The sequence below is a fragment of the Ascidiella aspersa genome, chromosome 9 (assembly GCF_963924565.1).
Source record: "Ascidiella aspersa chromosome 9, kaAscAspe10.2, whole genome shotgun sequence".
NCBI classification, from domain to species: Eukaryota; Metazoa; Chordata; class Ascidiacea; order Phlebobranchia; family Ascidiidae; genus Ascidiella; species Ascidiella aspersa.
In genome coordinates, this window is record NC_139455.1 from 13,938,083 (window position 1) to 14,010,171 (window position 72,089).

A 72,089-nucleotide genomic window follows, 5' to 3' on the forward strand; every position below is an offset into this window, starting at 1 on the left:
CACTAGTCTAGTGCTGTAATTATATGATGTTGCTTGTTGACCTTGTTGTTGTGTTAAGCTTGTGTACCCTATCCTGTAACGTTATGTAATTGGCAATTGGTATGCGTACGATAGGTTAGGCGTAAAATTTTCGGCCCAGATGTTTATCTTGGCGTTTTATTTTGATTTTTTTCGGGCCCAACTTGCTTTCGGTGTGCTTCCCACCCAAATGACACCAAAACTTTGAAATTTTAACCTTAAGTTTTTTATAAACCAATCATAGATTTTAATTATGAATATTTTAGTTTTCTAATGTAACCTATTCTGCAATTCTGTTATATTTGTTGGAACTGCAAAATAAAAATAAACACAATTTATATTTTAACACATGATTTAATGCGAAATAGAAAACAACTACTAACATATCATTTATGCATAAACAACAATATGCGATTCACATTGCAAATCGTATGCAAATAACAATATATAATTTAAGGTTGGTCAGTAAGTTCGCTTCATAATTGGTTCTTAAAATCCGATTTGCACGGCTGGATGTAAACAGCACCATGTATGTGCGTCTGTTAAGTCAGATTTTAAATTTATACCAGTTGTATATTCTTCCCCGCGACTTATGAGAGTGAAGCCTCTTCCCATTTTATGAAGAACAGCACACCGCGATGGTATCCAGTGCCCCGAAATTCACTGATCTAACTTCGCTTGGAGCCTGGGCATGTTTTTCATCTTAGTGTCGACTTTAGATTGCCAATATTGCCAATTTTTTCATCATCTCAAAATCGGAGATGAGGTTTGTGCTTTACCATGAACCTGCGACAATTATATATTTGACAATAATTTATTTGTCCAGCTTAAATACTGTAACTAATTAGTCTACCCCAGGCCTAATATTTGAAAGGCAGCAGTCCATACGTCACTTTAGTTTATCCTCAATTTATTTATTTTTTATTAGGTTGCACGAAAACAGGAGCTTTTTAAACTACTTGTTTGCGTTAATTGTATTAGTGAATGCTGGTACTTTACCTATTCCCGCCATTAATATGTCTCTTATGTTCTTACAGTGACCTTTTACTCATACAACTATATTCTATAGAAAAAGTATACAATATATTCAGCTGAGCGCTTTTTATGTCCAATTAATTTACTTTACTTTTTTGTTTTTGACTACAAAAAGAAAGCTTAATCACAGGAATTGCGTTGGGACCCTGGTCCTTTACATGGCTGCTTGATGATTTTTGTAGGGCCCATAACTACTAATAAGTGGCGGATCGTTGTAAAATTTCCACTCTTTGATTAAAGTAGCAATTAACGTAAACAGATTTATTTTTTTGCGAGCCCACTTAAAACCAAAAGCGTAATGAGCCGCTATTTTGCTCGTGGGGCCAAAATATTAGACGAACCAGGGCCTGTTGCCGCTAAAGGTGGCAAACTACAAAACAACACAATACGATAACATAAGTTATAGCAACTGCCCAATGTTTAGTAAATACTCATTTTTATGCAATTGGAAAAGATATCAGAGAAAGTTTAATTGTACTAAAACTGCTGATTTACATTACTAGATTGTCAAAACTAACTTATTCTAATATGAAAACACGGGCTGATAAAAACAGATCCATTCCTATTAAACCAACGGGGAAAGCACATGGGTGCCTAACAAGACTTAAATTTCAGAAATCCCTGGTCTTATTAGGTTTTACCACACTCGCTTATGTCCGCTAATTATGTTTACACCTACATTTTAAGTATTGGCTTGTTAAAAAGCGATCATAAGCCTCCCGGCGTGTTATTTAAGGCAACAATTTCTGAGGCGCGCCGCTCATTTAACGAATAGAGACAGCAGTGATAAAAACCTATAGTATACCGCATGAGCAGAAGTGTTAAGATATCTGTGTTACATTTACATTATTTGTCTTAAAAATATAAACAACAGATCTATAAAAATGTGTACCTGTCCAACACTTCCCAGAATTTAAGTAATGCTGCCCTGTCCATATGGCGCTTGTTCTCGCTCAAATTCATCACATGAACGTTCCACTTAGAAACGTTTGACTCCATCTTTTGCTCAACGAACTTCAAGTGAAACGCTTGAACTAAACAAAAACAACAACGTTAGATATGTAGGACAGCTGGTGGAAGCAATTTGTATTTTACTATTAAAATATAATTATTCTTCAGCTCTTTATCTATATAAGTTAGCTTTACAAGATGATGGATTCGAGTCTCTTAGACAAGTAGACGAAAAAATTCAGCAAATTTGTTAACAAACTTCAGACAAGAATGATTAAAGTTTAGTTTTGGCCAACAGTCTAATACCCATAACAAAATATAATGACTTATACTAGCAGTAAAAATTAGGTAACTAAGAGGAGAAAGGCTATCTCAGGCCTTAATGATAAAGGAACATAACAATAGAACAAAGATTGATAATTTATTAAATTCACAACAAACACAATAAATAAAGTAATCATACTTTTAGAAAATATGTCAACAGGAGAACCATCTTGTAGCAGCCAAGGCCAACCTTTGAACTGCCATGCTGGACCTTGAACAAACACGGCAACGACGCGATCCCTGAAAGGCAAATGTATTTTCTTCAAAGGGTAGTATTAAATTAGAAAAGTATAATTTAAGACAAACGTCTCCAAGGGTTAACGTTGCGACAATTCAGAACAAAAAATTTGCATTCAAACAGAACACGAAAAAGTTTTACTCATGGGAGCATTGGTGTACTTCACCTAGTATAATACTAAAAAGTTTCATATTTTTATCCTATACATTAGTAATAGTTTGCGGTTAACGTGCCTAACGGCTATGTTTCGCTGTTACAGTGTGTACATTGTTTTTTTTTTTGTATAAGACGTTAATAGTTCCAGGTACTTTGAATCATAGGTAGAACTGAGTATGGAGTAACAAATAACAACAGGTTAAATACATTTTAAAAGCAGACTATATAAATGTTATATGTTTTATTGAATTTTGTGAGCGATTTTTCAACTTAGGGAAGGATTTTCCTATTTTCTATTTGACGTTTATGAATAATGACGTCATAAAACAGTGATTGTAATGACATCATAAAAAAACTAATCAGAAACAGCCAATTAACGTCCTGTAAAAGCGAACCTTTAAACGCAAAACTAGCACGTGCGTCGTTGATACTACTGCCAGTGGCGAAACCGCTTAGTGTGCAACCTTAACTTCAGGCGAAAAACTAAAACAAGACCGTAAAATATGTGAATGATTTTGGTAGAATCATAATTCGACTATCCAGCAGCGCAGTTTTCTAAATTTCCATGTATGTTCCATGTGCCACCTGCAATACTAAACGAAGATATTTTTTCCGGGTGTTAATATGCCACGAATAGCGGAACATCTGCGAAATTAGGGTTTGACAAATGCATACTAAACACTTCTTAGGATATGCTTATAGAGAATTATTTTGAGATAACTATAATATTCTTCTGAACTGTGTTTTAATCTGGTGTTGATTATGTTCTTATTTCAGTCTTATGGCTGGAGTCCATATAAATATATATATATAAACTGTTAAATACCCTATTCAGCTTAAGCAATCCGTGTATTTCGCATAGTCAATAATAAAAATATGACAAACCAGTCGTCATGTGTTTGAAGTTTTGAAATGTTGTCAATAACGCGATAGGGTACACTTGTAGCTCCATTGTCTTTTCTTCTCTGAATTAAAACTTCATTATCTCTCTTCATTCCCTCACTCTTTTTCTGCTTCGTTGAAATGAACTGCATTTCAACCACAAACGAACATTAATTTAATAAATCTTTACAAAACAAATCGGTTGTATCGTTGTCTTCTTTTGCTATTCAAAATTATTAAATAGTAAAAATGAGCAACACCAGAGGGGAACATGTGGAGAAACAACCATGGACTATGCCTGTGTAGCTCAGTTGGTAGAGAGACGGTCTAGGTATGACCGGAGGTCATGAGTACAATATACACCTCACCGCAGTCTAGTTGGTTTCTAGCTTGGTTTGCATAAACGTCCCTAACTGATCGACTTAGTTGGTTAGTCTATTGAAGACTTAAGATGTATTATTATATGTAAGCCGTTATCGTTGAGCAAATAACACTTTAGAAGGGCTAGCTAGATCACAGTTGTTGTACACATAAGAGTTGTAAGTGCATGCATCTTTCATTTTATATATAATATATTTGCATATATACATATATATGGCATATTTTGCTTTTCTCGCTAACATTAAAAGACTTAAAAAAACTAATAAAAACCTTTAAATCCTGCAAAACATCCTTTGCATTGTACAAAGTTATGAGTGAAGTGGTGGCTGCTGGGATTATGATAATGGGTGTTCGTGACACACGTTTCGCTGGTTTCTGCTGTTCCACAGGTTGGGGTTTGGCAATGGGCCTTGATTTAGGGAGGTGAGTTGCTGATTTCTTTGCAGTTACACCTTCCTAACAAAATACCGTTATATTTATTAAAACAAACTTCTAAAATACTTAAGATTCTGAACTTGTTTCAATAGTGACTTAAAGTAACAGGTAATTTAACAATAAAAAACTAATATGGGTGATTAATTATACCAGTAAATAACTCTGAATAAATCAGTTTACCATCACAGATTTTAAGCTCATGTCATGGTATGTTCCCATAGTGTCAATCCTGAATCCAAGAGTCTCTTCTTTTCCTCTAAAGCGTTCTTGGTCATAACGACTGTAGCCAGATGCTTGCGTAACAGGCTTTCTTGGGTTCTGAAAAGAAAACTAAAGTTACACAGAGTAATACGATACCTTAAGTACAATTTACTGAACATAATTACTGGGAACTAAGATAAATGCAATAAATCTAAAACAAGATCTTATGTGGAAAAACATTAGGAGCAAACTGCCTGTTTCATGCACAAGCCGTACTTACATTGGTATTGGACTTAGAAGTGCTTGCATTTGTTGCAATAGTCTGTGCATTTGCAAGTGAAGGTAAATCTTTGTCAATTGTATTTGATTTTCCTTCTTCTTTGGCCTTGATAGATGAAAGAAGGGCAAAAACATTTTTGCCGAAAAACTTGCCTGCACTTTGAAGGACTGTTGATCGAGTTCTCCAATTCCTTTCACGAGAGAGAATTTCGTTTGTGAAGTCAAAACCACCTTCGTCATCATCAGCAACATCACCAACTGCTCCTACACCATCTTTTCTCTCTGAAAATATGTAATCTTATTTGTAGTTTTAGTGTTATGCACGATAATACTTTATATAGATATACACAATTTCACCAATGTTGTTGGGCGGCAGTATATTTTTACATTGATTAGTAACCAAGGTTTTCATATCGAAATTAGGTGACACAGACTTTTTTTCACTGTATACATTTTTTTTTTAAATATTAAAATAAAAAATATGAAAAAGTACAAAATAGTACTACAAATAATGTGCAAAATTGTTTATAAAAAGAAAACAGATTTCTAATTAGTCACAGGGCTGACTTTTTATTCAAGTTTTTAAACTTATAAACCAATTCATCTCCAGATGAACAATTTACTTAGTGTTATGAATGAAACAGGCACACACATATGTGTGTTTACAACTGAGATCTAGCACTTCTGTTTACTATGAAACTATAAATGAAGATCTGAAAAATAAAAATGGCCTAATTTAATTGTAGCTGCACTAGTATAAAATATGTTTCAGTGTCTAGCAGTATACATAGGGATAGGGACAATAATTATGTGCTAACTGCTAACCCAAGTTTATATTTTAAATAACCATATGTGTTTACCAGGTTCATCCATTTCTGGAATCATCTTTCTCTTTCTTGCCATAAACTTGGCCTTCATTGCAGCAATTTTCTCTACTGAGATGGCTTCTGAAATGTTGGTAGATTTAATCTCCTCTGTAGTGACAGCCTTTTCGTTTCGGCTGGACCCCAATCTTTCAACAAGGCGCTGTAATTAAGTGACATTGAGTAACTACTTGTTGCATAAAGTGTACAGTGTACACCTAATGGAATGACAATAATATGCGGTAAATCAAAGATGCAAAGTTACCCTTGTTCGCAATGCATTTTGACTTTCATCAGTTCTTGAACGTTTCAACGCTGGTTCAGAAGAAGTCATTGTGTCATCTATACCAGTGGAGGAAGGCAAAACCACACCAGATGGTCTTTTAACTTTACTTGGCCTTTGCAATGTGATGTCCAATGGAGCACTTTTGTCAACATTATTTGATGTTGCTAATTTGAAAGAAAAGAAAACCAAAAGCACAGCAAATTAAAAACAATCAGTTTTCAACAAAACAAGTTTTTCTATAAAAATATGACTGTTTCCATCAAAACTATTTGTAAATTATTAACTTATTCTTGGTACAGTAAAATTTACAAATATAAAATTAAAGTAATCTCATATCATTTTTACACAAAATGCATATTTTTGTATTGACAACAAATGCCTTTGGAAAGGCTTACCAGTAGAGATCAACCGATATCACTTTTTTTGACTGATACCGATAACCGATTTTAAAATTAAAAAAAAAAGTTAAAATTTTGGTATGCCAGGTACAGCCATGCTGGATAAAAAAAATTATAAATAAATTATATTTATTTAAACCCATTTACATATGAAAAAACATATTATTTACCAATATCTCCATTAAGATAAGCAAGAAGATCTTTTCTATCAGGACGACGAACAACAGGAATTTCTTCAGCCGCTGCATGACGGACATAAAGAGGATGAGAAAGCTTTATATTTTTAAGTAGAAACAGGATAGAATCAAGAGTGTAATATTCCTTTGGATTTCCTTCCTTGCCAGTTCTGCCAAAGAATTTTATAACAAATATACATGTTATCTTCAAAACGTCAAGCTTTTTGCTGAAAGTCTAGGTCAGCTTGATTTAATGCCAATATTTATTTCCAAAACACATAGAAATAGAAGGCACAGATTTTAAATAATACAAAAATGTCTTAATGAGTGGTCTAAAAACATTTTGATTGTTTATGCTGTTATGTTATTATTACTTTTGTCATGTGTTTGTTTTCAAATATTTTTCCATATGGATGTATAGTATATCTAACTTTTGGTGGCCTAACCTCATAATCACATTTTATAAACCCATGTTTACCATGTATGTTAGATCTTTTACTAACTAGGGATGTTCAATACTAGACATTCCATTTTGATACTGAGACTTCATTTTGGACTAAAGCGCTAGGTCGCTGTGTGTCATGTGTATGATTTGTTTAACAACAACTTTCATCCAGGGAGGTCCTGGTGTGATCATGTTAAAGGCTCCAGAATTTTCAACTTAGGGCATTTCCCTATTTTACGTCTAATGTTAACAAATAACACATCATAAAATAGTGCCAGGTATGATGTCATAAAATAATGATTGTAATGATATCATAAAAGAGTTGTACACTTTATCCAAGTTAAATCCCTTGGTCATCTCTTATTAAAAAATATTTTTTACACATTCTTTGACTTTGTGAACAATATCTGCCCCAAAACAAACATTTCATTAGTTTTGTCAAATGAACTGATAAATGGTTAAGGTCATGAAAACTAATGCCATGTTGAGCAATACATGTAAAAATGAAACAAATTAGATAATTATGAAGCATTTCCCAACATGCAAAATAATTGCACACTTTTTTTATTTGTTTTAAGGAAGGTTTTTAAAGTGTTACATACCAAAAGTTAAACATGTCTTAAGTTGCATATAAAACAATAGGCATTTTATTATTTCATGTTTATGAAAGTAGACCTGTAAAAAGCAATATATATTTAATAATAATGTTTTTATTTGTATATTTTGTATGAATAATTTTTAACCCCGAAATTTGTGATTCTACATTTTTTCATCAAATTTGTCAAATAAAAGGGTGAAAAAAAAAGAAAAGACAACAGAACGGAGCAAAATGAGATAAATTATTAAAAAAACAATTTAGGCATTATTGTTTGTTAATTTGTCTTAATATCAATTAGCAAAGAAACTTAGCACTCCGTTATAAACTTTGCACCAGAACCAGGGGCCTATCCAGAAATCCCAAACGGGGAGAGTTTATATGTGTGATCGATTTTGGTAGATCCATGTACAGGACTGTAGATATGCTAAAATACAAGCACGTCTCTTGCCACTTGCAATACTAAACGAAGATTGTTTTTCTCGGGTGTTATGCAATTAAAGCAACATCTGCGCCGGGCTGTGCTGTGTGCCAAGTCAGCTATAATACAAGCACGTCTTACACCAGGGGTTCCCAACCTGTGGTACGTAAACCACTAGTGGTACGCTTTTTCAGGTGGTATGCGAGTAGCTTCCGTTTTTTTTAACAAAACCCTGGATTCACAATTTCATATTTAGTTAATTTGTTTATCTGATTTTGTTTACATCAAAAAATTCCCCTAAGGCATAACTGTTCCTGTTGTTTCGAAACAATGCGATCTTTAAAATACAAGCCATCCCAAACGTCAACAAGGAGCAAAGTTGCTTTGTAAAGCTGTACAACGCTGTGGGACAGTGGGAGTTAATTATGTCAAATTATTGCTCTTGATAGATATAATCTACTGTTTTATTAAGCTACAAATCACTTGAATAATGCGAGTTGTAAGTTAGAATAAGATAAAAGTATGATTCGATCAAGTTAGTTGTTCTGCAAGAAGTGGTACGGCTGACCGTACAGAGCATCCAAGTGGTACGAGTTGGTAAAAACGTTGGGAACCCCTATCTTACACTAACATTGGATAATAGCACGGACAGCGAGCAACATCAGCATCTTCTAACTCAAGGTTTGAGCAAGAAAAAAAACAGACCGCTTTTTTATTGTTGTTAATTGTCGAACACACACCAGCTGATCAGTCAACCCGAAGGAATAACGAAAGGCGAAGGAGAAAAAACACCCTCAGTGGTGTATCCAGGGAGGGGGATTGGGGGTCTGGAAACCCCCCCCCCCCTCTTTTTCGATATTGATATTATCGTTTTTTGTTTGTTTTTGTCAGGGTTTTACTCACCGTCCTAAGAGAATGATATTTTTAATGTAATTAGGTCACGCGTTTTAAGCTAATGCGAAACCAAAATGAAATTTACCAAAATTGTTTAGTTTCTCGCCTAAAGTTAACTATTGCACACTAAGCGGTTTCGCAGCTGACACCCTGCAGGATTGTCGAACAAGCACAGGTTCGCTTTGCATCTAAAGGTTCGCTTTTTCTGGATGTTAATGAACGGTTTCTGACTAGTTTTTTTATTTATTCATGACCTCATTACAATCACTATTTTGTGATGTCATGCCCATGACTATTCTATGACGTCATTAACGTCACATGGAAAACGGCGTTTTGCGTTTGATTTTATTTTCACATTAGCTTAAGACACATGACCTAATTTCATTAAAAACATTGCCCCTTTAGACAGTGATTTAAATCCTGTCGAAAATGAACAAAACATGATAATGTCACTTACAAAAAGGGGAGGGGGGTCCGAACTCCGAACCCCCCATGCAACTGACACAAAGAATCACTTGCCATTTTGCAACAAAAATACATGTAAATCCATTGTGGTAAAATAAAAACTTACCCCCAAATGACATAGTTTGTTTTGACATCTTTAGGCCAAGAAAAATCTCCAAAAATAATATGCCCATCATGTTCTTCAATAGACTTCTTGCTGATATTAAAATCACGTAAAATACTTAAAGCATCTGCCATTTTTTTTCAATATGCACAGTTCCTTAAATTTTGAAAAAAATGTAAAAATTATGGTAGGCATTTGAACCTAAATGTGTATAAAAAACATAATAGCACACCCATAAGCACCGAACTTTCAAAATTCGAGGGCGTTTTTTTAATTAATACAAAATGCTTACTTGTTAGTAATCAGTATACCGGTAATCACCAACAAAACATAACTGTACTTGAGAAGGCGGATTAGCGCTTCAGTGTAAATCATTCAAAAAATTTGTTGAGTCTCTCGTAATTTCACAATTAACAAATTGTAAATGCACGCTCTAAAACGATGAAAGATAATATCAGTATGGTAGAAAGCTGGCGACTCTGCGACTATGTCGGCCGAAGAATCAGACAGACAACCGAAGAAGTTGGGAAAAAAAAAAATTTTGTTTTTTAAATTAAAAAATTTTTTTTTGAAAGATTGATTTTCCAAAAAGAACTTGTGCTTGTTCTACACATATTCAATGAAATATGTTTTCAAAATTCTTTATATGTTGGAACATTATGCAATAAAATTGGCAATAATTAATTTTTTTGTGCCATTCTGAAAAAAGGTACGAAAGTACAAAGCACGTTGTATAGCAGGGAAAAGCCAGTGTTAAGCAAAAAGCATATAGATTGTTTATTAGTTTAAAAAGTACTAAATTGTTGTATATTTGCAGTTTTACTTTGATTTGACAAGTACTTCTTTATTGAGTTAAAACAGCAAACATGATAGTTGCCATTCCTGTTAAATAGACAGGTATGACATTCCCACAGGCATATCAAGGATGTACCAGGCCATGTTTCTCCACCTAAGGCTTAAACTATATTTTTGGCTGTTTTAATTATGTAAACACAAAAAATTTTCTAACAAATCTTTGGGGCATACCATTACTTTTTAATGGTTTGCAAGTATTTATTACACAGGCCTCATTTCTTTTTATCTTCAAAGATTTTGTTTTATGTTGATTTCTTTTGGATTAACGTTTTCATCATATTAAGCAACCGAGCATCACAGCGTATATATTTCAATAGTTACGAATATTTATGTCACACGAAACAGTGTGTTGTACAGCGCATCAAAGTTAGAGAAAAAAAATGGGTTTACAGTTCTGCCCTTTTTAGGCTCAGTTGATGCAGATTTCACTATTAGAGGTTTAACCCCAAACACAAAATTCTTATCAGCCTATATGCTTAATCTACATCAAGGTTCGGCAAATTTTTTTAGACGCATGTCAAACCAAACCCTAAAATGCTCGCCGCACGTGTATTAAAGTTTAACTGATAATTCTAATTAACATAAATAAAAGACTGTAAAGTTTATTAAGATATACAAAGTTGGGAAAACTTTGATTGTTTATAGTTCCAGGGCATGCATGGCGCATTTAGGGGAAAACAATTCCCCCAAAACGCTATTAATTACTAGATGCAGATTTGCGTTTAGAGCGAAAAAAAGGAATTTCCGTAGTTAAAATACCTAAAACAATGTGGAAAATAGCCTCCCGCCCAGTTTGTAAAAGGTTGTAGTCCGGGATTATTTGCACATTGGGGGGCCGTATTTTGCAAGTTTAGCACTTGCATGTTATCTTCAGGTGCGAACGGGCACTTCCCCCACGCTGTAAGTTTGGCACATTATTTAAGTAAGAAAGTGTGTCTAACAGGGTGTTTTTATTAAAATTTTCCCATATTAGAAATTTGCATACTAATTGCGTGTGTAACTTGGTAAAATTCCAGGGCGTTTTGACGCCCTGTCAGAAATTCAGCGCGTCTTGAAACGCTCTGCACACCCACGTTCGGTGCCTACGAGCACACCTAAAGTGACAGGAAATGCAGACTGCAATCACACAGTCGCCAAGGCTTCATATTCATAAAACTTTAAGCTGACCATAATGATAGTATAAGTGAGGTAATTCCCTAATTCAGTGGCTCCTAACCTTATTGGTGTGATGGACCTCTTAGTTTGGCTTGAACCTGTTAAACTGCAGGGGCAATCTAGCCTTCTGGTTGAGGGGGCAATGTAAATATTTAAATATGACCCCAGAAAGTTAAGTCATGAAATTTTAAAAGCAAGAACCCTTATAGAAGAGCTCACATTAATCATCAAAATCTGACTAACTGTTTAATTTGCCTCATAAAATTGCAGTAATTTGGTTTAATCAACAAAACTGAATATTTGGCGCTTCTTCAGTTATGTCCCTAAAAATTAACCAAAAAATGGTCTATACCGCAACGCACATTGTTTGGGTTAGCGTTTGGGTGAGGGTGGATCAAGTGTTATTATTAATAATAAATATAATAACACTTGACCAACCCGCATTGAAACCCAAATAATGTGCGGTATGTTTTGTTTTTTTTTTGCATTACTTTCTGCACAAAAGTGAAGCAGCGCCCAAGTTTAACAGGGACATTAAGTTGTAAGCATATACAACAAAGATTCGAACATTGCTTGAAACAAATATTATAGCAACACCCATATACCGTCAAAGTCATTTGCAAATAGCTTAAATCCAACTTAAGTCACTTGCAAACCACTGCTTAATTAATCTCACGCAAAACCTGCTTAATTAATCTCACGCAAAAACCACTTGCAATTCAATTCGAAACTACTGAAGCAGAACCATTTAAAGTAGATTCAACTATAAAACAAAAATTTTCAGACAAAACGACATATCGTAGAAATTTCCTTTAAAATGAAATGTTATATTTCGTCTTTCTAATTCCTTGATAAAGGGTTATGTTATCCCCCATGTCTTATGATATCTTAAATCCGTGGCAGGTTTATGCTTATTTATTTTATTATGCAACAATTTTTAAATCCGCAAAATGTCAGACAAGTTGCTTGGAATATCTATAAATATTTTTTATTCCAAATGAAAGCGAAAAGGTAAAACAATGTGTATAAAATTTAAAGCAAATTAGTTATATTCAATTTTATTATTTTTATATTTAACATTAATCTCACACCCATTGATTATTTTCCGCATGTCCAATGGAACTAAGATTATTCAAGTCTTTTTCCTTTGGTGCAGCGTGAAGTAAAGGTACTGCCTAAGTGTACGGCGTTGTTTCCAATAAATTAGCAAAATAAAACAGTTTTTAGAACTATGAGCATATATCTAAAGTAAAAATATTTTTTTTAGGCAACATGCCGCACGCCAGGAGTTTGGTTAACAGCAAAACCTATGTAACACCAAGACGCCCGTTTGAAAAGGCTCGTTTAGATCAAGAGTTGAAGTTGATCGGTGAATATGGATTACGAAACAAACGTGAGGTACGAAAGTTGTTAAATTTACTTCCCGCTTGCAAACGTTTATTACCACATGCTAGGTTGGAAAGTTTGCCCGGTGTTGTATACTATACCTGACATTTCATGAAAAGTCTATAGTACGCGTGGGCGCTGGTCTAGAATTCTAGCACTTTTATTTTTACACGAATGAAACGAGCATAATACTTTAAGACCAGTCTGCATTTCATGGCACTTGATGCCAACCAGTCGTGTAACACTAATTTACGGAATGATGAATGGTCGGAACGCTCACTAATTTACGGAATTGTCGGAATGGAATAAATAAGGCTGAAACTAATTGGATGAATGGTCGGAACGGAATGAAATGAACGAAGCTGTAGGAACAGAATGAACCTGAATTAGTTAATTGCAAATTCCAATTTTGAAATAAGTTAAGTTGTTTGTAAACCTCAGGTGTGCATAAAACCTATTCCAACAGTTCATTCTGCTCCTACAGCGTCATTCCATTCTGACAGTTCTTTCTATTCCGACAGTTCATTCTATTCCGACAGTTTATTCCGTTCCGACCATTCATCAAATTAGTTTCGGCCCTATTCATTCCATTCCGACCATTCCGTAAATTAGTGTTACCCCAACCAGTCCTGCATGTTATGACACTTCATGCCAAGATCTCTTGGGTGCAGAACCAAATTTTGAGGTGTACAATTATTATGTTTTACTCCACACCTTAGGCAGGATATCCTACCAAAATTTACAATTTTTTTAAATTCAAGTGCGCAATATTCCAAAAAAAATTCAGATGTGCACACAAATTTCCTCAAAAAAATATCAGGTGTACGCTTACCACAGAATACAGACTGGCTTGCCTACATCTCAAGTGTGTAGCATCAATTTTTTTTGCAGGTGTGCAATGCACACCTTGATTTGTAAATCTTGTAACTAGGGATGTTCAAAGTAGAATATCCAATCCTTTGATTCGAATCCAATTCTGCCGTTTATTTCGGGTAATTGGAACCGATATAATTTAACGTTTTACCGCGGATTGTTGCGCCTAATTGTACAAACGCGTGTGGTAAGTTGGCCTGTCGCTGCGGCGACCAATTTATGGTGATTGCTTTAAATGTAACCAGTTAGTGTAGCGCGTCTCGCGATAACGTTAGTCTAATAATTAGGTGTCAATCAAGCATTATTGGGCGAGCGACTAACGTGCAATTTCAGGTGGGGAGTTCCCAATTTCCCTAAATGTGTTAAGTTGCAAACGTAACATTACGTTGCAAGAGGTGCTGGATGTGACCAAATGCGCTATAGGGTTACTTAAGGTCAACTTTAGGCCAATATTCAGCGAGGTTATACAGTAATGCACAGCGTAATTGTCAAGTATTCGTTATGTCAATAGTAACTTATTCTTTGCAGTACATTATTTGACTGCATAACAGATCATTTTTGTCAAAAAAAGAAGCACAAAAACCCAACAATGCTTTAAAAACAGGGCCGAATTGCTAAAGAGTTCTGTGTTCGGTGTTGCATTGTACTCACTATTGGCAAAAATATAAGTTTTGGCAACAACCTGGACAGTGGACATATCACAGTTTACACAACTGCTTTAACTGACAGTTGTTAAGAATGTTAAACATATTGGAGATTTTTTTATTATAATGTACACATGTTAGCAAAAAATCCCTTCCCCAAACAAAATCGAGGTTAAATAATTTAATAAAATTATACTAGGATTCGATATTCTGGATTCGTTATTCTAGATTCGAAACCTATTATTCTAGAATACCTTGGTATTCTACTTTGAACATCCCTACTTGTAACAATTTACCTTCTTTCTAATTATAAGTGCACAATATACACCAAAGGGAAGCATGCAGCTCAAAGGAAGTAAATAAATTTTTCACATTACTCAAAGCAACCTAACTTATCCAGCAATCAGAGTTTTTCCCCCACAAAAAAATATTAATATTCATATTTTTGAATATGCGAGTCACTTTGGGCACATTTGAATTAAAGCCAAATATGACTGAATATTATTATTCACAAATATAAATAATAATGTTTTAATCTTTTTTTGATAAAAGTCTGATTTCTGGGTAATGTGTAAAATTTTGATCAATATCTTGTCTACTTCCAAATATATTACAATGGATTTAGAGCTAGGTGCTTTTCTTTGGTGCAATATTCCAAATCAGGTGTGCACACAAATTGCTTTAGAAAACAGAATGCAGGCTGGCTTGAAGCAAACCCAAACTAAGGTCATTTCTCCTCGGTGTTATTATGCCACGATTACCACAACCTCTGCGCTGAGCTATAAGGCAGCAAAGAGCATGAGACATTAGCTGCGCCTATCTTGACATTATTAGCGGGAAAAAAGGAAGATGGCTTGGCTTAACTTTGTCAATTGTCGAATACACACTTGCTGCAAACCTAAAGGAATACCAGAAGGCGAAAAAGAACAAAAATAACCTGCATTAATGGTAGACCCTTGCAAAACAAGTTGTGAACAACGTTTCTGTTTCACATTAGCCAAACCTTGGTTTCGCATTAGGTAAGATGCTTGACCAATTTCATTGTAAACATTTCTGCTTCGAACAGTTATTTAAACCTTGACAAAAACGATCATAAAAAAGAGGGGATCCAAAGCCCCAACCCTGATATCAGCGGTTTTCCTATTGTTGTTTGGACACACTAGTTTAGGAGTAACACACAGCATGCATGTTTAATGTGGCATGTAACCCAATAAAAATGGCACACAAGGCTCCCAAAAATACTAAACTTGGTATTCAGCCAATTGTCCGAAAAAAAAAAACTAAATTTGTTATACAGCGAGCAAGCAAGTGCAATATCTCAATAGTCCCGGCATTACCGGAGGTTGACTAGCTCTTATGAATTGTAACAGTTCAGATATTTTTGTCCACTTTCATAAAATACTTAACCTGCATCATTTTTTTGCAATTCCACAAAGACAGTCTAATTTTTCACTATAACATACAGAAGTTTTTATAGCTGTAAAATTTGTTTATAAAATTCAAACCGTTTTAACAGCATTTGACCAAAAATTTAACAAAACATTTAATGTTTTTAACAAGAAAGATAAAATAGGCTCCAGATGTCTTGTATACTGTCTGTGATAGAGCAACAAAGTTTACACTTTTTAAATAGCCTAACTGTTTTTGTCTTAATCGAAATAGGGCAATCAAGTGGCGCTAAATAAATACAAATTGTATTCGTTTCTTGACAAGCCTTCATCAGGTCGAAGTAGAAATGAAATCAATTAAAAGCTTTATGTAAACGGTGATTAGGAATGATGAAGTCAAACATATCCAAAGGCACATGCTCGCAAAGACGTTTGTGATTACTGACACTGAAACAATATATTTACACTATTATTAATTTGTTGCTTCTTTTTTTTTAAAGTTTTATACAGAACCAATTTAAAATTATTCCATATGTTGTCCAAGGGGTATCTAATTTATGCCTAAAAATAGTTGGAATCTACTGAACCAGAGTTGTCTCATTTGTAAGGCGATTATTATTTGACTTGTCCAAAAAAGTCTAAATTTTGTCACAATTTACAAGTTGGGTCAAAATTTGTCAAAATTACTTCAATATAAAAATGCACATAAATCATGTAAATAAACGCCCTACTCATGTGCAATTATTTGCATGTTTTAGTTTTAAGGTTAGGTGCTGCAAATATTAATTTAACTTTTTGTCTACAAATTTATTAAATTGAAACAGGTATGGAGAGTGAAGTACACCCTTGCTAAAATCAGAAAGGCAGCTCGTGAGCTTCTTACGTTGGATGAAAAAGACACCAAACGATTATTTGAAGGTTTGTGAACATTGTCATATTTTATAAATGTTGTTTTGGATATATTGAGTTAAAGTCAAATCTTTTAGTGGTATATGTCGTTGATTGTTGAACTTTTTTTGCCTTATACGATAATGGCAATGAAAAATTAATAAGAGGCGCCAGGCTGTAACAATACACAGCTTAGAACATCTAGCATTTGGTATGAAAAGAAAAACGAAAAGTAATATTTTCCATGATACAAGCTAGTAAATGGTGATAATATATTGAAAATGGGGCTTAGTTAAAAGTTTTCTCACCTAACCTTTTTTATTACCAATTGTTGTTAATATTTAGGAAATGCTCTTCTCAGAAGACTTGTACGAGTAGGTGTCTTGGATGAAGGCAAGATGAAACTTGATTATGTTCTCGGTTTAAAAGTTGAGGATTTTTTGGAACGACGTCTCCAAACCCAAGTGTTTAAACTTGGACTTGCCAAGTCCATCCACCATGCAAGAATTCTGATACGCCAAAGACATATCCGGTTGGCTTTTTAATATTTATTATATGTTTACAAGTATTTCATTATAAACTAGATTAAACTCTTGCTGTCCAGATTTTGTTGGTTATTTTTAACAATATCTAAAATGCTAAAATTTTTGGGATGAAGCTATGCCTAAGCATTTTAAAACGTAATCAAAAATTGGGAGTTAATAGACGTTTTTGTATGGATAAATAAAATCGGAAAAAAATAATCGCGATAATACGTGGTACAGGGACGTAACCAGAAAATCAAAATGGGCGGGGGTCCCGAATTTTCAACTTAAGGAATTCCCCTATTTTCCTCTAACGTTAAAATGAATAATGACGTCATAAAATAGTGATGGTATGACGTCATAAGTAGGGAAAAAAATGACGCCTTTTTACAATCTTAAAATGTTTTGCAGAGTTCGCAAACAGGTGGTCAACATACCCTCCTTCATTGTACGACTGGATTCACAAAAACACATCGACTTTTCACTGAGGTCACCCTATGGTGGTGGTCGACCAGGTATGAAAAAAAAATTAGTGTTTGTTGTTGTTTTTTCTAACAATTTTGTCTTTCAGGTCGTGTTAAACGTCGAAACCAGAAGAAGGGTTCTGGTGGTGGAGATGAAGAAGAAGACGAGGATTAAATCTCACAAAAATGAGTGTTTTGCTGGAATAAATTCACTCGTACCCACACTCTTGTAGTATTTTGAGGCCATACAGGTTTAATAAAGGCACGAGTATATGGTAGCAGTTTGCACGGTAGTACTGACCTTCAAAGGTAATCTGCTTCACTGCTGCGGCATAATTTTCCCAATACATAATTTAAAAGAATGGTAATTACTCGAATAGCGGAGGAAAACTAGACGGGTGTGCGGTTGTTGTATATTTTGGGGGGTATATTTTCAGGGCTTAGTGTTTATTTTCAATTTTTATTTTTTTTATTTATTTTTTTTTTTAATATTTTGTATTGTGTACTTTATATTATATATTTTGTTTTTCATTTTCCTTAACTTGTTTCTGCAAGCAAAAACAAAGATGGGCCGAAAACTTCCCCACTTAACTTATGCCTTTGATGCGAAAGGGGTTCAAATATGGCGTAGAATTTGGGGAATGATCGAAACATATATTTGATAAATAGAATTTACGTAGATAATGCGTATAGTCATTTTATTAAATTTTGACCAGCTTACGTGTTTGAAAAGCAAATATTATTATTCTCTTAAAGACTAAAAATGGTTTAACGCCTGTGGTTTGGGCCGAGCAATCACTGTTAAAACAGGCTTTAAATCTGTAGTTTTAAACAATATGAAAAACACTATTATGGTCTCAATACGCAAACTATTAAATCGAAAGTTTTGCTAGATGTTTAGGCCTGATGTTGGTAGTATGCTGGTTGGAGCAAGATGCACGACAGGTGCTAACAGAGAGGCGTAGACTGCCTTAAGATTTCGCATTTATACTTGCGGCGGTAAATACACCCTACTGAAACTTGATTATTAGGCGAAGCTTATCGCAAAGTAATTGGTCGCCCCAAAAAATGCTGACGCCGCATTTAAAGCAAACATTATAAATGTGTCGCCGATATTCTGCTTTGAACATCTCTACTCGCAATGCTTCCCTCCGTTAATTGTACGGTGGGTGAAACTTTATTCACGGCCTTGCCTCTTTTTGTATTACCGCGACAATACGATGAAATACGATTTGGGGAATATTGGAAAAATCGTATTTGGAGAATATTTTCTATTTGCACCTGTATAGTATGTTACTCCAATCCAACATATCAACACACAATTTTAAGTTGTGTAGGCCTGGTGTTGATATGTTGGATTAGAGTTGCCACCAGATTTCGCATTTAAATTTGCGGCGGTAAAATAAGTTGTTTCTTAACAGCATTAAGTAATTTTACTAAAGAGAAGCCTCGTTTTAAAATGCAAGTCGCACGAGCCCAGTTTAGGACGTGCCACTTCGCACAATGAAAGTCTCACGCGCGGGACAATAAAGCGCAGCAGGCGGTGAGTCGCTTCGTCACTTTACAAGCTGGACAAAGCAAGCGAATATGAACGAATTCTGTATGAAAGTTTTTCTGCTGCTAGATGGCAGTCGTTAGCTACAAAGTGCTAAAACGCATTATTTCAGGTTTTTACCACCCAAGCAAAGGACCCTGGGGGTGCAGTCTCATAAACTTTTACAAAGCACCTACATACCACTCTACGCCATGTCTGAAAATTTGAAGGTTCTACGATGTCTACTTTTTCTATAAAGCTTCGGACAAAAATCGGTCTGAAACATACCATAGGAAACCATAGGAAACTAAAAAAGAACTAGACGGGGGTGCGGTTGTTGTATATTTTGTCAGGGGATATATTTTCAGGGCTTAGTGTTTATTTTCAATTTTTACTTTATATTAATTTTTTTTTTTTTTAATTTTTTTTTTAATATTTTGTATTGTGTACTTTATATTATATATTTTGTTTTTCATTTTCCTTAACTTGTTTCTGCAAGCAAAAACAGATATGGGCCGAAAACTTCCCCACTTAAAATATGCCTTTGATGCGAAAGGGGTTCAAATATGGCGTAGAATTTGGGGAATGATCGAAACATATATTTGATAAATAGAATTTACTTAGATAATGCATATGGCTATTTTATTAACTTTTGACCAGCTTACGTGTTTGAAAATCAAATATTATCATTCTCTTAAAGACTAAAAATGGTTTAACGCCTATGGTTTGCTATACTTTTGCAAACTTTCACTAGGTAATTTTTTACCATAGCTTGGTCCGAGCAATCACTGTTAAAACAGGCTTTAAATCTGTCGTTTCATACAATATGAAAAACACTATTACGTGCCTAATACGCAAACTATTAAATCGAAAGTTTTGCTAGATGTTTAGGCTTGATGTTGGTATGCTGGTTGGAGCAAGATGCACAACAGGTGCTAACAGAGAGGCGTAGACTGCCTTAAGATTTCGCATTTAAACTTGCGGCGGTAAATACACCCTATTGACACTTAATTATTAGGCGAAGCTTATCGCGAAGTAATTGGTCGCCCCACAAAATGCTGACGCCGCATTTAAAGCAAGCATTATAAATGTGTCGCCGATATTCTGCCTTGAACATCCCTACTCGAAATGCTTCCCTCCGTTAATTGTACGGTGGGTGAAACTTTATTCACGGCCTTACCTCTTTGTGTATTACCGCGACAATACGATGAAATACGATTTGGAGAATATTGGAAACATCGTATTTGGAGAATATTTGCTATTTGCACCTGTTCTGTATGTTACTCCAATCCAACATATCTACACACAATTATAAGTTGTGTATAATAATATAATAACTTATGGCTTTGAAGCGAAGGGGGTTCAAATATGGCGTAGATTTTGGCAAATGATCGAAACATACATTTGATCAATAAAAAATTACGTAGATAATGCTTACGGCCATGTTATTACATTTTGGTCAGCTAGCATGTTTAAAAAGTCAATATTTTCATTCTCTCTAAATGATTTAACGTCTATGGTTTGCTATACTTTTTCCAACTTTTACTGTGTACATTTTTACCATGCCTTGGTCTGAGCAATCACTGTTGAAACAGAGTTTAAATCTGTAGTTTTGAGCAATATGCAAACACGTTTATGTGCCTAATAAGCCACGTTTTATATTGAAAGTTTTGCCAATTTAAATCCAATAAACGCAAGATTTATTTATTTATGACGCCATGTTATGACGTAGCTTTGTAACGTCGTCGTTAAGAATGCGTTAAACTTAAGCTTTTTGTTGTTGCGGCCCTTGTATAATTATATTTGCTTAGACCTGGTGTTGATATGTTTGAATGGTGCAACAATTACAACATGTGCTAACAGAGATGTGTACACTGCCTGTAGGATTCGCATTTAAATTTGCGGTGGTAAAATATTTTGTGTTGTAAGAGCAATAGGTTTTTTTACTTAGAGAGGCCTCTTTATGAAAGGCAAGTCGCATGTGCATAGTTTTACTAGGCAAGCCACTTCCAACACAAATGTTGCACGCGCGGGACAATAGGGCGCAGCAGGGATGCCAGCAGCCGCCTCGTCGCGACGCGAGCTGACAAAGCAAGCGAATATGAACGAATTCTGTATGAAAGTTTTTCTGCTGCTAGATGGCTGTCGTTAGCTACAAAGTGCTAAAACGCAATATTTCAAGTTTTTACCCCCCAAGCAAAGGCCCCTGGGAGTGCAGCCTCATAAACTTTTACAAAGCACCTACATACCACTCTACGCCATGTCTGAAAATTTGAAGGTTCTACGATGTCTACTTTTTCTATAAAGCTTCGGACAAAACTCGGTCTGAAACATACCATAGGAAACCATAGGAAACCAAAAAAGAACTAGACGGGGGTGCGGTTGTTGTATATTTTGTCAGGGGATATATTTTCAGGGCTTAGTGTTTATTTTCAATTTTTACTTTATTTTAATTTTTTTTTTAATATTTTGTATTGTGTACTTTATATTATATATTTTGTTTTTCATTTTCCTTAACTTGTTTCTGCAAGCAAAAACAGATATGGGCCGAAAACTTCCCCACTTAAAATATGCCTTTGATGCGAAAATGGTTCAAATATGGCGTAGAATTTGGGGAATGATCGAAACATATATTTGATAAATAGAATTTACTTAGATAATGCATATGGCTATTTTATTAAATTTTGACCAGCTTACGTGTTTGAAAATCAAATATTATCATTCTCTTAAAGACTAAAAATGGTTTAACGCCTATGGTTTGCTATACTTTTGCAAACTTTTACTAGGTAATTTTTTACCATAGCTTGGTCCGAGCAATCACTGTTAAAACAGGCTTTAAATCTGTCGTTTCAAACAATATGAAAAACACTATTACGTGCCTAATACGCAAACTATTAAATCGAAAGTTTTGCTAGATAAGTTTAGGCCTGATGTTGGTATGCTGGTTGGAGCAAGATGCACAACAGGTGCTAACAGAGAGGCGTAGACTGCCTTAAGATTTCGCATTTAAACTTGCGGCGGTAAATACACCCTATTGACACTTAATTATTAGGCGAAGCTTATCGCGAAGTAATTGGTCGCCCCAAAAAATGCTGACGCCGCATTTAAAGCAAGCATTATAAATGTGTCGCCGATATTCTGCCTTGAACATCCCTACTCGAAATGCTTCCCTCCGTTAATTGTACGGTGGGTGAAACTTTATTCACGGCCTTACCTCTTTGTGTATTACCGCGACAATACGATGAAATACGATTTGGAGAATATTTGCTATTTGCACCTGTTCTGTATGTTACTCCAATCCAACATATCTACACACAATTATAAGTTGTGTATAATAATATAATAACTTATGGCTTTGAAGCGAAGGGGGTTCAAATATGTCGTAGATTTTGGCAAATGATCGAAACATACATTTGATCAATAAAAATTTACGTAGATAATGCTTACGGCCATGTTATTACATTTTGGTCAGCTAGCATGTTTAAAAAGTCAATATTTTCATTCTCTCTAAATGATTTAACGTCTATGGTTTGCTATACTTTTTCCAACTTTTACTGTGTAAATTTTTACCATGCCTTGGTCTGAGCAATCACTGTTGAAACAGAGTTTAAATCTGTAGTTTTGAGCAATATGCAAACACGTTTATGTGCCTAATAAGCCACGTTTTATATTGAAAGTTTTGCCAATTTAAATCCAATAAACGCAAGATTTATTTATTTATGACGCCATGTTATGACGTAGCTTTGTAACGTCGTCGTTAAGAATGCGTTAAACTTAAGCTTTTTGTTGTTGCGGCCCTTGTATAATTATATTTGCTTAGACCTGGTGTTGATATGTTTGAATGGTGCAACAATTACAACATGTGCTAACAGAGATGTGTACACTGCCTGTAGGATTCGCATTTAAATTTGCGGTGGTAAAATATTTTGTGTTGTAAGAGCAATAGGTTTTTTTACTTAGAGAGGCCTCTTTATGAAAGGCAAGTCGCATGTGCATAGTTTTACTAGGCAAGCCACTTCCAACACAAATGTTGCACGCGCAGGACAATAGGGCGCAGCAGGGATGCCAGCAGCCGCCTCGTCGCGACGCGAGCTGGACAAAGCAAGCGAATATGAACGAATTCTGTATGAAAGTTTTTCTGCTGCTAGATGGCTGTCGTTAGCTACAAAGTGCTAAAACGCACTATTTCAGGTTTTTACCCCCCAAGCAAAGGCCCCTGGGAGTGCAGCCTCATAAACATTTACAAAGCACCTACATACCACTCTACGCCATGTCTGAAAATTTGAAGGTTCTACGATGTCTACTTTTTCTATAAAGCTTCGGACAAAAGTCGGTCTGAAACAAACCATAGGAAACCAAAAAAGAATAGCGGCAAAAACAATATATGTCCCGAAAATAAATTTTCGGCCCATATAATAACGGCAAAAACAAGATATGTCCCGAAAATAAATTTTCGGCCCATATAACTAGACGGGGGTGCGGTTGTTGTATATTTTGTCAGGGGATATATTTTCAGGGCTTAGTGTTTATTTTCAATTTTTACTTTATTTTAATTTTTTTTTTTTTTAATTTTTTTTTTAATATTTTGTATTGTGTACTTTATATTATATATTTTGTTTTTTCCTTAACTTGTTTCTGCAAGCAAAAACAGATATGGGCCGAAAACTTCCCCACTTAAAATATGCCTTTGATGCGAAAGGGGTTCAAATATGGCGTAGAATTTGGGGAATGATCGAAACATATATTTGATAAATAGAATTTACTTAGATAATGCATATGGCTATTTTATTAAATTTTGACCAGCTTACGTGTTTGAAAATCAAATATTATCATTCTCTTAAAGACTAAAAATGGTTTAACGCCTATGGTTTGCTATACTTTTGCAAACTTTCACTAGGTAATTTTTTACCATAGCTTGGTCCGAGCAATCACTGTTAAAACAGGCTTTAAATCTGTCGTTTCAAACAATATGAAAAACACTATTACGTGCCTAATACGCAAACTATTAAATCGAAAGTTTTGCTAGATAACTTTAGGTCTGATGTTGGTATGCTGGTTGGAGCAAGATGCACAACAGGTGCTAACAGAGAGGCGTAGACTGCCTTAAGATTTCGCATTTAAACTTGCGGCGGTAAATACACCCTATTGACACTTAATTATTAGGCGAAGCTTATCGCGAAGTAATTGGTCGCCCCAAAAAATGCTGACGCCGCATTTAAAGCAAGCATTATAAATGTGTCGCCGATATTCTGCCTTGAACATCCCTACTCGAAATGCTTCCCTCCGTTAATTGTACGGTGGGTGAAACTTTATTCACGGCCTTACCTCTTTGTGTATTACCGCGACAATACGATGAAATACGATTTGGAGAATATTGGAAACATCGTATTTGGAGAATATTTGCTATTTGCACCTGTTCTGTATGTTACTCCAATCCAACATATCTACACACAATTATGAGTTGTGTATAATAATATAATAACTTATGGCTTTGAAGCGAAGGGGGTTCAAATATGGCGTAGATTTTGGCAAATGATCGAAACATACATTTGATCAATAAAAATTTACGTAGATAATGCTTATGGCCATGTTATTACATTTTGGTCAGCTAGCATGTTTAAAAAGTCAATATTTTCATTCTCTCTAAATGATTTAACGTCTATGGTTTGCTATACTTTTTCCAACTTTTACTGTGTAAATTTTTACCATGCCTTGGTCTGAGCAATCACTGTTGAAACAGAGTTTAAATCTGTAGTTTTGAGCAATATGCAAACACGTTTATGTGCCTAATAAGCCACGTTTTATATTGAAAGTTTTGCCAATTTAAATCCAATAAACGCAAGATTTATTTATTTATGACGCCATGTTATGACGTAGCTTTGTAACGTCGTCGTTAAGAATGCGTTAAACTTAAGCTTTTTGTTGTTGCGGCCCTTGTATAATTATATTTGCTTAGACCTGGTGTTGATATGTTTGAATGGTGCAACAATTACAACATGTGCTAACAGAGATGTGTACACTGCCTGTAGGATTCGCATTTAAATTTGCGGTGGTAAAATATTTTGTGTTGTAAGAGCAATAGGTTTTTTTACTTAGAGAGGCCTCTTTATGAAAGGCAAGTCGCATGTGCATAGTTTTACTAGGCAAGCCACTTCCAACACAAATGTTGCACGCGCGGGACAATAGGGCGCAGCAGGGATGCCAGCAGCCGCCTCGTCGCGACGCGAGCTGGACAAAGCAAGCGAATATGAACGAATTCTGTATGAAAGTTTTTCTGCTGCTAGATGGCTGTCGTTAGCTACAAAGTGCTAAAACGCACTATTTCAGGTTTTTACCCCCCAAGCAAAGGCCCCTGGGAGTGCAGCCTCATAAACTTTTACAAAGCACCTACATACCACTCTACGCCATGTCTGAAAATTTGAAGGTTCTACGATGTCTACTTTTTCTATAAAGCTTCGGACAAAAGTCGGTCTGAAACAAACCATAGGAAACCATAGGAAACCATAGGAAACCATAGGAAACCATAGGAAACCATAGGAAACCAAAAAAGAATAACGGCAAAAACAAGATATGTCCCTTTGGAGCATAATGGTTGGAGGTTGTAGTCAGACGTAATAAGAATATCAAAGCCAACATCAAACGATGTTGAAAATGAATAAAGAGTTATTCGAAACGTTCAAAATGATACCTACTTCTGTATGGGCTTTGATATTCTTATTAAGATATGTCCCGAAAATAAATTTTCGGCCCATATACCTAGACGGGGGTGCGGTTGTTGTATATTTTGTCAGGGGGTGTATTTCCAGGGCTTAGTGTTTATTTTTATTTTGTTTTAATTTTTTTTTTTAAATTGATTTTATTTATTTAACTTTTTGTTTTCAATTTTTTTTTTGATATTCCTTTTTTAATTTTTATTTTTTATTTTATACTTTTTATTTTTTAATATTTTGTATTTTGTATTGTGTATTTTATATTATATATTTCATATTTTGTTTTTCATTTTCCTTAACTTGTTTCTGCAAGCAAAAACAGATATGGGCCGAAAACTTCCCCACTTTGATGCGAAAGGGGTTCAAATATGGCGTAGCACTTGGGGAATGATCGAAACATATATTTGACATATAGAATTGACGTAGATAATGTGTATGGCCATTTTATTACATTTTGGCCAGCTTACGTGTTTGAAAAGCAAATATTATCATTCTCCTAAAGACTTAAAATGGTTTAACGCCTATGGTTTACAATACTTTTGCAAACTTTTACTCAGCAAATTTTTACCATGGCTTGGTCCGAGCAATTACTGTTAAAACAAACTTTAAATCTGTAGTTTCAAACAATATGAAACACACTATTATGTGCCTAATACGCAAACTATTAAATCGAAAGTTTTGCTAGTTGTTTAGGCCTGATATTGGTATGTTGGTTGGAGCAACATGCACAACAGGTGCTAACGGAGAGGCGTACACTGCCTTAAGATTTCGCATTTAAATTTGCGGCGGTAAATACACCCTATTGACACTTCATTATTAGGCGAAGCTCATCGCAAAGTAATTGGTCGCCCCAAAAAATGCTGACGTCGCATTTAAAGCAAGCATTATAAATGTGTCGCCGATATTCTGCCTTGAACATCCCTGTTCGAAATGCTTCCCTGCTTTAATTGTACGGTGGGTGAAACTTTATTCACGGCCTTACCTCTCTTTGTATTACCGCGACAATACGATGAAATACAATTTGAAAAATATTTGAAAAAATCGTATTTGGAGAATATTTGCTATTTGCACCTGTATAGTATGTTACTCCAATCCAACATATCAACACACAATTTTAAGTTGTGTAGGCCTGGTGTTGATATGTTGGATTAGAGTTGCCACCAGATTTCGCATTTAAATTTGCGGCGGTAAAATAAGTTGTTTCTTAACAGCATTAAGTAATTTTACTAAAGAGAAGCCTCGTTTTGAAATGCAAGTCGCACGAGCCCAGTTTAGGACGTGTCACTTCGAACAATGAAATTCTCACGCGCGGGACAATAAAGCGCAGCAGGCGGTAAGTCGCTTCGTCACTTCATAAGCTGGACAAAGCAAGCGAATATGAACGAATTCTGTATGAAAGTTTTTCTGCTGCTAGATGGCAGTCGTTAACTACAAAGTGCTAAAACGCAATATTTCAGGTTTTTACCACCCAAGCAAAGGCCCCTGGGGGTGCAGCCTCATAAACTTTTACAAAGCACCTACATACCACTCTACGCCATGTCTGAAAATTTGAAGGTTCTACGATGTCTACTTTTTCTATAAAGCTTCGGACAAAAATCGGTCTGAAACATACCATAGGAAACCATAGGAAACCATAGGAAACCAAAAAAGAACTAGACGGGGGTGCGGTTGTTGTATATTTTGTCAGGGGATATATTTTCAGGGCTTAGTGTTTATTTTCAATTTTTACTTTATTTTAATTTTTTTTTTTTAATTTTTTTTTTAATATTTTGTATTGTGTACTTTATATTATATATTTTGTTTTTCATTTTCCTTAACTTGTTTCTGCAAGCAAAAAGAGATATGGGCCGAAAACTTCCCCACTTAAAATATGCCTTTGATGCGAAAGGGGTTCAAATATGGCGTAGAATTTGGGGAATGATCGAAACATATATTTGATAAATAGAATTTACTTAGATAATGCATATGGCTATTTTATTAAATTTTGACCAGCTTACGTGTTTGAAAATCAAATATTATCATTCTCTTAAAGACTAAAAATGGTTTAACGCCTATGGTTTGCTATACTTTTGCAAACTTTCACTAGGTAATTTTTTACCATAGCTTGGTCCGAGCAATCACTGTTAAAACAGGCTTTAAATCTGTCGTTTCAAACAATATTAAAAACACTATTACGTGCCTAATACGCAAACTATTAAATCGAAAGTTTTGCTAGATAAGTTTAGGCCTGATGTTGGTATGCTGGTTGGAGCAAGATGCACAACAGGTGCTAACAGAGAGGCGTAGACTGCCTTAAATATTCGCATTTAAACTTGCGGCGGTAAATACACCCTATTGACACTTAATTATTAGGCGAAGCTTATCGCGAAGTAATTGGTCGCCCCAAAAAATGCTGACGCCGCATTGAAAGCAAGCATTATAAATGTGTCGCCGATATTCTGCCTTAAACATCCCTACTCGAAATGCTTCCCTCCGTTAATTGTACGGTGGGTGAAACTTTATTCACGGCCTTACCTCTTTGTGTATTACCGCGACAATACGATGAAATACGATTTGGAGAATATTTGCTATTTGCACCTGTTCTGTATGTTACTCCAATCCAACATATCTACACACAATTATAAGTTGTGTATAATAATATAATAACTTATGGCTTTGAAGCGAAGGGGGTTCAAATATGGCGTAGATTTTGGCAAATGATCGAAACATACATTTGATCAATAAAAATTTACGTAGATAATGCTTACGGCCATGTTATTACATTTTGGTCAGCTAGCATGTTTAAAAAGTTAATATTTTCATTCTCTCTAAATGATTTAACGTCTATGGTTTGCTATACTTTTTCCAACTTTTACTGTGTAAATTTTTACCATGCCTTGGTCTGAGCAATCACTGTTGAAACAGAGTTTAAATCTGTAGATTTGAGCAATATGCAAACACGTTTATGTGCCTAATAAGCCACGTTTTTATATTGAAAGTTTTGCCAATTTAAATCCAATAAACGCAAGATTTATTTATTTATGACGCCATGTTATGACGTAGCTTTGTAACGTCGTCGTTAAGAATGCGTTAAACTTAAGCTTTTTGTTGTTGCGGCCCTTGTATAATTATTTTTGCTTAGACCTGGTGTTGATATGTTTAAATGTTGCAACAATTACAACATGTGCTAACAGAGATGTGTACACTGCCTGTAGGATTCGCATTTAAATTTGCGGTGGTAAAATATTTTGTGTTGTAAGAGCAATAGGTTTTTTTACTTAGAGAGGCCTCTTTATGAAAGGCAAGTCGCATGTGCATAGTTTTACTAGGCAAGCCACTTCCAACACAAATGTTGCACGCGCGGGACAATAGGGCGCAGCAGGGATGCCAGCAGCCGCCTCGTCGCGACGCGAGCTGGACAAAGCAAGCGAATATGAACGAATTCTGTATGAAAGTTTTTCTGCTGCTAGATGGCTGTCGTTAGCTACAAAGTGCTAAAACGCAATATTTCAGGTTTTTACCCCCCAAGCAAAGGCCCCTGGGAGTGCAGCCTCATAAACTTTTACAAAGCACCTACATACCACTCTACGCCATGTCTGAAAATTTGAAGGTTCTACGATGTCTACTTTTTCTATAAAGCTTCGGACAAAACTCGGTCTGAAACATACCATAGGAAACCATAGGAAACCATAGGAAACCATAGGAAACCATAGGAAACCATAGGAAACCAAAAAAGAACTAGACGGGGGTGCGGTTGTTGTATATTTTGTCAGGGGATATATTTTCAGGGCTTAGTGTTTATTTTCAATTTTTACTTTATATTAATTTTTTTTTTTTTATTTTTTTTTTAATATTTTGTATTTTGTATTTTATATTATATATTTTGTTTTTCATTTTCCTTAACTTGTTTCTGCAAGCAAAAACAGATATGGGCCGAAAAATTCCCCACTTAACTTATGCCTTTGATGCGAAAGTGGTTCAAATATGGCGTAGAATTTGGGGAATGATCGAAACATATATTTGATAAATAAAATTTACGTAGATAATGCATATGGCTATTTTATTAAATTTTGACCAGCTTACGTGTTTGAAAATCAAATATTATCATTCTCTTAAAGACTAAAAATGGTTTAACGCCTATGGTTTGCTATACTTTTGCAAACTTTCACTAGGTAATTTTTTACCATAGCTTGGTCCGAGCAATCACTGTTAAAACAGACTTTAAATCTGTAGTTTTAAAAAAAATGAAACACACTATTATGTGCCTAATACGCAAACTATTAAATCGAAAGTTTTGCTAGTTGTTTAGGCCTGATGTTGGTAGTATGCTGGTTGAAGCAAGATGCACGACAGGTGCTAACAGAGAGGCGTAGACTGCCTTAAGATTTCGCATTTAAACTTGCGGCGGTAAATACACCCTATTGACACTTAATTATTAGGCGAAGCTTATCGCGAAGTAATTGGTCGCCCCAAAAAATGCTGACGCCGCATTTAAAGCAAGCATTATAAATGTGTCGCCGATATTCTGCCTTGAACATCCCTACTCGAAATGCTTCCCTCCGTTAATTGCACGGTGGGTGAAACTTTATTCACGGCCTTACCTCTTTGTGTATTACCGCGACAATACGATGAAATACGATTTGGAGAATATTGGAAACATCGTATTTGGAGAATATTTGCTATTTGCACCTGTTCTGTATGTTACTCCAATCCAACATATCTACACACAATTATAAGTTGTGTATAATAATATAATAACTTATTGCTTTGAAGCGAAGGGGGTTCAAATATGTCGTAGATTTTGGCAAATGATCGAAACATACATTTGATCAATAAAAATTTACGTAGATAATGCTTACGGCCATGTTATTACATTTTGGTCAGCTAGCATGTTTAAAAAGTCAATATTTTCATTCTCTCTAAATGATTTAACGTCTATGGTTTGCTATACTTTTTCCAACTTTTACTGTGTAAATTTTTACCATGCCTTGGTCTGAGCAATCACTGTTGAAACAGAGTTTAAATCTGTAGTTTTGAGCAATATGCAAACACGTTTATGTGCCTAATAAGCCACGTTTTATATTGAAAGTTTTGCCAATTTTAATCCAATAAACGCAAGATTTATTTATTTATGACGCCATGTTATGACGTAGCTTTGTAACGTCGTCGTTAAGAATGCGTTAAACTTAAGCTTTTTGTTGTTGCGGCCCTTGTATAATTATATTTGCTTAGACCTGGTGTTGATATGTTTGAATGGTGCAACAATTACAACATGTGCTAACAGAGATGTGTACACTGCCTGTAGGATTCGCATTTAAATTTGCGGTGGTAAAATATTTTGTGTTGTAAGAGCAATAGGTTTTTTTACTTAGAGAGGCCTCTTAATGAAAGGCAAGTCGCATGTGCATAGTTTTACTAGGCAAGCCACTTCCAACACAAATGTTGCACGCGCGGGACAATAGGGCGCAGCAGGGATGCCAGCAGCCGCCTCGTCGCAACGCGAGCTGGACAAAGCAAGCGAATATGAACGAATTCTGTATGAAAGTTTTTCTGCTGCTAGATGGCTGTCGTTAGCTACAAAGTGCTAAAACGCAATATTTCAGGTTTTTACCCCCCAAGCAAAGGCCCCTGGGAGTGCAGCCTCATAAACTTTTACAAAGCACCTACATACCACTCTACACCATGTCTGAAAATTTGAAGGTTCTACGATGTCTACTTTTTCTATAAAGCTTCGGACAATACTCGGTCTGAAACATACCATAGGAAACCATAGGAAACCATAGGAAACCATAGGAAACCACAGGAAACCATAGGAAACCATAGGAAACCATAGGAAACCATAGGAAACCATAGGAAACCATAGGAAACCATAGGAAACCAAAAAAGAATAACGGCAAAAACAAGATATGTCCCGAAAATAAATTTTCGGCCCATATAAATAACGGCAAAAACAAGATATGTCCCGAAAATAAATTTTCGGCCCATATAATAACGGCAAAAACAAGATATGTCCCGAAAATAAATTTTCGGCCCATATAATAACGGCAAAAACAAGATATGTCCCGAAAATAAATTTTCGGCCCATATAATAACGGCAAAAACAAGATATGTCCCGAAAATAAATTTTCGGCCCATATAATTACAAAACTTAGCTATATGTTGCGTTTTTGTTCCTCTTTTAGGTGAGTTCTTTCTCATAGTCGCAAGGGTTTGCCAATTTGAATAGTTGAACGTTTTAGTTTTATCGCAAGGACTGGATTTGATTTAAGCAACTGCTGAATTGACTCAAAATTTAATTTAATTGAACAGGTATTTTATAAACGATTGGACTGGGGCTAAAGTCGGTTCAAAATGACTTTCACAAAGTTTAAAATACAAAACAACTTTAATAAAATACAGAATACTGCAGCTAATAACGTAATAGCTTCTGCCCAGTCGGTCGCTGGCATGTGATCTTAAACGAGGCAGGCAGGACTACGACATCGTTGCCTAGCAAAAGGACCGGCGACGCCAAATTGTGCGCCCGAGTTAGGGAGTGAATTGTCGCCTAACAAAAGGAACGGCGGCGTCGAAGTGCGCCCGTTTCACCACGGGCGCGCGCGCGACATATCGTAAAACTCTTAACGTAATAGCGCAAAACTTTTGTTTTACGTATGGGATTTCGTTACGTAAAAGATGTTTGACGTGCTTAGGGTATTTAGTTATTCAAAGTGAAAAAAGGTTTAGGTTTGTTAGTGTTTCCCGATCGATATACATATAACGAAATTTCGCTACGTTGGAACCGATTGGGTTAGCGCTTATTTACTAAACAAGTGGTCTCCAACCTGTGGGTCGCGACCCCGAGTGTGTCGCCTAAAATTTTTGCTGGTCGCCATACCTCACCATATTCCTGCTGTTTAAGTTAAAAGTGCTGTTTTAAACTCTTAATAGGCCTAAGAGCTTTTAAATCAGTAACGTGACATTTCACAAAATTAGATTTCTTTGATTTAGCGCTGTGAATGTCGCCCTTTCGCAAATTGTTTTAGTTTACCATTTAAAGAATATAGGCTTTATAGTTTATATTCTTAATTATGGCAGCGGACGAAGCAAGACGTCAAAAAAAAAATAAATGATTTGTGTTTTACCGGTACCTAGTCAGTAAAACACCAAAAACGTGTGGTTGACGACGCCAAGACACTAATGCAGTACTTTTAAGTAAAAAAACAATCGCCCTATTGATAATAAATAATTGATGTTTATTGTCCGGTTAACCGGTTAGGTAAAAGTACAAATATTCGGCTATAGGCCTATCCGTTATATACCGGTTCTAAAAATTATTAACATCCGAACCCGGATACCGGTTCTAAAAATTATTAACATCCGAACCAACCATATGGACAAGTGTAATTGAATTTGTTGTTTTGGCATATAGACTAGGCCTATTGTATATTTCGATATAATTAAACAAAGACCAAGCTTTTCACAGCTTGATAGTGCAAAACACCAAATTTAATTTATCAGCCAGCAAGCAACTGATAAATTATTTTAAATGTTTTCACTTGAAAAGCAGCGTCTGGTTGACCTGTGTTACAGCATTAGTGTTTCAGTTCAATAAATAGTGAGTTCGATTCCATCATTATAAAGGGACTCGGTAAATCCCAAGATTGCATAGTAGATTTCATATTAAACAAGGGCATTTTAAAGAAGCTTACACCATATAAACTTTGAAAAACCTAAAATAACGGTTCACTCTTATAATTGGGAGTGTATAGTACAGTGCAAACACCAGCATTAACTTCCAGTAGGACTTTAAAAGTAAAAAATCTTTCCGATACGTCTGACGTCAATATATTTAAAAACATGTTTTGCGTGCGACTACAGCGGTTAAATTTAGAGAGTACTAACCTAATAATCGATCTAATAGTGCTAGATTCAGCAACTTAGCCATTGAAAACATTTGCGACTTTATCTGATTCGTTCCGCTCTCCCCTAGCAAAAAAATATCCCATTGGTAAGTTGAATTTACTTGACTAACACGTTTACATTCTTTGGTTAGCTGTTGAATTGCTTGTTTAGAAACCCTGCACCTTCGCCCTGTCAGTGTGCCTCGTGATTTAATTTCATTTTTCGCCATGTTTCAACTTCTACCTTCAAGTAGAAGTTCAATGTTTTGCGAACTAAAGGCAGAATACTTGTTCAAATAAACATAGGGTATACTGAATCAATCGGCGAAATCAACCATTTCCAAAAAACAACGTTTATTGTTTGGCTTCTCAAAAAAGTATTTGCGACACTGATTCTAAAATATAAGATAACAGAAAAACGAGAACGAAATATTTAATACCGTTTATTCAAGATAAAGTTAAATTGAAGTAGTTGGGAACAACGTGGATAGAACATTAACAAATTACAAAGGAATAACAAATAAACTTGTTAATCTATAAGTAACCTTTCGTTTAAATCCACAGGTTCAACATGGAAGATATTTACAAAGAAATCTTTTCTTTAACTATAAATGGAAACAATCAGATTAAAAATGTTGTGTGACATTGCATTTAACTGCGGGGCGCAGTAAATAAACATTTTTATATACATAATATTGCCAGAAAACAAACGTTCGCTAAAAATAAATTTAACAATAGGTGGACTTAACTGCAAACGTAAGCCGATATGAAAAACAAAAAAATCGCAAAGTTTTGGTGAGCTCTATCGAAATTGCGCGATCAAACCAAAAAACAATATTTCGTCGGTAAATTTTATAAGGTTGCTGGCTTTTCGCTTCTAAAGACATTTGCTTGTGAAACGTCGTAACCCCAACATGAAATAAGTGCACCGAACGAGCGGGAAATTTATTAGCCTACAACTTATCCCTCCATTCCAAAGTCTTTGGTAAATTGTTCAAACTGTTCCAAATCCTTTTCATTAACAGTGGGTCTTGTGTTTTCTTTAGCTCTCAGCATGTCGTTCTAAAAAAAATAATTTATTTTATTCTTGTTCAAAATTATTATACACTTTTGTTTTTAAAACACTATTGTTTATAGCTGATAAAATAATAATAATATTATTATTTATTTGGGTAATATGGGGATCCAAGTCTGTTCCGACATTTCTAGTTGTAAGGTTATAAAATTACATTTGTAGTTTTGCTTGAACCAGTGTATAATAAATCTACCGGAGGAATAAATGTAAGCGAAAGACAACTGTTTGAAAAACAAATGACTTGTGCTTTTTACCTATTTTTTATTAAACAGTCTAAATATTTAGATATTGTAATATAGAATTTATTTAAAAAACCAACATAAAATATAAAACATTTTTCCCAATTTGTTCAAAATGTGATTTATGTGTTTTCACATAAAATAAATTATGTCAAGCGAAATATACTATTTTCTTGCAATTATCGATATTATAGTTATCAAAAGAAGTGGTTTAACATATTTACAATGTCAACGACAGGCTCCTTCAGTTTATCGCCATCAACATCAAGCCAGGACATTTCAATGGCTTTAGGGTCGCCTGGAGAGCAAGGAGTCAGAAGGTCATCGACAATTACATTGGGATCTTCGTTTGATGGACCTCTTACCTATTGTTAAAACACTCTGGATTGTTAAATATAAATTCATTAATAAAAACAAATGAATAACACCTTTTTAAAATGGGTTGCTTTTTGTACTTTTCTGACAGGTTCCATTAAAGCATCTCTGACAACCACGCTTACATCTGCACCAGAATATCTACACAAAAAACACTAAGATTAGTAAGTAAATAATACTTTTTAAAGAACATAAAAAAAATTAAAAAAAAACGGACAAAAAGTCATGATAAGTACGTACTAACACAGATATCATTATTTTCGAACACAAAGAAAAACAAATAATTCATTCATCCATTCTGTTTTTTAATTGGAATCAATTAAGATCAATTAAGAAGTGCACTACCAATTTTAATAAATTTACATTATATTTTTATGCAAATGACTTGACTTTCTACGAAAAAAAACCCTGAGAAAACTCGCCGTTTTAATCAGACCTGGAAAAAGTTGCCATTTTGTATTTTCAAAATGGCCACCAGGGTTATTTCACGTCAATTCACCAGGCCACATAACAAATGGTATCAGATTCACGAAATTATTAATAAATAGCGCATAAGACGTCTCTTCGAAAAAAAATTACTATACTCTTTTTTGTCAAGTTACTTTTGTTGTTATTGATGCGTAACTGCAAAGGTGAAATCTGATATTATGTCAGTTTCTCGCATTTTCTATTTGATATAACTGTAAATGAGTTCAGATAAGTTGGAAATAAACACCAAACGGTATGCATTTAAATTTGGAGTGGAATTTTATTGTTTTTCATTTTACTAGTTGTTTAATGTTAACAACATAGTTTAAGAAATCATATAAACGGAAAATAAACTTCCTTAACTTTTATTCGGCAACCTATATTTTAATTTAGCAGAAAATTGCCTTGGTGGAAAACCTTATACTTACACTACAACATGGTTTATTAATTGAAAGTTTGGCCTTTGTTTAGGTGTTTTTAGGGATATTTGTACTATATGAGCAACACTAGCTACAGGAGTATTATTAAAAACGCCATGATATTACGGCCAAAGACACAATAGAACGAAATGCAATAGTATCTGTGACGGGGGAAGATCTAAACTCGTTGGAATACAACCCAAAACTGCCCTATTAGGGCTGTTTGGGTGTTATTTATATGGACTTAATAAATGCGTTATAATCAAGCGGTTCTGTTCGACGACATATTGAATTATAACATTGCAAAGCTTTTGCACAACTGTGATTCATAAGATCAAAGTAAGAGTAAAGCATTTGGAATTACTAAAACAGGGAAAATCACAAAAAGCAAAGAGACAAAATGCCTCACAGTTCTGCAAGGGAACCGACGAGCAGCTTACATTTGAACAAAGCATTGTAAAAAATAACGATGAATGTTGATTTAGGTTTCATGGCATAGTTTGCAAAGCATGCCATACACTCAGCCTATACGGTTACGCCAGACCTCCGCCACCTTTTCGCCGCTACACATGTGTTTGCGTCGGTCTACTGTACGAATTGATAAACGTGTGCCTAAAAATGTGAGAAGGCTGCAATTTATCGACTTTATTTAGTGCTTTTAATTGCTTTTAGTTTTAATTTAATTTGTTGAAATTGGTGTAACTGCAATGTCAGGATAAAACTAAATTCGGCATAAGGCCAAAATTAGACTAACTTATCACAGTTTGGCCTTATTCCGTCAAATATATTGTTGCGTAATTGGTTTTATTGTGTCATGACTCGTACTATTATGGCGTTATTGTAAATATATGTTTCAATTAAGACAGTTTACAGCAAAATCGAATTATAGATTTCCAAATAAATCTAATTAATATGATGCCCCACTTAAAAGATTTCCCAAACTATGCTGAAAACATTAGACAATAAACAGCTAGTACCATTAAATAAATAACAAATTCCGTTGTAACCTCACTGCACTACCCGGCTACATAAAAAGCAAGCCCTTTCAATGTGTCGCCACAGCGACAGGCCTTATCTAAACTTGCCACTCGCGTATGTACAAGTAGGCGTAACCATGGCGGTAAAACTTCAAATTATATTGGTACCAATTACTAGAAAAAAACTGCAGAATAGGATACAAATCCCTTTTGGATTGGAATCAAAGGATTAACAATTTTTTGGTGATATTTGTAGTTAGATTTCGCCGGTTGTATGAAGCGTGCAATGACTCTGCCCGTTACAACTACGACAGCAAAGCGCTCCTTTTTTTGAAACCTTTTTTACACGTGGCTAATAAAAACGTTCAATAGAGCGACATGCGGCGAAGAACGCTTGACCGGCTTAACGCTAATATACGAACACCGGAAAATGAAATACTCCGTTGATGATAATTTTCAGGATTTCATATCAAAAAAATTTGGAGTAAAATTAATTTAGTTTAAATGCGCATTACTGGAGCTTACACGCCTGTTTTTTACGTCGTTAAGAAGTCTTTTCGTTTCACCAAAAAATATCTTTTTGTTATCAGACCTGTTTGAGATTACTGGAGTCGGTGACAGGCGAACTGTTAATTACAACAACAATAACGAGTGGTGATTAGGCGGCGGCGATAAGCACCGACGTCCGACGTGTTTCGTATGCCAGGTGCAATGTTTCCTATATAACATAGTTTACTGATATACAAGGGAGTGTCAAGACACCTAGACTTCGCCCCCACGCTACGCCCCTGCATTCAGAATCCTTTGATTTTGCGACACTCCTTGTCAGCTTTACGTTTCATAGCAAAATTATTATGGTAAACTGATAAAAATTTTAACCCAAAACAAAGAATCTAAAAACACAAAGAAAACAAAGAACTAAAGAATACGTAACAATCACTATAAATTGACGTAGTAAGCAAAAAGTGGGGGATTGTGGCAAAATGTGGCCGCGGGCCACATTATCATGTAAAATCGGAAACTCTCTGCGGGCCGCTCAAAATCCCGTCGCGGGCCGGATCCGGCCCGCGGGCCGTATGTTGCCCGCCCCTGGTATAAAGCAATAAGCCTAAAAATCGCTATTAAAAACATTGGCCCGCAAGATAAAAAAAATAGTTTTTGGCCCACAAGGTAAAAAAATAGTTTTTGGCCTGCGATGAAAAGATGTTGGACCACGCTGATTTAGAAAATTCAGAGGGACAAAAGTTGTGATGAGGAGTAAAAATATTTCTCGGTAATAAACTTGTTGGCTTAACTTGGTGGTTGTAGTGATGGTAAAAATCACTACAATACTGCTATAGTATTGCTTGCAAGATGTGCATGGTTTTGCAAAAAATCTTATTGATAGTCAAAAAATAATTTATTCGGTTTTACAAACCATTGTAATTGAGCCAAAACGTTCGTATATTTATTTAAAGTTAAAATCAAGGTTTATTTTTAACTTCAATTGCATTATGATAGTGTGTTTAGTATTTGACCAATATTTGACCAATTTGACGAGTATTTGACCGGTCAATTTTTTGACCGGATTTTATTTGACCGGTCAAATGCCCAATCCTAATAAAAACCCTTTCTTTCCTGACAAAGTAAAAAATAGGGATATTCTATATCAGTGCATGTCAACCTTTTTCGGAGTGGTACACCCTTTTTACACTTACTCAAAACTTATAATACACCCTAGTCCACACAATACACCAAATCTGTAGTAATCCTAATCGGAATACAGATAACCAGGGCTGCAAGTATAGGAAATACGTAGCACATCTTTATACAAATACAAAATTTTAACAGTAAAAAAAAGCAAGTCATTTAATGCGAGCGTTGCTGATGTTGAATTTTGGTTTTAATTTTAACAAGAGCAGAAAGTACTTGATTGCAAAGGTATGTCATGAGCATGCAAACAAGGATGGAAATCGTTTTTTTTTTAAGCGGGCGGGATTTTTCTTTGGCATACCGGCATTTCTTCTAAATTCTTGCAAGTTTTTATTATTACATTTCCCAAAATAAAAAAATGTTATAAAACTATATGTCCATAATATTTATATATTTTGAATTATGTTTTCCGTTTGTCTGCGACGCACTTAGCTGCCTTCCACGGCGAACGGTATAGAAGCGCTGATGTATTTCAAAAGACAGCCACAAAACGTAAACAAACCGGACGCATAAAGATTATACGCGCGAAGCGATAACATTTTTCGCACTAACGCGGTTTAAATGGTGAAAAATTATTGAAATGCTCGTGTCTAGTTTGTTAAATAGGCGGCAGGCCGAATGAATTACATTGGCGGGCCATAGGTTGCCGACCCTTGTGCTATCAGATAGCTAGTCATCGGCCTATTGTCATGCGTTATCTGGTACACCCCTGTCCCCTGTACATCCCATCTAAGTGGTACACCCTGTAAATATTATGGTACACCCTGGGGTGTACGATACACCCGATTGAAAAGCACTGCTCTATATCCTGGTTTATATCAAGTTAATTCTTCAGGTGTTTAATCGTTAGTACTAGTCGATGAGAGGAATTGTAAAGCCTATAGTTTTCCAAACATGACTACTCACGTAAGTTTAAGAAATACCAACTTTTTGCTAAAAGTAAAACAATTAAACCTAACGAAGTGTACTGTCTTGGGGAGTAAAACAAGCGCATAAAAAAGAAGAACCTTGTATAATAAAGTAAAGGACATGCTGAGTTTAAACTTTACGATATATAAAAAACGTTTTTTATATGCAGTTTAAACTAACATATTTTTATTTAACTTGTCTGTTAGTAGCACTAACAGTAACATATTTTTATTTAACTTGTCTGTTAGTAGCACTAACAGTATTTTAATAAAAGTAAAATCAAAAATAATACAGTCGTAACACAAGGTCTTAAGCGGTGGTCAAAATAAAAAAAACAAGTGTCTGATTTAAAGATGTATTCGCCATGGAAAAATAGCATCCATTCCAAATTCTGCTCACATATAGATTAAAAATAGGTTGAGGAGTAAACCCGGATAATTAAAACATTCAAGATTTTTAGGTCTATTAAGGTGTACTGTACACCATCAAAATAAACTGAAAACTAAGTTTCGTTTTGTACTTTTTGTGTAGCAATCGTCTATATCGGTCATGTTCAAATGGCGGATCGCGATCCGGTTCCAGATCTTTTCAGCGTTTTGTGCGGATCTTCTAACGCAGTCTTGAAAAAATAAACTTTCTACAGTGTTTTCGTGTGAATACCAATTGTCAGTGTTGATGAATTTTGCAAAAAAATCAAGCATAGAACGAGACTCTCAAATGCTAATCTATGTGAGCGTTTGAGGATATCAGTTTGCGACAGAAAGCCCAATTTGATGCTATTGTAAGACCTAAGGTTTAAAACATGGGTCGGCAACCTACAGCCCCCCGGCCGGATGCGCCCCGCTAATGTAATTCATTCCGCCCGCCGCCTCTTTGACAAACTAGATACGTCCATTTCAAATACTTTTTGACTGTTTTAACTACGTAAGTTTGAAAAATTTCCCCGCTTCGCGCGAATAATCTTTCTACGTCCGGCTTGTTTACGTTTTGATGCGGTCTTTTGAACTAGATCAGCGCTTGGTTACCGTTAATGGAAAACGCATTCAAAAATATTATGCATATCTTTTTTAACATTTTATATTTTCGACAATGTACGAAATGCCGGTATACCAAAAAAAAATCGCGCTCGCTTCGCTCGCCACGTGCGCCATTAAAAAAAGATTAACTATTAAAGTTATCGCGTTTCTTCAAAGAAGTTTTATTACACTTTTCATTAGTAGTATGGATGACGAAGTTTGGGCTCGAATTTTAAACCAAACAACGCCTTTTCTCTCAATTGTGCCAACACTTTACTGCCTCCTTAAATGTAATTATCGTTTTAAAAGAAAAAAAAAGATCCGAGGTCCGCCTGTTAAAAGTTGTTCTAACATTTTAATAACACAATTCTGAGTTAAAATTTTGTGTGGCCCACAATGACCTTTCTGATTTTGGTGTTGGCCCGCGACTAGAAAAAGGTTGCCGACCCCTGGTCTAAACCAACTCATCATTTTTTCTCACTGAAACAATCTTGGTGCTGTAGCACACTTCACTTTTGACTTTTACAAAGTTATCAATATGTTGTAGGTACCTTTACATAAATAAAGCACCATAAAAATTAAAGCGTGTCCAATATGTTTACTATTCGTATTTGGTGGATCATCATGTTGTCAGGTTGGACTGTGGGGATCATATGGCAGAAATCATTTGAACACCCCTGGTCTATATTATATGTAGTTTTTCGGTTAAATAAATTTTACCCAGCAGTTATTGATCCCAAATGTTGAAGATCTCGATCAGTAAGGCTGGTTTTTGTTTCACCAAGGTGGAGACTAAACATAGTTGTCCGAGCAGCAGCTTCTGGCAGTGGAATGTAGATTCTTCTCTCAAACCTAAAGACAGTATTTATTTCTTGAAATAATTTAAATAAAAACTGGTTACAGAACCACAGATTCATAATTAATGGACTGAATAAGGTTGACATCTGACAAATATAAGACAAAATGTATGCTGTTTTTGATTATGCCATGTTACCTTCTTCGGATAGCTGAGTCAAGTTGCCAAGGAATATTTGTGGCTCCCAAAACTAGAACATTTTCATTATTTGATCCAACCCCTGCAAACAAGCACAAACATTTAAATTATTTTCTGTATTAGTATTTTTTTAGCTTAAAATTTAGATTGGAGAAAACTTTTTTAGAGTTAAAATTTACCCCAGACCCATTGAAATTTTTTTTTTAAATCATACCATAAAGTTGAATACAAATATTGCGTTTTACGTTAAAACTGCTATTAATTTTTAAAGTAACCATGTGACTAACTCAGTGTTTCTCAACCTTTTTTACTTGGGGGTGCAACTAGAGACATATGAAAACGTGGCGGCGCACCTTGCGAGCGAAGCAAGTGCCAAATTTTTGAGGTGTACCGGTATTTGTTTTAAATTGCTTGCAATTTTCCATTATATAGCTTTTAGTTGCAAATCTTTAAAAGGACTCCAGCCCTAAAACCAAAATTGGAACAACATCAACTTCGGAATAAAAGACAGTTAGGAATAAGGCGTAAATAGGTATAATACCTTATAGTCGTAATAATGACGAAATCGGAATTAGACCTAAATGGACCAAATAAGGCCTATACAACCTTTAGCGTAATTCCAAATCCAACCCATAACTATCACTAACTCTCCTAATATTTTCAACCCTAACCAAATTGCTAACATCACCCATCAGCCAAAGCAGGTGCAAAAAGTCTATGGCCAAAATTGCGGCGCCCAAATGTCGACAGCAAACGGCCAATGCCAGACAGGTGGCCGCCAATCATCCTATACCCTTTTCCCACAGTCTTATGCGTTATTTTGTTCATTCAAGTCTTATTCAGATTATTTTGGACTTATTTCAACATGTTTAGGTATTATCTAGACCAGTGGTTCTCAACCGCCGGTCCGCGGACCGGTGTCGGTCCGCGTCAACTTTCCTGCCGGTCCGCCAAATATATTACAATCTTAAATCTCAACTACAAAATGCAAGATGCTGAAGGCTTGTCCACCAAATTTAGAACTTCGCCAGCTTCGTAATTTGCAACATTGTGACGTAACAAAGAGTTAATGGTCTACTTTGGACTTTATCGTACTACACAATGCAAGTGTTGTGCCCAACTGTTTAAAAGAAGGCTACAGATCGTTTTAAGTCTTAAATTTTAGGACCAGTTGTACGTGAAAAACTTCAATAGAACCACGTATAACACGGATGATATCAAAGAGACAGCAGCAAATTGCTCATTGAATTTAAGTTTTCATTGTTTGCTTTTAAGTTATACTTTTGTCATATTTGCATTTTGGGTTGATTTTGATTTTTGAAGGTTGAGAAGCGCTGGACTAACTAGATACAGTATACCTGTGTATACAGAGTGTTTTGGTTGTTTTAAATTTAGAAAGCATAAAACCTTGCATTTGAACAAGGAATTCAGTTTTGACCCTTCTTGATGCTTCACTTTCATTATCACTACGTGAACCACAAAGGGAATCAACTTCATCAATGAAAATGATGGAAGGACGGTTCTCTCGAGCCATTTCAAAAAGAGTTTTTACCATTCTGCAGAAAATAATAAAAAAGGCCATTATAAAATTCTAAAAATATAGGTTACATGTTTGATATTACAATAAAGTTTGCACTTCCAAGCCGGGCTAGTGTCCACTGAACAGCATGCAATAACCATCGCCAAAAATTGTCAGCACAAGGTCTGTGAATTTTTTTCCCACAAACTCATCTTACCAAGGATTTAATTTTATTTATTTTGGTGCGTTTACACTGTTATTGTGTGACAAGCCTCGATTATTAACCACAAGATTGAATTTGTAGGATTTTTTAATGTGTGCAATTCACTGGTACAATTATTTTTTTGTAGTTCCAATAGTAGTTTGGTTTAAGCATAGTTCAACTCAGATCACAAATTCTGTCCAGTAGGTGTGATACCAACAACCAATTTTACTGAAGGGTTGGGTGAGTGGGTGTTAATCAGCCCTTGCACCAATAGAACTCTATTTGCATCGGCGAGCAAGCAAGTGCAAACTTACAATCTTGAACCAGTAAAAACAACTAAATGCAATATGTAAAAAAATACAATGACTAAAAACACAAGATTGGCATTTGCCTTCCTGTGGGATCTGAAACAAATCAAGCGTTTGTTTATTGACCTACCTAACGTTGGTTAAATGTAGTAAATTAGATTAAAATCATAATTTATTCAAACTCACTTTTCACTTTCACCAAGCCATTTTGAGACTAAGTCAGATGAGGAAACAGACAAAAATGTTGAATTGTTGGCCTCTGTAGCAACAGCTTTAGCTAGGTAGGACTTTCCCGTTCCTGGAGGCTGTAATTAGCATGTTAAAAAGGTTATAATTCTTAAAATTGTAAATACTGTTATTCTGTTTAGAATCCAAGAAAATCTAGTAGAGACATTGGACCACAAATATTTCTAAGAAGGACAATGATTTATAACAGGGGTGGGCAACCTTTTTAACACAAGGACCAGTTACAAAATGTAATGCTTACAGGAGGGCTGCACATCAAATTAACACTAATTCCTATTTTCAGCTTTTTTTTTTACAGTTTTGTCAGTGCTGTCTACTTGTGATCGGAAAATAACTTTTTTTACAATTCCAATGACGCCTTTCTCAAGCGGATCGGCTCAGTACAATTTAACTAACAGCCTTAATTCAAAACCAGCTGTTAAACATAACATCTCAGTCATATTGCGTGGCAAATGTCTGTTACACCCTGGCCGTAGCATACTAGACAAGTGTAATTGTTGCAAAGCAATTCTTTATCATAACACCGTGAGACAAGTAAAACTTTATGAATGAAGATTGCTTTGTAATAGATCGAGTTCAACTGCATTAGTGTAACCAGGTAGCCTATGGGTTACTTCGCAAACAGGAAACTGAAAGAGCAAAAGTCCCAACATGGTGCACACTCAAATATATTTACGGAAAAATAGCTGGAAGAAGGTGAAGGGCCGCACAAAAAACGGAAAAGGGCCGATGCGACCAGCGGGCCGCATGTTGTACCAGTAAACTTATTAAGCAATAATAGTAGAAAAGCATTTTTAGTCACTTTTCTGTTTATGGTATAGCTAATGAGACAAAATCACCTTACAACAACATCATTATATGCTTTGCCATTATTAGGCATTGATAAAACAATATTGAGCGAGTCATGTAACACTAGATGCAAAAATTTTACAATTTTTCTGTGCCTATAAAAGTGTTTATAATGCAAAAGTAACATTTCATTCCAAGGTGGGTTGCCTGAAATGTAATTGTCTCTAAATGCAATAGTGACAACACTAATTAGATTCAATGTTCTGGATTTTGTTTCCTAAATTTAGAACCTACTATTCTAGAATACCCAGGTTAGAGGTATTTTACTTTAATATTTCTGAGTTAAAACAAAACAACATGTCTTACGCCGTAAAGAAGTATTCCCCTCCACGGTGTTCGTTTGCCTGAAACGTAGAACAAATACATAAATATATAGAGTGTGTAGGTATTTGTATTTTTATGTGTAGGTCAACAATATTACTTCCTATATAATTATTATATAAGTGATACATGTAAATAGTCTAACTAATGTATAAACATCTCTATTTTGGGACTATGCATGAACAAAAGTGTCCAGCTTTTCTAATGGTAAAAATGATAAATGTTTATGAAAAATATTTAAATCATAAATATAGGGACTTCGCATGAATTAATATTTACACAACTGTGCAAGTGACAAATCAAAAGACAGAACACTTCTAACATACCAGTGAAAAGTTTAGGAAATTTGATTGGTAGAATAACAGCTTCTTTAAGCGACTCTTTAGCATCATGAAGACCAGCAACATCATTCCACTTTACGTTGGGTGTTTCAACAACAATTGCACCTAGAAGAGACAATTAGAAAACTGACAATGTAACAACTCTCAGTGTCTATATATATATATATATATATATAAAATAATATTTTTTTGAAAAAGCAAATTTATTAAAACACTGATAAAATAAATGTATAAGCCAAACAGACAAGTCTACAGAGAGGCTTACCGTAATCAGTCAGCCTGATCAGGAGGTTTAAGCAAGGCAAGGCTAGAAAAACAACTATCCTGTTGTGAGGTTCGAACTTACAACTTCTGGTCATAACGGGACCAACACTATACAAACTGAGCTACGCAGGCTCAGAAGTGAGCGAGTCACAAAACAACCATAGCACCATTCCTGCTGCATTGTGCTCGTACATAGAACATCAATCGAAGGGGATCAACAGGTCGTATTTAAGAAATTGAAGAGCTGCATGTACAGTACATAATGTGTATTTTGTGATCAAGCCCTTCTGGATTCGTACTGACCAACAATAAGATCACCCATAAATTTTTATGGGTGTTTAAATATTTTATATGCATGCCATTATCATTGGCCAGTACAACTCCAGAAGGGCTTATCACAGAATAACCATTGTGTATATGCATGTTTCAGTAAGCAAAATATAATCAGATTTTTTTTATAGAGCGGCTAGATCGTACCAAGATACAAGAGGGCTTTGGTTCTAAATCTTTGGAAACCTGTCGAACCCCTATATTATTCTGCAAGCTTTCGCGGAACCCTAAATTTTCGCTCAGCTTTTGTTCTTTCTCCTAGCAGCTGAAACTGGGCATAATCAAATATAAACTTGCATTTATATAGGTTAAAGTGGCCAAACTTTCAATTTATAATGTTACATAACACCTGTGCGCATAAACAAGATTTAAATTTAGCTTGAAATAGCAGTATGTATGTTTCAGAGGATATTCTTGCCAAACCCTTGAAACAGGGGGTTCCGCTCAAGCCCTGGTTAAAAACCACTGTAATAGGGGGTTAAAACCTTGAAAGGGAAGATGGCGTATACTCTATAGTAGGGTTGTATAAATCCTGCCACCAATGAGAGCACTATTAAAATAAGTCAGTGTTTCTCAACCTATGGGTGGGTCATCGAAAGATGTAGTTTTATTTCGATTTATTAAGATTGGTTCTGAACAAGGAACTTATTTCTTATGTTTTGTTTACTTTTCAGTGATGAGAATTTAATCACCAAGGCTGCGGTGTTTATATTTCAGTAAAAAAGGTTGAGAAACACTAAATTAAGTAATCCCACACTCCCTCACTTAACATACTATTAAGAAGACTACTATTATAAAAATAAAAAAATAGTTTATTATTGGGTAGCACTTGATTGCTATCAGGGAAATTAAGGCAATTAAGACAAGAAAAAAACGCTTTCTGCAATTACCAATGCAGGCAACTTAAAAACAGCAGTAACAAAAACCGCATGAAAGATGCCATTGTTGTCCTAAAGAAACTAAATCAAAACCCAACAGATTGAATGTATTAAAGCAGCAAATTTCCTGGAAATGAGCAAGTTAAAGTGTGGTGATAAAAATATTGTAAAACTTATGTCTCAGAAAGGAGGCTTCAAACATCAAAACTAATCTGAAGCCATATGATCATGAACCACACATTCTGATTAAACAGGTAAAGAAAATCCAGGTCTAAATTAAAATTGAAAAACACCTGGTTTTGATGCCATACTGCAAAACTAAAGTGACCAGACAAGCCGGACTTAAGCTGATGCACAAACTAAGCAATCTAGTTTGGTTAACCAAAGAATGGCAAGAAGACTGACTAAATTAATGTCTGAAATTGAACAAAAAACGTTGACACCTGAAAATGTTAAAATAATCGATACCTTTCACGATACTTCTCATCTAACATGCCAGTAAAATTCTGCTGTACATCACAATGGAGAGATTACATAAATTCAAAAAATATGGGTATAGAAAGGGAAGAGGATGCTGTGATATGATTGTAAACCACCGCTGAATCATTAAAAAGTTTGGCAAAAGCAAACAACAACTCTCATCTGCTGTGTGCCAGAGCTTGTGACACTGTCATGCAATTTAAAGAAAATGGGCTTATCAACGCTTATTATCAATTGATGTTTGTTGTATCAGCACCAATCAGTGTCAGTCTGGAATAATTCGGATACTCAGACTGGTTTGATATACAACAATAAGATTGTCTTGGCCAGTGGTTCTCAACAAACTTTGGAAAATCCCATGACATTACGAAACAAACTAAGATATGACTTGAACACACTAAGCTTCAGCATTGCGCTTTCTGGACATTGATACAGCAGGATAATTAAAAATCATTAGTTTTGAGCTTTGGTGGTGCAGACGTCTGCCAAATGATAAATGGCAACACTATACCACAAACACCAGTGTATTGGAGAAGTGCATAAACCCCAAAAGCCAAATAAATATTATTTTACAAAGGAAACTTTCATACTTCTGCCATATTACTCAACAAAACCAGTAATAATTGGACAAAATATTGCATGAAAGGACAAAATAGTTCATGTTTTTGGTTGGACGACTGACACCCTAAGGACTAAAAAGGAAGAACAAGTAAAAATTGTGGAAAATTGGCAAATGGAGGGAGGCTATTGTTAGTTGGCTTTACAAAGGTTAGACGAGATGACCATGATTGTCTGTAGTGTCTGCAGTGCTTAAGATGCTTTTAAATGCATCATTAAGACCACCCCCCAAACTTAGTTGTAGGAATGAAAAGCATGAAATAAAGAATAATGCTGCCATTGATTGTGCTATGTCTGCCAGAAGACCTGGAAGTGTGGTTATCTCTTTATGAATTTACACTAGAAGAAAAACCAGCTCTTTGAAGCAGCTACGAGGTAGCATATAAAATTAAGGAATCGGTAAAAGCTGCCTACTTTGCAGATGAAATAATTAAGCCCTGTGCAGAAAAAATGGTTTAAATATTGATCATACAAGGTGCAAAACCAAAATCCAACAAATTCCGCTGACAAATTGATGACATGAATTAAAGTGTGTACCAGCCAGTTTGCTCTGAAATCATGAAAGTACAGTCCAAGCTAGCATCCAACAAAATGAGTTTAGCGGCACAGCTCTTTTTTTTAAAATGGTCTGTTTGACAAAAGAAAAATGGAACATTTAATCTCCTTCATGTTAGATCAGGGGCGGGCAATTTATCTGGTCGGTGGGCCAGATATGGGAAAATAAAGTAATTGGCGCCGGATTTACTACTGCCATAGCCTGCATGTTTTGTCTCATAATGGCGGTTAATGTAGTACTTTTTAATCACGGCAACACTTTCATTGCACATCAAACATACTGCTTTCTTCTGGACTTAACAAATAAACTAAGTACAAAACTTACTAACCGAAAATCAGTTTGTTTGGATGTTATAAGATAAATGTATTTCTCTACTAAAAAACATCATCAGTAGCGAAATCAATTTATCTTATAACATCCGAACATTTTTTATCAATGTGCAACCAGAAGCCTTTATTTTCACCATTCGGATTCAGGCACATTATGTTATTCAAAAGAAAATTCTGATTCTGGCCGACTCGAGTGGTAAAGTCAAATGGGCATCCAATCCTTGTTAAATTCGCGACACTCCTTATCAAACTTACGTTTCTGGGCAATTCCATGAAAAAATATTTCTTGTAAATTCTAAATACAATTTTAACCCAAAACAAAGAATCTACAAACACAAAGAAAACAAAAACTATAACTAACAATCATTATATATTGCCTTGTAAGCAAGTAGTGGGGGATTGTGGCAGAATATGGCGGCGGGCCACATTATTATGTGTCCCGGGCAGGACCTGGTCTGTGTAATATATTAATCCCCTTTATAGGTTGTTAAACTGTTACACTTTGGTGTCAGTGAAATAAGCAATGCTTAAACAAATTATGTTGTATTTTTAGTTTTATTATGCAAATTGTATGGATCTTTGTTTCATGTGGATCCATCTGCTTTAGAAAGCTTTTTGATGCGCTCATGTAGAGAAGCTCAAATGGAAATTTTTTTAGTGCTAATGTTTCCAGGGAGACAAAGTGAATTTTTTTTAGTTATGTATCCAATAAATCTATTGACCAGCTTGTTGCAGCGAGGTTAAAATTTTTGCCAAAACGGTAAAGGCTCAATTTTGAAGTCTTAAATTAACAACAATTTTGCAGCATTTTTACCAACTCATTTAAAGATTGCTGAACCAGATGAAATCGCTGTTAAAACCAAGACAAGTCAAGGAGCCACCTTTGATAGATCACAAAAGTAAAAAAGACTTTGGATCTGTTTGTCAATGAGCAGCCAAACTGGGGAATGTAATATCAAAATTTTTGATAAGTTTACAAAATATGTTTATTACTCATTACCATAATTTCAAATTATCACCTTCTGCTAAATGAATACCAAATGCAGAGAAATTGGCAAAACCCAAAGTTTTGAATGCAATAAAAGTGTGATTTAGTAACAAAGTAATGGCCTCAGCTTTTACTTCTACTCCTGAGATTTATATTCACTTCAGCAAAAAGACCTAAGACAGTGGTTCCCAAACTTTTTTGGCTTGCGCCATACTAAAAAATCCTAAATATTTCACGGCACACTTTTAACAGAACAACAGTAGAGTCACTTCACAATCGCCCCTTTAACACACGACAAACTATATGTAAATGTCTTAGTATGATTAATTTGTGATGAGTAGTGCATATTTAAGTCTAAAATACTTGCATGTATGCTTATTGGTTATACCGATAACTTAATTTCCCAAACTACAAAAGTTTTGCAGCACACTTGACAATCTCTCTAGTGTGCCGTGGCAAGCAGATTAGGAATCACTGGCCTAAGACATAATGATCAGTCAATTCAAAACTACCAATCTTTGCTACGCTGGATGTTCTGATCTAACTTGGAATGGTCTTAATGTATGAAGTGACATTTACTTGATTCAGTTCAAAACAAGCTAAATATACAAAATCTTATTGATGGAACAAACAAGCTTTACACTGACTACAACGATGATTCAAGTCAAATGACTGATTCAGTAAATTGAATTTAGAATGAAAGTTCATTTATTCTTCGGCTTTCCATTAATGGATTTATTTGTTATTAACATGGAGAAATAAAACAGGTGGTTACAAGATAAACAAAATGCTAGGTATTTTTAATATAAACATGGTAGCCAACTAACAAAAAAAGGGTGGCAACCACTGCATTAGACAAGAGGTAACAGCAATTAATTGTTCACCCAAAAAATGCATAAAGTCTTTCTGAATGAGCAGGTTTTCAACAAACACTATAAATGTTTCACTACAGAAAAAGTGCAGTATTGACCAGGAATCGCAATATTTACCAGAAATGAAATACTAACCAGCAATCTGATTTCTATATTTTTTCTTTTCAGGGTCATCTTCCTCATCTTCTTCATCAGCTCTACAGTAACAAAAATACCCTTTAATAGGTTTTTTATTAGGAAAGTAAAATAAAAATGGTATTTTACATCTATTCAGAATGCTACCTTGCAAATATTACAAATTTTACTGAATTTCGTTATTATATGAAAATTTTTCAATACTTCTGTTTAACCTGAGCAAATTTAAATAGTCATCTATTAGATAAAAACATAAAGCAAATTGATTAGTACAAGGTTGTTCCTAAGCAAAAATTTATACTCGCCAGGCGGGCGAGCGGCTATCAATCAGCACTCGCCCAGACGAAATAACACTCGCCAAATTTGTTGGGACGCCGTCTGCAAATTTCCGTCCTAGCGCGGTCATTTCGTGGGTTATCGTTAACCTGTCTTATGGTTTCCATAGGTAAACATTACTTTTTATCAAAGTCTGGTCGTTTATTTCCATGCATGGATGAAATTAATGACCCATAAAGCAGTTTCCGCTTAAAACAATGTTTTTCAGCGAAATATTTTTTACAATCTTTGGTAAAGAAAATAACACACAATTTATTAGCCACGCCTGCCTGTTTTTGCGCACTCTTTTTTTCGTTTTCTGCTTTGTCTGCGCTTAAAGGACGTTTCTTTTTTTGCGCATTTGCGCAAAATTTTGGGCACTTGTGCACTTTTTTTCACGGAAGTGCGCAAGCAAAAAAAAATTAAAAGTTGTTTTTTTACTTAAATTTGACCTCCAGTCGTCTCCTGAAGCCCACATTATCACTATTTTACAAAGATTATTACATATAATACCCCATTTTTGCTTCACAAAAGTTTCGAAAAAGTGCCCAAATTAGTTTTAGTCGAGCTACGTATGGACACAGAAAAGTGCCCAAATTAGTTTTATCCGAGCTATGTACGGACAAAAAAGTGCCCAAATTAGTTTTATTTAAGCTACGTATGGACAAAAAAGTGCCCAAATTAATTTTATACGAGCTACGCCCGGAACAAAAAGTGCCCAAATCAGTTTTATTTAAGCTACGTATGGACAAAAGAGTGCCCAAATTAGTTTTATTGGAGCTACGCACGGACCAAAAAGTACCCAAATAAGTTTTATTTAAGCTAGGTATTGACCAAAAAGTGCCTACATTAGTTTTGTTTGAGCTTTGCACAACCAAAAAAGTGCCCAAATTAATATTTTTTTAGCTAGGTACCGAACAAAAAGTGCTCAAATTAGTTTTGTTTGAGCTATATACGTAACAAAAAGTGCCCCAATTAGTTTTATTTGAGCTACATACAACCAAAAAAGGGCCTAAATTAGTTTTTTTCAAGCTATGTACGACAAAAAGTGCCCAAATTAGTTTTTTTCAAGCTACGTATGGAATAAAAAGTGCCCAAATTAGTTTTATTTAAGCTACGTACGACCAAACAAGTGCCCAAATTAATTTTATTTGAGCTCGTACGGACAAAAAAGTGCCCAAATTAGTTTTATCCGAGCTACGCACAGACAAAAAAGTGCTTAAATTAGTTTATTCGTGCGACGTACGGAACAAAAAGTGCCCAAAATAGTTTTATTTGAGCTACGTACAACCAAAAAAGTGCCCAAATTAGTTTTATTTGAGCTACATACGACAAAAAAATGCCTAAATTAGTTTTACTCGAGCTAGGTACGGAACAAAAAGTGCTCAAAATAGTTTTGTTTGAGCTACATACGGAACAAAAAGTGCTCAAATCAGTTTTATTTAAGCTATGTACGGACAAAAAAGTGCCCAAATTAGTTTTATTTGTGCTACGTACGGAACAAAAAGGGCCCAAAATAGTTTTATTTGTGCTACGTACGACCAAAAAAGTCCCAAAATTAGTTTTATTTAAGCTACGTACGACTAAAAAGTGCCCAAATTAGTTTTATTTGAGCTATGTACGACCAAAAAAGTGCCTAAATTAGTTTTACTCGAGGCGAAATAGGGAACAAAAAGTGCCCAAAATAGTTTTATTCAAGCTACGTACGGAACAAAAAGTGCTTAAATCAGTTTTATTTAAGCTACGTACGGACAAAAAAGTGCCCAAATTAGTTTTATTCGAGCTATGTAAGGAACAAAAAGTGCCCAAATTAATTTTATTTAAGCTACGTACGGTTAAAAAAGTGCACAAATTAGTTTTGTTCGAGCTACGTACGGACAAAAAGGTGTCCAAATTAGTTTTATCCTAGCTACGTTCGGACAAAAAGTGCCCAAATTAGTTTTATTTAAGCTGCCACGGTTAAAAAAGTGCACAAATTAGTTTTATTCGAGCTACACATGACCAAAAAAGTGTCCTAATTAGTTGCTTTGAGATATACGTGCGAAAAAAGTGGTTCTTAACTAGGGCGCTCACACCCATTGGAGCGCCGGCAAATTCTCAGGGCGTCGCAAGTTCTGAATAAATATTTTATATTTTGTGCAGTAATTTTTATGATTACATGTTACGCCTGGTATGATTTCTGCCTATATTCTGTGTCTTATGTTTTACTTTGAAATTACACGCATGTGTAGTTTCAGCCGATCTGTCAGAAATTTAAAAGGTCTACGACAATTAGGGCATCCATAAGCAGGAGAGTCTGACTTTTAGACCTTGAGGTAGCGGCAATTTGCACTAATTGGATCTTTAGGTAAACTCCCGGCAGATATAAATAAAAAATATTGGTTAAAAAAACTTACAAAAATCTATGAGATAGATTTAATAATACTTGACCCACCCGAACCCAAAAGATAACCAGTTCCCTAACTCAAATAATGTGCGTGAATTTAATAATTATTTAAATGCTGGGAAAAAGCCCAAACTCGGGTGGGCATAAGATAATTTCTAGTCCAGGTTATATAGGATTGTTATGTCACACATTGATGTATTCGGACCGAAAGTGTTTATATTATTACTAAATCAATGCACATTATTTGGGTTAGGGTGCTCGTTAGTGTTTGGGCTCGGCTGGCAGGTAGCATATTTGTTAAGTCAAATTAGTACATTGTCCCAAGACTTTAAAGTCTAAAAGTCAGACTTTTCCATCTTTTGGATGCCCTAATAGCCGTATACCTTTACTTAAAACTGCACTAATTCCTGACGGATCGGGTGGTAGTTTAGTAACTGAAAATTTGATTCGTGGTTTTGTGATTGGCAAGTTTTTGAACTATTAATTTTGATTGGTGTCTCTAATAGGCTCACTCAACTCATATTTAAATCTTTTACGACGGATTTGGGCTTACTTTGGCTAAACAAGGTAGTGCAGTTGATTGGAATCTAAGTTTTGCATAGACGTTAGACACCAGGCCATGGTTCTCAGTAACTGGAATTTTTTTGCGATATGCGCGAATCTTTCGTTTTACAACTTTATTTTATTCCTAATTTGGAGATATTTTTAGCTCCAAGGTATCTGTGTTTTGCACTGTATGTTTTGTGTTATAGGAAAGTACTTGCTTTATATAAAAACCCTGGCGTCGTAATAGCTTTAAACTTTTTCAAACATAATTATTACAATTACCTGCGATATGCTTTTATTTGCAAAAATGAACTTTTCATGCTGTTTTTTAATGCTTTAAAGGTTGGGACTTTTCGAAGATAAAACTCTTAAGCTCATTTTTTGGTAAAACATTGTACAATGCAAATTACAACATACCCCGAAAAAGCAAAGTTGCGTGTTGTGTCAACAAAAGGAGTAGGTTAAATTGATGTCAATATGAGCAGGAAAGACGTAAAGGCCAAATTTGTTTCTAATCAAAGTTATCACTTAAAAAAAAAAATGCTTAACCCGTTTAAAAGTTAAAAATACTACTGCTAAAACCGCTGCACTATGCGCGATAATTACCTCGACCATTAAGCGGTTACGCCGAGCTACGCTTGACTAAGTCCAAGCAAAATCACATCTCAAGCGAGCGCAATTCTCCAAATAAAGAAACTCATTTTTATGTCTGGGAGAAATTAATTAAGATTATTGTGGCTCCCCTCCACTGCAACGAAAGCATCCGTTCGACAAAGCTAGCAAAAAATAATTACAGATTATATAACTACCGAACTAATTATTATTAAGGACTTGTGGTAAATTGGCAACGTCGCGGATATTAACAGACTGAAAATAGTGAAGACCAAAAAAAAGGCCTCCCGCGTATCCAATTTGGGCACTTTTTTGTCACTTATTTTCGGCTTTTTGGGCACCTGCGCACATGGTAAAAAATTAGCGGGAACACTGCTAGTGTTACTTGTTGAAGAGCAAAGAATGACAAAATAATTGTAAATTTACAACTAAACCATTCATCCGAACCATATGCCAGAGGTTCTGTGCTGCGGGACGCCCTATAGTGGGTCGTTTAAATTTTCCAAGGGCGTCCGCAATCGCGCGATTCGTATCTTAACATAATTGTGTAATAAAAAATTTACAGACAGTTATTTTAAGCTTTGACATGATTGACCGCTATGAACTTTAAGAGATTGCAACAACATACTTACATAGACTAATTGCTAATTCTCAGCTGTAGTTACATAAGTAGGCAAAATATTTTCAAATATCGTAGTGTTCACTGGACCGTTTCGGACCCTCAAAACATAAAAAAAACACTGCTTACAAATATTATTACAAGACATTTGCAGTTTAACTTATTTTTACCAAAAACTGCATCAATTGCTCTTAATTTTCTAATACAATCAATTAAATAAATACAAAAAAGTAGAATTCTACTCCTGGGTACATCGCAAGTCCAATAAACTTGTCCAAAGGCGTCAACAACTGGGTTAAACATTTAAAAATTAACAATGTTCAAGTTAAACGAAAAACCTTATAACTATTTGCCACTGCAGTAATGACGTATTTTGATTGTTTGCAGTTCAACGATTTTTTTTAGTCTTTATTACGAGCTTCGAACTGTCGTTATTACGAGGTTCGAAACGTGACTTCAATTAACCTTATTATTTATATGTAGTGTTGAGTGTCTTTGCGCCTTAGTGTTTAGGGAAATAACTGGCGCTAAGTAATATTTCGCTTAGTAGTGGTGCTTAACACAAGTTGTCCTACACCAACTAATTGAATTTCTCGCTGAAGCCACTCGCCAGTCGGGCAAGTTGGGGTCAATCAGCACTCGCCTGGAGCGATTTGTACTCGCATTGGCGAGCGGGCGAGTCCTTAAGCCCAACCCTGTAGTATAAACTATTTATTGCGCATTTAAGCAAACAAACAGTACTTGACCGTAATTGTCATTTGTACAATGTAATGGTATCACCATGACACTTTGCATTTAGTCAGCTGTCTTATGGATGCTGCTGTTTGTACTTGTCAAAGTAGAGAACATTACAAACATGACAAAATACACAACTCACGATCCATCAGCTTTTACTTCTTTCTTTTTGTTCCCCTTTCCCTTTGAGTCAGCGTTAGCTTGTTTATTTAAGTACTTTTTAAGTTGCTCAGCTCGATCTAAATATCCTTTGCACTTCATTCTAATGCTATTTTTGACTGATGGATTGTCTTTTGCTTCATCTGAAATGTTGAGTAGTTTTTATTAAATTTTAATTCTCAACTTTTGGCATGCAAAATCTATATTTCCATACATTTGACTACATGGAGAAAGTGCTCCACAGCTTGTTCATAAAGTTTGAAAGCCTCTTCATAGTTTTTGTTTGTATCTTCATAGGAGGCTTTTTTTACAAGATCAATAGCTTTCTAAAAATATCAAAAAATTACTTAATTATATACATTGTGTATTTATATATATACATATAGATGTAGAGAATAAGATACATGGTGTATCATAAAGCACAGGCAGAAATCATACAATTTTACTTTAATAAATTTGTTTAAAAGTTATAAAACTAGAATGAATTATTTCTTACTTCAAGAGTTGAACCAGATGCCATGATTATAATTTTCTAAGCTGTAAAACCAAGAAACAAATTTATATTAGGCTTCACACAACAGCTAAATGATTTAAAGAAATTAAAAAAACACTTTTAGCTTGTAATTTAGTATTTTTCAATACTTTTTTCAAAAATATAAAGAAATCAAGACAAGTAAGAAAGTTGGGTTGGTACCTTAAACCAGTACAGAACAAAATTGTTTTCTATAACTCTTCTTGTATATCCGTGTAATGAAATTTCGCATAAAAGTAAAATGTGCATTCCGCTACTAGTGTAACATAAAGGAAAATCAAGGTGCATATTCAACTTTTGGGGTGAAGGTTTGGGGTCGAAATAGATGCCAACTTTCATTTTTCACAGGGGTGATCACAATTTTCTGCTAAATGTTATGTCACAAAATGGCTGCTGATTAGTTATTTTTATATGCGGAGGAAAATATGAAGTGGCGCATCTAAGATTTTTGTTTGTCGGGTTAATCAGAAAATTTGGATATAACATCACGAGCTGTATTACAACGATAGCATTTATGTTGTTTAGGTTTGTAAAACAGTTCCATTAAAAGGAGACTTGATGCTTTGGAAACCTAAAAAGACTAGCAATATTGATTCTATTGGTCAATGGTGGATACAGGTTTGTGCAATTTTTCGGACTTTCTTTGGTTAAATAGTTAAACCAAGTGTAAGTGATTATTTTTGAAAAGATAATTTGGTTACAACAAACAGTTATATTTTATATATTTTTGTCATTACAATGGCCAGGTATTAACATTGCATGAGCAGTGTTCTTTTGAACAATATTGAACAATTTAATGAATCACTTTGTTTTGGTGCAAAAATATTTCCTGCACAAAATAGCACTTACTGTTCAACATCTTAACAGCCTGCCATAATTTTATACCTTTGGCAATTTTATTTTACCCTTCAACGAAAATCAATATCATTTTCCTTACACAGAATTTCTTTCGACGTAAAATTAACTATTTTAAGAAAGTAACAGCGATACAACACATAGGGCAACAGCAGCATAATTTGTCTGTCTTTTTTAAACATATTTACCGGACTTAATATATCTGGTGCCTAGAAAGCCTTCATGAATAGTTCACAAACTGCGAAAAGAAGTTCGGCGAAATAAAAAGTGGCGCATACAATTTCAGCTAACTATGAACATTGTTGGCAAGCAGTTTTAATATGAGGCGGGATAAAACATTTAAATGTGACAGTTATGGACCGCCGAACTGACATTATACATAAATTTCTCAATCCTAGGGTTGCAACCAAACTATGGGTCGACGTTTGATTGTCAGGTCACGGACTGAAGTAGTTAACATGGGTATTAGTTAGATTTATTGAAATTGGTTCTAAGCAAGATTGCTCTAAGAAAATTGCAGCAGCAATACCGAAAGATGGCTCATTTTCACTAAACTAGAATTTAATATTATCATTGTTTTTAAGGTGTTGTGTATCAAGCTTATGAAACATCTAGTGAAGAAAATTGGGTTGTCAAAGCTTCACAGTTACATTTTCACTTAGTATTTGGGTCTCTTAGAAAAAAGGTTGAGAAACACTGCATAAATAGAACGCCTAGACACGGGGTTGGCAACCTTTTTGCAGTCCAAGCAAAAGCCAAACAAAAAGATCTCAGCAGGCCGTAGTAAAATATATTTAAAGTTTGGTGTTAAAATGTGTAGTTTATTATAATAACTGCAAGAGTTGGCCTAGGATAACTACATTTTAGAATAATGCAGATCAATAAAATTATAGCTCAACTGTCATTTTCAATGTTCACAGTGAAAAGGTGTAACAAAAACACTTAAGGGTAATTGTTTAACTATTTTATGGTATAATTTGAGTAGGGCTTTTAACGGCGCTCTTTCACTATTGTACGTGAAAAGTTATGCAAAAAAAAATAATAATAATACCGCATACCACAACGCATATTGTTTGGGTTAGGGTGTGGGTTAGCGTTTGGGTGAGGGTGGGTCAAGTAATATTATGTTTATTATTATTAATAACTTGACCCACCCTCAACCAAACGCTAACCCGCACACTAACCCAAATAAAAATTTTTTTTTTTATTAATTTTTACGTACGATAGTGAAAGAGCGCCCTTTTAACTCTAGGTGTAATATTCATATTTAAAAGACACAATAAATTTATATGAAGCGCAATAAAATGCATTGAGATACACTAATTTGGTTAAACTTCCATTTTTTTGAATAGCTTCAGGGTATGCACAGTGCAGTTAGGCTGAAAAGATTCCCTTAAATGTAAACATAAGAAATGGTCAAATGTAATTTGCCTGAAGCGCAAAAAAAAAATTGCATTACTTCAGGCCTAGTTTGGGCGCTAGTCCAGGAGTCCTACCACAATTATTAAATCAACGCACAATATTTTGGTTAGGATGCAAGTTAGCGTTTGAGTGTGGGTGGGTCAAGTATTATTATATTCATTATTTAATAATAATACTTGCCCACCCTAACCCAAATAATGTGCATTGTGATAGGATTCTAGACCAGTGCCTAAGTTTGTTATCGAGGTCAGGTGGGGAGCCGGATAGTTTACATTAGCGGGCCTTGCACACCTCTGGTCTAGATGTATAATACAAAAAGCCAAAATGCCCAACTATTCATGGAAAATAATGCTCAAAGACTTGCCTAATTTAGTTGTAATGGTACTTTATTTAAGGCAGCACAAATTTAGAAATAACTCCGCAAAATCAAATAGCGCCCTTTACTACATCTCACAATTTTAAGATGAAATAACATTCGTTTTGCGCTGTATTTCAACAGTTGACAACTCTATTTAACAGGACGAAAAATCAATTTTCGGCACTGGTCTAGAATCCTACCACATTAATTTTTACAGTAACAAAAACGAGTTGTCAAATTTAAAATTTCCAAAAAGGCATAAATATGTAATAATAAATATAATAATATTACTTGACCCACCCAAACGCACCCTAACTCAAATATTGTAAGCAATATAAAGCAGCGGACGAAAATGTGGTAGAATTCTAGAAATCCTACCACAACGAAACACCATTTGGGTTAGGGTACAGGTTAGCGTTTGGGTTAAGGTGGGTCAAGTATTATTATTAAATAAAGAATATAATAATACTTGACCCACCCACACCCAAACGCTAACCCGCATCCTAACTCAAATTTTGTGCATTGATTTAAGAACTGTGGTAGGATTACTGTGGTAGGATTCTAGACCAGCGCCGACCAGCGTTCAATTTACTTACAATAAACTTAATACCGTACTCGTAAAAATATTAAAAGTTTAAGACCTTAACTTATTCTTTTATGTTCCTTCGAGACTCACCCAGGTATGAAATCACAAGAGTATGACATATAATGACGACTTAGTGTTTATTTATTGTGAACCGATTTACTCAACAATATTTATTAAATCGTAGTGAATTGCAGGACAGAAGGACATCTACGGCTACGCCTACTGTATTAAATTCCAATGAAAAGCACTAAAAAGTAAACATCGCAATCAAAAAGCATAATTCTTACTATCTTAAACGTTTTGTGAATATGAGTAGTGATTTACATCCAACAAAGTAATATGATATAGTAATATGGGTTGTTTTTAAAACTAGGTTCTTAAAAAGCACAAGACAAGATACGAACCATTCTCATAGAAATCAGTGATCTGAATCTGAACCAGTCGTCCAGAAATGTCTCACATGATGGAGTTTACTATAAAAATTTTCAAATATCATTATGAACAACAGAAAACACACAATAAAACCTAAAACGCAACAATACCTAAGACAAAAAAATCTATAAAACCACAGGATTAAGACACCCGATCCGACTCGTTTCGGACGCTTCAAGCCGTCTTATAATTTCACTACTTCGGCCTTAAAGCAGTCCCGTGGATGTCCACTGACCCACTGGTGGGTAGGCTAAACCGCTTTATGCGGATAGCTTATTCCACTCGTTCAAAATACTCACGAATCATCGTGAGCGTGATATACTGGCAAACGGCTGTAGAGAAAAGCAATATTTTGTTTTTTAATGCACAAAGGTATCGATTTATTCGTAGATTGTGCACTAATGATGGCTAAATATTGAAAAAATACATTAGAAAAATAATAATTTTAATTTTGAAAGCATTAAACAACGGAAACAAGATATGTCCCGAAAATAAATTTTCGGCCCATATAATTAAACATTTACATATAAATAGTTTTTCAATATAAAAACAATTTAGTAGTATTACATTAGGGGAATGACGGCCCTGACTATGCTGGGCTTAAGGCGCTTTATTGTTTTCTACATTCAACAATCAGGGACAACCACAATTCCCAGATTGGTCTTTCAGCGTTTAAAACAATAAATTTGGCGACTTAGAATGCGCGTGGGCGCAGCTTTTTTGTTTGGCCTTTAATAGGCCTATAGGACCTAGGTAAATTAGCAATAAAAAATATTTGGCGCTGTTCTAGAATCCTTCCAAAACGCACATTATTTGGGTTCGGGTGAGTCAAGTATTAATATTAAATAATGAATATAATAATACTTGACCCACCCACACCCAAACGCTAACTCGCACCCTTACCAAAATCTTGTTCGTTGATTGATTTATTGATTGTGGTAGGATTCCAGACCAGCGCCAATTATTTTGACAATACTTTTTGCTAAAAGTGTGTGCGCTGGATAGTCAAGACAAAAGTTACACGATGGGCATTTAAAATGTGCTTTTTTGCTGTCTGCTAAATAGCAGTGAAAACGTTTTGACTGGGTTATGTACTCCAGCCATTGGACGACTATATCTAAATTTAACAGGGTCACTAGGAAGAGGAACACAATGGATCTATGGTTCGCCATGTTCATTACCTTGTATGGTTCGCCACGATCATTAGGATGTATAACTTGCCATAATCACTAGGATCTATGGTTTGCATAGATCACTAAGATGTATGGTTTGCCATAATCACTATAGGATCTATGGTTCGCTGTGTTTACTAGGATGTATGGTTCGCCGCGTTTACTAGGATGTATGGTTCGCCGTGTTTACTAGGATGTATGGTTCGCTGTGTTTACTAGGATCTATGGTTCGCTGTGTTTACTAGGATGTATGGTTCGCTGTGTTTACTAGGAAGTATGGTTCGCTGTGTTTATTAGGATCTATGGTTCGCCATGTTTACTAGGATGTATGGTTCACCGTGTTTACTGGGATGTATGGTTCGCTGTGTTTACTATGATGTATGGTTCGCTGTGTTTACTAGGATGTATGGTTCGCCGTGTTTACTAGGATCTATGGTTCGCTGTGTTTACTAGGATGTATGGTTCGCTGTGTTTACTAGGATGTATGGTTCGCTGTGTTTACTAGGATCTATGGTTCGCTGTGTTTAGTAGGATCCATGGTTCGCTGTGTTTACTAGGATCTATGGTTCGCTGTGTTTACTAGGATCTATGGTTCGGTGTGTTTACTACGATGTATAGTTCGCTGTGTTTACTAGGATCTATGGTTCGCTGTGTTTACTAGGATGTATGGTTCACCGTGTTTACTAGGATGTATAGTTCGCTGTGTTTACTAGGATCTATGGTTCACTGTGTTGACTAGGATGTATGGTTCGCTGTGTTTACTGGGATCTATGGTTCGCTGTGTTTAGTAGGATCCATGGTTCGCTGTGTTTACTAGGATGTATGGTTCACCGTGTTTACTAGGATGTATAGTTCGCTGTGTTTACTAGGATCTATGGTTCACTGTGTTTACTAGGATGTATGGTTCGCTGTGTTTACTAGGATCTATGGTTCGCTGTGTTTACTAGGATCTATGGTTCAGTGTGTTTACTACGATGTATAGTTCGCTATGTTTACTACGATGTATGGTTCGCTGTGTTTACTAGGATGTATGGTTCGCCGCGTTTACTACGATGTATAGTTCGCTGTGTTTACTAGGATCTATGGTTCGCTGTGTTTACTAGGATGTATGGTTCGCTGTGTTTACTAGGATCTATGGTTCGCTGTGTTTACTAGGATGTATGGTTCGCTGTGTTTACTAGGATCTATGGTTCGCTGTGTTTACTAGGATGTATGGTTTGCCGTGTTTACTAGGGTGTATGGTTTGCTGTGGTGACTAGAATATATGGTTCACTGTGTTTACTAGGATGTATGGTTCGCTGTGGTGACTAGAATATATGGTTCGCCGTGTTTACAAGAATGTATGGTTTGCCGTGTTTACTACGGTGTATGGTTCGCTGTGGTGACTAGAATATATGGTTCGTAGGGATGTTCAAAGTAGAATCCCAAGGTATTCTAGATAATAGGTTTCGAATCTAGAATAATGAATCCAGAATAGCGAATCCTAGTATATTTTTATTAAATTATCTAACCTTGGTTTTGTTTGGGGAAGAGATTAATCTTAATCTACCCCACATGGCCTACAATCACAGCAATAAAACGCCAAACAATTTTCTAACATGTGTACATTATAATAGAAAATTCTCCCATATGTTTAACATTCTTAACAACTGTCAGTTGAAGCAGTTCTGTAAACTGTATTATGTCAACTGTCCAGGTTGTTGCCAAAACTTATATTTTTGCCAATAGTGAGTACAATGCAACACTGCACACAGAACCCTTTAGCAATTCAGTCCTGTTTTGTAAAGCATTGTTGGGTTTTAGTGCTTCTTTTTTGACTAACATGATCTGTTATGCAGTCAAATAATGTACTGCAAAGAATACAAAGTTACTATTGACATAACAAATTCTTGACAATTACACTGTGCATAACTGCATAACCTCGCTGAATATTGGCCTAAAGTTGACCTTAAGTAATCCTATAGCGCATTTTGTAGACGGCCAGCACGTTTTACAACGTAATATTACTTTTGCAACTTAACGCATTTAGGTCAATTGCGAACTCCACACCAGACGCACCTTAGTCGCTCGCCCAATAATGCTTGATTGACACTTAATTATTAGACGAACGTTATCGCGAGACGCGGTAATTGGTCGCCCGAAAAAACGCTGACACTGCACTACTCGGTAACATTTAAAGCAAGCACTATAAATCAGCGACAGGCCAACTTACCACACGCGTTTGTACAATTAGGCGCAACAATCCGCGGTAAAACATTAAATTATATCGGTTCCAATTACCCGAAATAAACGGCAGAATTGGATTCGAATCCAAGGATTCGATATTCTACTTTGAACATCCCTAATGGTTCACTGTGTTTACTTGGATGTATGGTTCGCCGTGGTGACTAGAATATATGGTTCGCCGTGTTTACAAGAATGTATGGTTCGTCGTGTTTACAGGAATGTATGGTTCGCCGTGTTTACAGGAATGTATGGTTCACTGTGTTGACTAGGATCCATGGTTTGCTGTGTTTACTAGGGTATATGGTTTGCCGTGTTGTGTAGAACTCCTAATATTTGAACTGGTCTAAATCATAATATTTTTCTTTTAGGGAGAAAGTTTATTTAAATTGTTCTTTGTTTACAACTGTTTTCTTTTAGGGTATTCGTTTAAAATTGATAACAATGGCTCCTAAAAAAACGAGGTACATAGTTATTCCTAATTTAAGTAAGGTTTAAGTGGTTTATGCAATATATATATATATATATATTAATTTGGTTGATCAAAATGTTAGAGCTATCCTTCATGTATAAAATGTGTTAAAATATTTTAGCTTGCCATGAATAAAATTTTGATTGCGGACTGTTTGGTAGTCTTTATAATTAGACTAAACACCTTATAAAATATGATATTTATACTTCATGTAAGTTGTCACAAAAATCATGTAAGTTGTCACATTGCATATTACAAGATTTTTTTATTTGTGTTATCAAATGTAATTCTTTACTTTACACCAAAGCAGCTCACAATCTATTGATTTTTCACACATACAAGAAACCGGTTTCTGCATACCATCTTCTGATTCATCGAAATTTCATGAAATTGTTCATGAAAATAAAAAACAGCCTACATACCAAGAAAAGCGTTCTGATCTTAGCAGACGCTGGAGAGACATAGAGCCAAACTTGATAAACATTGCTGTTGAGCTATTCGCTCCTCAAAGTACAACATGCACGTCATGCCTTTTGAAGGTAAACAAACCTATTCGTTGCTTGGATTGTGGACATAATGCCATTTTTTGTGAACAATGTTGGCAATCTGTTCACAAGTTTACTTTGTTTCACAAGCCTGATATTTGGGAAGTGAGTATTGTATATACATCTATATCAACGGTTCCCGAACTAGGGTCTGCAGACCGACTGGGTTCTGTAAAGCAGTTTCAGAGGGTTCGCAAGGAGAATTAGGCTTTTAGTTTTTCAACATTAGGCTCTAGCGAATGTTTTTAAACATTAGTCTATGTTGTAGACATTAAGTTTCATCATTATTGTCTTTAGTTATGTTTTATATAGCTTGTTATATGATGTCTCTTGTGACATCATAAAGCATCTATTATGCTGTATTACCTGCTATCAGCGAATCGTTCACATCAGTTAGAAAGTTGTTACATTAGAAAGAATTGTGACTGCACTAGTGTATACTACAAGAAACATGGGTCAACTGACCCTTGAATTTTATAGGGCCGCGAAATATTAAAATAATTGCAGCGAGTCCTACGGGTAAAATTTGGAGAAAAGTTTGGGAACCGCTGATCTATATGATATAAGAAGTAGATATGTTTATAAAAATAGCTGTATTGTTTGTGTATTTGCAAATAATAAATTTTAAACAATGTGTATTTCCTCTTTAGCTGGATAGTCAACTTTGAACTAGGTATAATCAAAACTGCTTGTTGTTGTTTTAACTAATTAGAAGGAATTAAAAATCAATATATATATTGTGTGTTATAAAACATAAAACTGGGTAAATTTTTATTTTATCATAAAATTTTATTGACAACTTTTTATCTGTATGCCATGTTTTGTCGGTCCTAATATTACATTATTTTAGGGAGGCATGTTTGTTAAAATGCAATTACCTCCTGTTTCACTTGCAAGAAATGATGGTCACAAATGCTGCAATGGATACAGAAGGGCCATGACTATTATTGATTACAAAGGTTTGATAAATAGAGCACTTATGTTTATGATTCATAAGGAGTGGTTTCCACTTTTTGCTTATTGTATCTTTTTTAGGTGAAAACCACTGATTTAAAGGTATAAATGTCAAATCAACAAAAAGCCTAACGTTGTTTTCAGGGTAATATGTTAGCGTTTTATAAACATAAATTTGGTATTTTTATGACACTGTGTTATCAAGATGTATACGGGTACTAGGGGTGTCCAACACAAACGTGTTGGCGTGCCATTTTATCTTATATCATCTTTCCGTGCCAAAACGCTTTTTTCAAAAAAAGCTTTTTTTTTTTTTCAAAAGTATAAACAGTTTAATGTTATAGTATTAGCAGTAATTGTTCTTTACAGCAATTGCTGCGATTGTTGTACTTTATTAATAAACAATGACAATTGTCTTTATAACAAATTTAGTATTTTTTTTGTCAATTGGCTAAATAACAATTAAGTATTTTTATTATGTCACGTTTCACATTTGGCATGCATGCCGTGTGTTGGACACCCCTGATGTATACAGAATGAGCCATGTTTAACCAAATAACAGTTAGTATATTTTGTAGGATATCAGCATAAAGTGAATGTCATGTTTTGCTTATGTGAAAAAGAAGCGGTAACATTGTATCGGCTAAATATATGGGCATGTTCCCCCACATTTCCCAGAGTTGGTGTCACCATTCAGTTAATGGAGTGGAGCCGTATACTAAGCTTAGAGAAGCAAGTATCAACTGAAGGATTTTGCAATGCCTTAAGACTTCGGTTTGAGTTCATACCTACTGCTGAAATTTATGTAAGATTTTCATTTGGATCATTTTGGAAATACAACAATGATAAACGATGAATATATTTGTTTTTAAGGTCAAGGACCTCGCAAAAATTTTGTTAAGTGAAACTCTGGAGTCATACAGACATCATGTTTATCAGTTAATGTTTACCCTACCATCAGGATCAAAGCCGGAAATAGATGATGGTACCATGTGTCCTATGTGTAAAGGAGTATGTTATAATTTAGTTTTATGTTGTTTTGCCATAGCCATTAATTAACTAGCAACCTGAATCCTCTAGGACTCAACATGTGAAGATATGGTTTGCCTTGATGGAAATTTTGGCCTGGTTCGTAGAAAAGCGGCAGGCAGCCAAGCTATGCAACCTCATCATTTTAATAAATTTTTTATTGAAGAGGAAGAAGTTACACGATTTATCAGTAACTACACTCCTCCAACTTCTTTTAAAACTAAAGTAGTAAGTCCTGTTTTTTTGAGTTGTTGTCGTATAATATTGTCTAATTTATAGTATTATTTGTCTAGCCTTGCAGTGACTTCAAAGCAGGAAATAAAATTCGATCCAAATCAAAAAATGCAAAACTTCACATCAATGGTGTATTTGGAGCATGCTGCAGACATGAATTTCCTAAATTATTTTTGGATATGATGCATGGCGAACGGTATGTATATTCAAGCCTCTAATAAATATGTGTTTTACTAGCTAACACAGCAGTACTGTTTTTATTCTTTGTCTTAGTCTTGGATATGCTGTTTTAATCCTGCAAAAGATTGTCAAGTTATGTGGAAATGACAAGATAAAGGTGTTCTACGATATAGCCTGTAGACTAGATAGTCATTTAAAAGTAAGTTTTTTGTATTACACACTAACAGTTGTTTTTAATTTATGTATGTTTTTTTATTTGTTATGCTGTGTTTTTTTTTCCTGTTACAGGCAAAGTTTAAAGGTAATGAGAACATGAACCCATTACAGCAAGTGGATTTTGCTGTTCCTGTTTTTCATGGATACGGCCACAATATGACATGCCAGGTACATTTAATTACAATACCATATTTTTACTGTGTCCCAAGATGTTTTTGAATAATTGATGTATACCTGTTTGTTAGATGTTGTGGACGTCTGATGGACCTAGTCTTTAAAAAATTCAAATCCATCGTTTAAGTCAGTTAATCTGCAAATGTACATGTTAGCATTTTAAGACAGGTAATACACCCTAACACAGTGTTGCTCAGCCTTTTATGACTAGTGGCACCACAAATGATAAATAGGTTGTGGCTCTTCTAAAAGACTTTCTGCAAATAATTCACTGAAATGTCACAAACGGAGCTGGAACAACACACATCAACTCTGTAGGAAGTTATAATTGGATTTATTCCATTTATTACAAACATAGTTTCAAGATTTAAGAAAAAATCAGATTCTTAAAGATTCTCAAATATCTCTTTGGCAGCTTTTTTAGAAATGGCACCCCAGTTGAGAACCACTGCCATAACATGTCAATCAGAGGATGGCTAATAAAAAAGAAACTCAATGTTTATTGCAGTTGATTTTTACTAACTGTTGCCTTGTGCGTCCTGTATGTAAAACGCACATATGGTGATATGCAAACTTATAGTCTTGGTCATTTAAGGATCACTTCTCTACAAACAAAGCAAAACAGGCTTAACAGTAAAGCAAGTTGATGGCCATCCATAGCACCAGTATGACAGAAAGTAATTCCAAAGTAATGTGTCCCGTTCGATCTAAATAGGTTTTCACAGCTGAGAAAATTTGTCGCTTTTCAAAGATGGCATTGTTCGGTTCAACACATACGTTTGCGAACATTTTTTTCGAACTGGGATTCATAAAATCCCTTCATCACTCAGAACTTACTTATGTACACAACGGGCGGGTTGCCAAAGTGAACTTGGATAGGGTGGGTTGCAGGGGCGCCCGCAGAAAATTTTCCAGGGGGAGGCAATAAGAAACTTAAACAGAAAATCAAAAAAGGGGGCCTGAATTTTCAACTTAGGGAATTCCCCTATTTTTCGCCTAATGTTAGTGACAGTATGACGTCATAGAATGGTGATTGCAAGACGTGATAGAAAAAACCCAGAAACAGCCAAATACGTCCAGCAAAAGCGAGCACGTGCGTCGTCGACAATCCTGTCAGGCGCCAGCTGCGAAACCACAGTCTGCAATCGTTAACTTTAGGCAAAAAAAACAAAACAAGACCTTAAAATATGTGTGTTTAATTGTGGTAGAATCATGAATAATTCAACTATCAGCAGCGCAGTTTTCAAGTTTCATGAACGGAACTAGCGCTAAATTAGATGCAAGCCTTTCACCACGCGCAATACTAAACGAAGATCATTTTTACCGGGTGTAATTATGCCACGATTGGCGCAACATCTGCGCCGAGCTGTGTGCCAAGTCAGCTAAATTACAAGCTGTGGTTGAGGGGAAATAAGTCGTGTCCATTGCACACTTAGCACGTGGTCTTAGAGTATGCTCAAAGAGCATAATTTTGCGTTAACTATCATTACTTAAAAATTTATACTTTAAAACGCGCACGACAGTCACCATTATACCTCCTTTTAAGAATCTGCTTCATTTAAACACATGTCGATGTTACACCAACGATATTAGCGCAGAGACCGAACAGCGAGAAACATACTGCGTATAACTTGACGTTTTTTAGCGAGAAAAAAAGAAATAAGGTTTGACTTAGCGTTGTCAATTGTCGAATACACACTTGCTAATCAGTCAACCTAAACCAGCGCTTCTCAACCAGTGGGGGCCATAAGAACATTTAAGGTGGGCCACAAACCAATTTAAAAAGCTAGATTTAGTTTCATTTGTGTCATTATATTTAATTTTAAAGGAATAATCGTTTGGGAGGAATTAAACAGGAATGTAAATTTATTGTTCAGCCGCAAGTTACTCACTAATGCACGGTTGATTAAATAATCTGTTTTGAAATATGTTCTGCTGTGTTTTGTTCTAAACCTATTTTAAAGTTTTTTCTTTCATAAAAATTCTATTGGGCCACAGAATTTTTTTGCAAGGTAAATGCCACGAAAGAAAAAAGGTTGAGAACCACTGACCTAAACAAATAACGAAAGAGAAAAACTATCCAGCGTTTACGGTCGATCAAACTAAAGACGTAAAACGGCGTTTTGCGCTCGATTTTGGATTTGCATTAGATTAAGACGCGTGACCCAATTACTTAAAAGCACGCCGATTAGAACAGTTTGTTAAACCATGACAAAAACGAACCAAAAACGATAATATCACTTACAAAAAGGGTGGTAAAAGCTCCCGCCCCCACTGGATACGCCACTGGGGGCAATGGATAGTGTGTAATATTTTTAACCTTTATAAGTAATACATATTACACTTACAAATAATACTAGCAATCACATTTTGAAATTCCAGGGGGGGGGGGCAAGTGCCTATATAAGTAATAATAGCTTTCTTAGGTTAACTTTTTTATTGCTTCAAATGTTTTGTGTATTTGAGATGCTCTTTATTTGACCCGACCCGTCACACCATTTTGTGTTTCTCATGCGGCCCGCTGTTAAGAAATAGTTGCCCATTCCTGTGTCAGAGTATTTCATGGCGTTTTGGCAACATAAAAAAGAACAAAAGAAAGAGAAAAGGAAACGTTTATGGCAGTGGTTCTCAACCGCCGGTCCGCGGACCGGTGCCGGTCGGCATCAACTTTCCTGCCGCTCTGCTAAATATATTACAATTTTATATCGTAATTGCAAAATGCAATATGTTAAAAGCTTGTCCATCAAATGTAGAACTTAGCCAGTTCCGTAATTTGCTACATTGGGACGCAACATAGATAGTTAATGATCTACTACTCTACTTGGACTTTATTGTTCGTCACAATGGTGCAAGTGTTGTAGTAGGCTACAACTCGTTTGAGCTTTATAACCAGTTGTAGGTGAAAAACTTCAATGAACCACGTAAAACACGTATGATATCAAAAGACAGAAGCAAACTACTTATTAAATTGACGTTTCCATTCTTTGCTTTTATACTTTTGTCGTAATTACATTTTGGGTTGATTCTGATGTTTGAAGGTCCACTGGTCCGCAAAACTTGTTTTTTTTACCGGCCTGTAAGCTAAAAAGGTTGGGAACATGGGCGGCCCACACGACTCCTGCAAAATAACTCGAAAAACAGACCTTTTGAAAGCACGAAAAAGTAATAGGGTTAGCCTCTACAGTGGGCCGGTTTCCTAGTTTGACCCGGTATGAAGAATATTGCTGAAAGACACTACCATGTCTATTGTCTACACATCTTGCTTTGTCCCGAAAAGGCGAGAGCAACCGCACATGCCACCCAAAAAGCGCCGAGGCCACGTCGCAATAAAACCATAACGTTGTCTGCTGCGGCCGGCTGTGGTTCTTTCATGACACTTCTCTCTATTTTTAAGTTACTGTAGTTGGTTTTTGCCAAATAAGGTTGCTGAAATGAGCAAAATCTATGCAGAGTTAATCCTAACATTGGATAGGTTATTCAAATCCTTACACAAGGGTCGGCAACCTTTGTGTAGTAGTCGCGGGCCAAAATCAAACTCAGAAAGGTCTCTGCGGGCCGCACAACATATGTTAAATGAGATTTTGTGTTATTACAACTTCATAACAATTGTGAATGAGGTGGACCTCGGATTTTTTTGCACTTTTAAAACGTGTTTATAATTACTTTTAAGGAGGCAGTAAAGTCTTGGCGCAAATTCGCTAAAAAAAGCGTATACTTGGTTTAAAATTCGAGTCCACACGTCGTCATCCCCCTGCTACTATTAAAAAAGTGTAATAAAACTACCTTGAGAAAACGCGATAAATATGATAGTTGTATTTTAGTGTTTGTTACCCATTTGGGGCACACCTGGCGAGCGAAGCGAGCGCGATTTTTTTTAGTATACCGGTATTTCTTTTAATTTCTTGTTTTTGTTACATTTAAGAAAAATGGTTAAACGCCGCTTTGCGCGAGTGCGCGAAACGAACTTTACCATTTTTTTGAAATATTCATTATATGGCGCTATAAGCTCGTACACCACTACAAAGCTTAAAAACATGTCTTATTTTGGCGAAAATAGGCCATACTACCTAGGGAACCGCGAAAATAAGCTGCCTGTTAAGT

At 35.3% G+C, this 72,089-nt stretch overlaps 4 protein-coding genes across 6 annotated transcripts in view; 2 read left to right on the plus strand and 2 right to left on the minus strand.

Annotated features, from left to right (window-relative positions):
- Positions 1-360: 360 nt before the first annotated feature.
- Positions 361-9,724, minus strand: LOC146133108 (parafibromin-like). Its single transcript, XM_083396689.1, has 11 exons — positions 9,550-9,724; positions 6,618-6,793; positions 6,029-6,213; positions 5,761-5,926; positions 4,902-5,182; positions 4,601-4,738; positions 4,256-4,441; positions 3,608-3,750; positions 2,468-2,568; positions 1,946-2,087; positions 361-804 (listed from the first exon to the last, which is right to left on the minus strand). The coding sequence occupies exons 1-11, from the start codon at positions 9,678-9,680 to the stop codon at positions 768-770; spliced, it is 1,686 nt and encodes a 561-aa protein (XP_083252815.1). The 5' UTR covers positions 9,681-9,724; the 3' UTR covers positions 361-767.
- Positions 9,725-12,688: 2,964 nt separating this feature from the next.
- On the plus strand, positions 12,689-17,947 carry LOC146133109 (small ribosomal subunit protein uS4). Of its 2 annotated transcripts, XM_083396516.1 has the most exons (6): positions 12,689-12,724; positions 12,824-12,954; positions 16,672-16,765; positions 17,081-17,267; positions 17,671-17,774; positions 17,831-17,947. In XM_083396516.1, exons 2-6 carry the CDS (start codon positions 12,829-12,831, stop codon positions 17,896-17,898), a joined length of 579 nt encoding a protein of 192 aa, XP_083252642.1. In that variant the 5' UTR covers positions 12,689-12,724; positions 12,824-12,828; the 3' UTR covers positions 17,899-17,947. The 2 variants fall into 2 exon arrangements, with proteins under 2 accessions (XP_083252642.1, XP_083252643.1); XM_083396517.1 differs by lacking the exons at positions 12,689-12,724; positions 16,672-16,765 and having other exon boundaries at positions 12,828-12,925.
- A 16,248-nt stretch (positions 17,948-34,195) lies between these two features.
- Positions 34,196-60,511, minus strand: LOC146133110 (vacuolar protein sorting-associated protein 4B-like). Of its 2 annotated transcripts, none has more exons than XM_083397576.1 (14): positions 60,413-60,511; positions 57,101-57,141; positions 56,819-56,930; positions 56,588-56,747; positions 51,233-51,294; positions 45,768-45,887; positions 45,427-45,464; positions 44,212-44,330; positions 43,401-43,549; positions 41,994-42,075; positions 41,720-41,851; positions 35,572-35,659; positions 35,368-35,508; positions 34,196-34,891 (listed from the first exon to the last, which is right to left on the minus strand). In XM_083397576.1, exons 2-14 carry the CDS (start codon positions 57,122-57,124, stop codon positions 34,790-34,792), a joined length of 1,329 nt encoding a protein of 442 aa, XP_083253702.1. In that variant the 5' UTR covers positions 57,125-57,141; positions 60,413-60,511; the 3' UTR covers positions 34,196-34,789. The 2 variants fall into 2 exon arrangements, with proteins under 2 accessions (XP_083253702.1, XP_083253703.1); XM_083397577.1 differs by having other exon boundaries at positions 60,448-60,494.
- A 7,089-nt stretch (positions 60,512-67,600) lies between these two features.
- The window catches only part of LOC146133111 (peptidyl-prolyl cis-trans isomerase B-like), an 8,801-nt gene continuing 4,312 nt past the window's right edge, over positions 67,601-72,089 (plus strand). Inside the window, exons 1-3 of the mRNA XM_083397647.1 lie at positions 67,601-67,614; positions 67,692-67,797; positions 67,887-67,982. Of these exons, the coding sequence (XP_083253773.1) occupies positions 67,601-67,614; positions 67,692-67,797; positions 67,887-67,982 (216 nt within the window). The remainder of the gene's footprint in view (positions 67,615-67,691; positions 67,798-67,886; positions 67,983-72,089) is intronic.

Bases quoted from the DNA above. Each gene is read 5' to 3' on its own strand.
- LOC146133108 (XM_083396689.1), bottom strand. From the start codon at position 9,680: ATGGCAGATGCTTTAAGTATTTTACGTGATTTTAATATCAGCAAGAAG. The intron at 6,794-9,549 runs GTAAGTTTTTAT...ATTCTTTGGCAG, and splicing joins ACAAACTATGTCATTTGGGG to AACTGGCAAGGAAGGAAATC. The intron at 6,214-6,617 runs GTAAATAATATG...CTTTCAAATTAG, and splicing joins TTATCTTAATGGAGATATTG to CAACATCAAATAATGTTGAC.
- LOC146133109 (XM_083396516.1), top strand. From the start codon at position 12,829: ATGCCGCACGCCAGGAGTTTGGTTAACAGCAAAACCTATGTAACACCA. The intron at 16,766-17,080 runs GTTTGTGAACAT...GTTAATATTTAG, and splicing joins CACCAAACGATTATTTGAAG to GAAATGCTCTTCTCAGAAGA. The intron at 17,268-17,670 runs GTTGGCTTTTTA...AATGTTTTGCAG, and splicing joins ATACGCCAAAGACATATCCG to AGTTCGCAAACAGGTGGTCA.
- LOC146133110 (XM_083397576.1), bottom strand. From the start codon at position 57,124: ATGGCATCTGGTTCAACTCTTGAA. The intron at 56,931-57,100 runs GTAAGAAATAAT...TGATATTTTTAG, and splicing joins CATCTGGTTCAACTCTTGAA to AAAGCTATTGATCTTGTAAA. The intron at 35,660-41,719 runs GTAAAATTTATT...TTTTTTGTGTAG, and splicing joins TTGGGATCAATAACTGCTGG to ATATTCTGGTGCAGATGTAA.